Raw genomic sequence first — 72,089 nt, 5'->3', positions numbered from 1 at the left:
CAGCCTTGCTCTCCAAGCCTCAGGCTCCCCGCTTATAAAGGGGGGCTCCCAACCGTGCCCGCTGCACAGGGCGGGGATCACACCCAGGGGCCCTCGATGACATCGACCGCTGATGAGGTAGGACGTGCCGCCCACCAGGGCAGAGGCTTGAGCGAACGTGAGTCTATCTGGAGGAAGAAAAACCTACGTAGGTTCAACAAATAGCCCAGCTTCGGGAAAGACCAAAGGAGAGAGAGACAGAGACGGAGGCTGAGAGACCCGCCTGGGCAGGAGGCATCTCGCCCCACGGTGGCGGCCGCGCTGCCAGCAGATGTCAGAGCCACGTTCTCGTCTGTGCTCATAATCCTTGGAGACCTTTTCCTGCCCCGTGAGCTAGTGACACACGAAATCTGATTAAAGCGCAGTGTATACATTTGCAGCTTTCCACTCTGTACTCGAATAACCATCAGCCCACAAGCCAAATCGTTGGCTCCGGTTTGCATTAAAGTTTCCCCCAGTGTAGTGCATGGGACTAATTTCTGTAACCAGCCTCCCTAACGTGCATGCCTGGCCCTTTGTGTCCCGCCAAGGTGTTAGCAGGCAGCAGAGGAGGTACAGGGGAATTGTGAACACGTTTTGTATTAAGCGTAAAAGACCCTCGACTTTTGATACCATTCATTCGTTGTCCCTGAAATCTGCAGTGTTGGCTTTTCCCTAGGACGGTCCCGAGAACGCCCGTCCCTGAGCATGTTCTACAAACGCGATGCTTTGGCCCGATGGGCAGCGTGGGTGACTGGGGACAGTGCTTCCTCCTTCCAGAAGCCATTCCACTGCAAAAATGTATGTGTTTTTATTTTCTCCATAGCGAGTTCTTTTCTTGTCCTAAGGAGCTATTTTAGTCATCTTATTCTAGTGTGGACATTTTTCATAATAAAAATTATACTATTCTATGTGTTACACAGGCATTATTCGAGATCGCCCCTATCTGGGATGACAAGACTATTATTATGCCCGTTTTACAGATAATAAAACTGGGGCTTAGTTTAAAAAAAAACACAGAGAAGAAAAATCAGGATTTTAATGCAGTGTACATGTCCAGTCAATGTCATTTCTTCATTGTTCCCCCTCATAACTCTTCCTAAAATCTGGAGGAGGTTTTTCCAGGGATGCAAAGAGAAGAGGGCACGTAATCCCTCGGCCTGGTCTGGGTTTTCTTTGCTTGTGTTTTGATGCTGGAACCCCTGGCTCACGTTCAGAGGTCTGGGCACCCCAGGAGGCAGACCCCCATACCTCAGGAGCAGAGACGCCCCCGAGGCCACTTTCAGTGAGTCGGGTGCCGGGGACCCAGATGCGGGACGTGCCTTTGCTCGCTGTGTCTCCCTGCCTTGCTTTCTAAAGATGCCTTTCCACAATTTGAAGACGAGGGCTCTTGTTTCGCCTTGGTTAAAAACGATATCCAGTCTGGTGCCAGACTGCCTGTCTGCACTTACCAACAGGCTCTGAAAAGGCAGCCCAGAACAAATTTTAAAAAGCAGGAGTTTAGGGCTTCCCTGGTGGCGCTGTGGTTGAGAGTCCGCCTGCCGATGCAGGGGATACGGGTTCGTGTCCCGGTCTGGGAAGATCCCACATGCCGCGGAGCGGCTGGACCCGTGAGCCATGGCCGCTGAGCCTGCGCGTCCGGAGCCTGTGCTCCGCAAAGGGAGAGGCCACAGCAGTGAGAGGCCCGCGTACCGAAAAAAAATAAAATAAAAAGCAGGAGTTTAATAAAATGACACTTGCTTTAAAAGATAAATGCGTGATCCAAAGACAGAGCTTATTTTTCCCAGTGTGTGCTTAGGACTCACAATCATTCACAACTCAGATATAATTCCTTAAGAAAATACTTACCATCTATTTTTCTTCGTGAGGACAAATCACATCCTCTCTGACTTAAATCTCCGAAGGGCAGGTTTCTTCCTTCTGGGGATAAGGAAAGTTTTGTTACTCTTGCATCTCCCTGTGTGGTATAAAGGCCACGCCCCACCCCCATGAAAATTCCCGTAGAGACTCCTGAAGACCCCCTAAGAGTCTTCAGCTAAAACTTCCTTTACCCAGCGAACCCATCAACCCCTGCTGGTGAGCAGAGAAATGGTCCCAGGTGGCATCCTGACTCTGAAGGGTTTGTGTCCTGGTCTGGTTTGAAATGTCCTTGCCTGTGGTGTGCATCTTTCCATCTGCTTGGTTCCTTCCTTCCCTCCTGGACCGGCCAGAACTTGGGCCTGTGCTGAGTCCCTCACCCGTCCCACGGCCCCTGCGGGGAGAAGGTCAGGCCTCTCAGCCCAAAGCCCCATCCGCAGATGACCCTGGTCACCGAGTCAGGGCGGCCGGGGGCCCCTGAGCACTTGATGGAGAGACTAACTGGGCTAATCACCATCATGTGTGTCCGGTTTCCTCCTCGTGTTAACAGGAGAGACTGTGCAATTCAAGAAATCATATGTTTCAAGTTTGTCTTTATTGTGTGACAGTCAGAAGCAGTGAGGATTCGGCTCCCGATATCTGCCTGCGCGAGATCTGCCTGCGCGAGATCTGCGTGCGCGAGATCTGCGTGCGCGAGATCTGCGTGCGCGAGATCTGCGTGCGCGAGATCTACCTCCGCGAGATCTACCTGCGCGAGATCTGCCTGTCCCCGTACTGGCAATCGCAGCTGTGCGGCTACGGCCAGTCGTTAAAAAGCCGGTGAGCAGCGCCCTCTGAACCTATCTCTACAGCCTTCACGGCATCCTGAACCTGCCTCTCAGAGAGGTCTTTTCTAACAGGTATTATTCTGCGGATGCACTCTTGGAAGGAAAGGTGCACGCCAAGAGATGTCGCCAAGACCAATGGGCCAAGATGGCAAGGGCTCAGGTACTGGGTGTAAGGAAAGAATCACTAGTCCAGCTCAGCCTGAAATCTGTAGCTGTGATTGAAGTTTTATCGAAATAATAATAAGTGGGGGTGAAGAGGGAGGAGGGGGAGGAGAGGGAGGGGAGGAGGAGGAAAAGGGGGGGTGGGAAAGGAGAGGCATGAGAGGGAGGGGGAGAAGGGGGAGGGGGCGAGGGGGCGAGGAGGGAGGGGGAGGAGAGCTCCCAGTGGGTTGGGGAAGGGGACAGAGGAGATGGGCTTCCAGTTCTACCTCTGCTCATGTCTCTGTGACTTTGGGTAAGTCACTTAAGCTCTCTGAGCCTCGGTTTCTATATCTGTGAAAAACAGAGGATTTGGACTAGATGAACTTAGTATTTCTAGCTCTAAAATTCCACGATCTGAACTTCTAAATAGTACCATGGGTTAAGAACATGTCAGCATAATTCTAACATGCTTCCCTTTCTATCATAAAAAGAGTTTTCTCATATATCATGCAACATTTGGCCCCAGCTTGACTGCTTTTTTACTTAATCGAGTGAGTTTGAGTTAACAAATGGTTTGAGTGCCACGGATACGATCTGAAGTTTTCAAACTGAAGCACACTCCAGTTATCTGCAGGATTTTAACAACTTTGTGAGTTTGAGGAAGCAATCCCATCTAAAAGTTCATCATAGGGATGAAATTAGCAATTCATAGGGACTCACCAATTAGCCAGGGGTCAGCTGTCTGATGTCTTGATTGTTATTGCCTCCGTTTCTGAGGAGACACTAAAGAGTTAAGCGGTCAGCCAGAGCCAGAAGTAGAGAAAGAGGATTCAAACTCAGCGCCAGTTTCTTGGAGCCTCATCTGTGCTCAGAACGTGGGCCCCTCCCTGGAGTATCGAGTCACGTTGAGCTTGTCAGCTTCCGAGCAGCCAAGGAGGGGCCAGCACACTCTTTTCCAAACTCCCATTTAACCCCGAAAATCTTCCAGCCTTCAAAATAAAAGCTACCGTTGATCGGAGGACAAATTAGGGGCCGCAAGGAACGCGGCACAGCCCTGGTCCGACGGACCCCGCACCTGGTCTCTGGAGGTCTGGTCTGGCACTCGAAAGCCACATAACCCTTTCACTTAAGAATCCATCTCCCACTCACCCATCTTTTGTTGCAAGTAATTCAACATCTCATTTGCTCCAATTTTCTTTCTTTATATTTTTGTATTTGAGCTTTTTGTCTCCTCCATTCATGTCCCTTGCTAATTGGAAGGTCTTTTAAAGAACGTTCTCCTTGGCATTAGTCCCTTGGTTATTTTGTTTTCCTCTTTTTTTTTTTTGAATGGAGAAGTTTTAGATTCAAATGAGATTTTAACTTTTCTCCCCCCAAATCCTAAATATACCGATGTGTAAAACTAAATTTTTTAAAGAATATTTTTGTTATGCAAAGAACGTTTTTTTCTGAACAAATAACATGACTGTTAGTATTCAGTGGAAACACCCTATAGTATAAATGCAGAACTCTTCCAAATCCTTTTTTGGGGAAAAAAAAAATCACAAAAGTCTTAAATTAGCAAATGAAAACATCGCGTCCAGCGATATTGTTTCCTAAATATGCCTGAAATCTGTCATAATCTGTTTTCCTGGAACAATGAAGAAGTGGTTCCAAGACCCACATCACTATCATTCTCCAGACAAAGGTTATCTGTGCATTATATTCAATATAGAATTCTCAAATTTTGAAACATTTTATTATTACAGTAATGGCTATTGCTGTTTCTAACAGACACCCTGTCAGAAGGTTTAAAAAATGTATGCCTCGGTTCATGCAAAAAACCCACAAAGGTCAAAACTTTTAAAATGTCACTTCTTCTGCAGTTTTGCATAGAAAATACACTGGATCAGTGGGAGGGCTCCTTGCCCATAGAAACAGGCTGTAAGGAAAGAATGTTACCCTGCTGCTGAGTTTCCACTTTCCCTGCAGCTGCGGGCTGAGCAGAAAAGCACTGTGGGAGCCTATTGTTACCCCAGCTGGGTAATAGTTTTCTTATTTTACAGTCAGCAGCCAAGGGGGGCTGGGGTGTCTCCATAAAGTGCCTGAAAAAAATATATAACTCCTGCAAATAGATCACTTTCTCCCTCTTCGGTGAGAAACAGGAGTCTGTAAAACGTGTGCTTCATTTGGCCCGAACGGTGTAATTAACTAGCACAAAGAGAAGCAACCCCAAGGAGGGGAGCTTCAGATTCCGTGTCTTTCCTTAACAGACCTGGGCTTTGGGGAAAGCAGGGTCTGCAGGCACCTCGATTGTTTTCTCCATCTCCCATCAGCCAATTATTCCCTCCTTTTCGCGTTATTTGAAAGTCACCTGCCATACAGTGGAAGGCGAAGGCATGGAACTGAAATGTTAATTTCAAGTGTTTCAGCAAAGCAGAGCTGCAGGCACTCAGCTTCCGGGACCACCACTGTTCAGGACTCGGGTTGCTGAGTTTCTGTAAATGGTGGTTTGGTTGTGGGGTAGATCTTTCTGGCAAAGTTTGGACTTTCTGGCAGCGCCCGGACTGCAGGCTTGTTTTGCTTTGGTTTGTTTTGAACTGTGAATGGTGCATCGTGGTTTTGTTACCATGGAAACTCGTTTTCTAAAGGTGAAAAGTCATGGAGCTCTTACCATTTCCGCTGCAGGAATAAATATTCTAGCAGCTTGGCAGGTGAGGCAGTGATGGCCTCACGGTGAACGATCGTGTTTCCAGCCGTGAAGGCACAAGATGACCGTGCTCACATGTCTCATGAAGCCAAACCACCTGGTTGGATGTTTCAGAGCCGACTAGACTGTTTCGTGCAGGGACTTAAAAAGGAAGAGTTATGATGGGTAGAAACCACCTTGGCTTTTCAGAACACTTGGTGTGCCTTCCTCATTTCCCAGGAAGTCGCCAGGACTCAGTTTGGAACTGTTCACTTGGTTCACCTGATCTCTGGGAATCCAAGAAGTGAAAGTTTTAAACTAGAAACTAATAATGAACAGTCCTAGAGGGTGTTGGCAAATTGTAACCAGCCTGCCTGGAGGCTCAGAAAGTTGAGGAGAAGCCTGATGGGTTTTTCTTTTAAACGTACTAAATCAATGAGATGGGTTGTTTCTTCTTCTGACTGGTCCGAGGAAAACTTAGGTGTCAGGCACTGTTCTTGGGAAAGAAGAGAAAGTGCCCTCCTCCTGTCACTGAGTACAGACACGGCTCCGGGCAGGGGACAGGAGAATGCCAGGGGGGGAGTTCACTGAGCACTTGGAACGGTGCCCTAAGGGTTGCTCTGGAAAGTTCTAGAATGATGTTCATTTTGGCAAGACTGACAGTGAATCAACAGGTGGGCGTCCATGAGGATGCAGAAGCTCTTCACTCTGGGGGGGTCGTTTTACGATCACGTGATGGCATCGATCTAAGAAGAGGATTCTCAACATGTGACCCCTCGAATATGAGGGAACAGCCGCAGCAAGAGGCAGAGATGAGGACAAGTGAGGATTTGGTGTTTTGGCTCTTAAATGTGTGTATGTGGAGGGGGAGAGCACCCCAGGAATCCCAGGGGGGTGCTGACTGGCCCAGCAAAGGCATGGGAGCCGGGGCAGAAGCTGACAGGCTTTTGGCTGAAGCATCCTCCAGCCAGTGACCCGCCGCCAGCTGGCACAGCCTTGGGGGCTCCAGATCAGGGGAGAGGCTGGGTTCAGGCCTCCGCTGATGTCAGGGGCGCGGGGGCAGCCCGTCTTCCGTGACCTTCAGAAACAGTGCAGCCCGCAGGGTTCGGGGACTTCAGTTTTCTCGTCTGCTTCCCTATCAGGCTGTGAGCTTCTCCGTAGCAAGGATGGGCTCGTGTGTCCCTGCATTCTGACTCCTGGCCCAGTTCAGAGATGTCTACTGAGTGAATAGATGAATGAGTAAGTGAATGGATAAATGAAATCACAGCACATCACTGCCTTCTGGGGCAAATGAGAGACTGAGGGAAGGGAGCCCCCAGAGACCTCTTCATCCCCCCAGCCCACTCTGCCCTACCCCATCCTGCCCACTCCACCCTGCCCCGCCCACCTCATCCACTCTCTGGCACCTACTAGCACAAAGAAACACAATTCAGACAAAACAATTCTTCCTTCGGAAGAGACACTAAAAACTGTGATGCAAGGAAATAACTGATTTTGAAGCAAATTAATGTTCTGTTTATTTTGCCTCTTTTATATAAGCTTTGCTAAACTCAATTACTGCATATCAGTTATCCTAGTATTCCTATTGGGACAGCAGTCTCTTTTACTTAAACTGTATTTTGTTGAGATCCCGGTATTTATCCTTAATACATGGACGGCCTCAGAGACTACTTTGGACAATTTGAGGAACTCTTTTTAACAAAGCGTTTGGAGGGTGGGGTGAGGGTACATGGCATCAAGGTGTGATTGTGCTTCAGTTTTCTCTCCAGTAAATGGGGATGATAATACCTACTGTCCCATATCCACCAAGTCGTGAGGATGACAAGAGGATGGTGGCAGTGAGTGCTTTACAAAGATTCAAGTGAAAAGCAGAGTGAACTTTCAAAACAAACAAACTTGAGTGTCAGCCTTCTACCGGCTGCCAACTTCAAAAAAGGAGAAGGTAAATAAGAGGAGAAGCACTGGGTAGCAATGAACTTTGCATCCTGTAGCATTAATTCCAAATTAATAAAGTTTGAACATTTGTAATAAAGTGTGGATTATATTGTTTTAGGAGAGAAAAGGTAGGCTTCAAAGGAAAATCTAATAATATTTTTGCACTGAAAATGCTAAACTGTCTCAACAAAAACTAGGAGTTACAAGAAGGGAACAGAGTAGAAGATTCCAGTTTTTAAAAAAATCTTATTTGCTTTGTGTGAAGGGAGAAATGAGGGAATAGAGTATTTTGGTTTCTGGTTTTCATCCAACAGTTGGAAAATGTGTATGAATTCTGAGTGTGAGGAATGGTGGATAGTTACCAGCTCAATGGAAAAGCTCAGAAACACCAAATTAACAAAAGAAAAAATGGGAGTGAACGTTAATGAAATCAAACCATCCAAAATGAGGAAAAGGAAAAAGAAGACAGAGTAAAGTGTAACAAACAAGGATCATAAAGTATGACAGAGGAATAAAATAAGCACATTCATTATTACACTAAATGTGAACGAGGTAAATTGCTGTATTAAAACCAGAGGTTGTCAGACTGTGTTTTTTTAAAAAACAAAACAGGTGTGTGTTGTTTCCAGAAAACCCTTCTAACAAGGTAGTAACGTTGAAAATAAAGGAGCAAGCAAACAGATGTTAGCAGATGCAAACAGAAAGAAAGATGTGGTGATATTAGTATCAGACAATGAAGAATTTAGGACCAGTGGCTCTAAATCAGATGAAAGCAGGCATTATGTAATAATAAAAGTCACGATTTGTTAGCATGAGCTGGATGTGCCAAACAATGTAGTTACTAAATATAAACAATGACAAAAATAAACAAACTAGTAAATTAGCATAATAGCAGTTTCTATTATAATGGGGCTAAAACATCCCCAGACAAATGAGCATCGACCTAGATGACTTCTAAATGGTAATGGGAGCCTTCATACACATTCAGTGGCCAATCAGTAATTAGCATGTCCTGAACTGCAAATCCCACCTGCACTCTTAATGTAGATCGTAACAGTCAACACAAGAACCAATCTCAAGAACTATCTCTGGGTTCTCAGGCGCCCCAGGAAATCCCTAATGGTAATAGGTGTCTCAGACAGGTAGGCAGCTGTCATCTAGTTGGTTGACTAGTCAAAAACTGGGTGATGTGATGTAGGAAACCCTTTCACCACCTGCTTTCAGGGCACCTAAAGCTCACAGAATGATTTTGCTTCCTTAGGAGAACTAGGACCATCATGAACATATTCCTAACTAAGTGCATTTTTCCTCAATATATATTTTCCCTTGCTTCCTGCATAGACATGTTTGTGAGAAGTTTTATGTAAATCAAATCCCATTTTTCAGTTCACTAACCTACCATTTCAAGTTTGCTTTCTTTCTTTCTTGATTGATTCCCAGTTGACAGTGGCTCTTACATGTTAGCTTTGAGTGTTCCTTCCTTCAGCCTTTCTACTCAAGCATCAGTGATCTCTAAACATGTGATGAGCTGCATTTGGAGACAACTGCCTAAAGGAAACCTTCAGTGAACCCTTCTGTAAAGTCTCCTTTTGTTCAGTGAAGCCTCCTCTGCAATAGTAACAGTAAGCCCATAATTTAACTGTTTGGAAAGAGTAGTGGATACTTCTCTTTGTTCTGGGGCATCTGTAGACCTCCTTTGGTACCTGTACCTTTGGTGGCAAAAGCTCTGCAAAATCATCCATTCTTAGTCCATGTGCTCCCAGCCCAGGATCCCATTCCCAACTCCAGGATGGAGGATACAACCCGGGATCCCATTCCCAACTCCAGGGATAGAGGATACAGCCCGGGATCCCAACTCCAGGGATGGAGGATACAACCCGGGATCCCATTCCCAACTCCAAGATGGAGGATACAGCCCGGGATCCCATTCCCAACTCCAGGATGGAGGATACAGCCCGGGATCCCATTCCCAACTCCAGGATGGAGGATACAGCCCGGGATCCCATTCCCAACTCCAGGATGGAGGATACAACCCGGGATCCCATTCCCAACTCCAGGATGGAGGATACAACCCGGGATCCCATTCCCAACTCCAAGATGGAGGATACAGCCCGGGATCCCATTCCCAACTCCAGGGATGGAGGATACAGCCCGGGATCCCAACTCCAGGGATGGAGGATACAACCCGGGATCCCATTCCCAACTCCAGGATGGAGGATACAGCCCGGGATCCCATTCCCAACTCCAGGGATGGAGGATACAGCCCGGGATCCCAATCCCAACTCCAGGATGGAGGATGAAGCCCAGGATCCCATTCCCAACTCCAGGATGGAGGATACAGCCCGGGATCCCATTCCCAACTCCAGGATGGAGGATAAAGCCCGGGATCCCATTCCCAACTCCAGGATGGAGGATAAAGCCCAGGATCCGTTCCGAACTCTCCAGGCCCCACCAGAGAGGGCAGCACATCCTCACGCTCTCATGGCAGGCAACTTGCTCAAGCACAGCCAAAGAGATTCAGTGAGACTTCTGACTGTGGATTCTGGAAGAGAGAAGCTTGTTTGCCATTGGAACTGAGGTCCACGACGATGCTGGGGACAGAACCACTGACTCCATCACGTTAGCACAAGAAGAGTAACGTGGGAGAAGTCAGGGCAGCTCCTGATGCTACTGACTGCCACAACCCTCATACCCAAAGCCAGTTCTACTCTGGAAGTTTTCAGCTCAGAGGAGCAAATTAATTCGGTTTTTTATTTAGTCAGGTTTAGGATGGGTTTTCCCTCTGTCTTGCATGCCTTCAGACACTGAAAGTCTGAATTTTTGTTCACTGAATTTTCTTATAAAGAAGCATCCATCACAAAATTAAAACCAGTATTTAAAAGTGGAAAAGTATTAAAATGTTATGGACAAAAGAAACATCTGCTTCTCTACCCAAAGTAATTGCTGACATTTCTTTAATCAACATAGTTCTAATATTTGTGCACAGAGCAGCTGCTCCTAGGAGCAAGGTTTTAGAATCATTTTCACAGTCTTTCCCAGAACCCAGCGATCCCTAGAGGTTGAAAGACGATGTCTGGGTGTTTTCTCTGTGAAGGGATAAGAGTTTTCTAACGGCACAGTTGAGATTTCCAAAACCTCAACTCCTGAACTTTCCGAAGTACGAAATCATGTATTCAGTGGGTTGAAAGCACTTGAAAGAACCTACATCTACATGAGAACTTAGAAGCCAGGAAGTTCTGTGAACCTGGTCTGGACACGGAGAGCCCTCGTTCAGAGTGGAGACACCTCAGACAACTGCTGTATTTTATTTTCCAAGACAGTAGCAGCCACTGGGCTCCAGCCATGATACTTGGAAACAGATCGTGGCCATAGCCCAGATCAAAGAAATGGATTGACAGTGTCTCTCAAGTATCCAAACTCTTCCCAAGGTTTCTGACTCTCAAACAGACAGTGCTTTTGCATTCTGTTGGTTAAAACATGAATGGCATAGGACTAAAAATGAAAATGTATAAGGTATTGAATTCTGTGCCCTGTCAAGCAATTGAAAGTGCATTTACCATTGGCTCTTTCTCCCTTACCCCCTTCTCGATCAAAAATAAAGATTTGGGTTCTACAGGAGGTCCTAGATCCCTCTTTTGACAGTGATCCTTGAGTGAGTATATGTGGTAGGAAAGGTGCCCAGAAGATTCCCTCATCTCCAAATATTGCCAAATCCCAGGAACTGGCACATTTGGTTCTTGGTGAGGCCTCTCCTCCTGGCTTGTAGACACCTATCCTCTTGCTGCACCCTCACGGGACCTTTCCTGGTGCAAGAGTGTGAGGGTGTGTGTGGGGGTCTTGTCTTTTCCTCTTCTTCTAAGGGCCCTAACTGCATCACGGGGCCCCATCCTCATGATCTAATCTAAGCCCAGTCTCCTCCCAAAGCCCTCACCCCTAACACGATCACATTGGGGGTTAAGGCTTCAACATATGGATTCAGGGGTCACACATTCAGCCCCTGGTAGCCCCTGTTGGTCCTCTGTCCCAGTCTCCAGGCTTCTGCTCACATCTCTCTTCTCCGCTTGATCTCTAGGGTTCAAGAAGGCAGGAGTTCTGTCTGTCTCTGTCTAAGCACGTATTATGTCCTTAATAAATGTTGGTGGAGTCAATCAATGTGTCACTGAGTTTAACTCAGTACAGCAACCAGTCCATCACCAACCGTTGACAGTCTCCATGGAAAGAGTTTGGCAGGAGGAATCCCAAGGCAGAGAGGGCCTGCAACATGAAGATTTGAGAGGTCCTTCTTGACTGTTGGCTTTGGAAGGAGCTTTTGGAGCCTGGGAAGTTGGAACTTCTGATGTACTGTGGGCCCAAGGAGCAGGATGGGGTGCTGAGGAGAGGAGATGTGTGCCTGCACAGAGGGTTGGTCTAGGCTCAAGGGAGAAGGTTAAGCGGTCTGTATTTTTCCTTCTTGTTTCTTAGCTCATCCAAGAGACAGAAACTTGGGGTAAATGTTGGATCCAGGAGTGTGCATTTGGGTGAAACATCCCCAGGATTCCGTCCTTCTGGAGTCTAAACACTGAAGGTAAGGTACATGAAAGTGAAGAAACTTAACATCACAATTTCTCCAAATCCTGCTATCCTTTGGGTTCCATTTTTCTTTCTTCCTGACTTTATCACTTAACACACAACTGTAACTATGTTAGATTTACCTAGAGCATTTCACTCAACTCTTAATCACAGTGGGAGAAGGTATTGAGGAACTTCTGAATTCTGCATTCTATTATGGTGAAATGCTTGAATATTTTTGGTGAGTTTGTATGGCTTTCATAATCAGAAAATAATAAGATGTCTAAAATGAAGTTCAGTGTTAGAAGTGCCATGGGATCATACACCCAGCGTGGCTGAGTGCAGCAGATCCTAGTTTTTTCATCAAGCTTGGTACCCTTGTTCCTTCCAGCCCCCATGTGATGTGTCTAGAAGACTTTGGAAGTATGAGGGGAAGGAGGGTCCTTCCAGATTTGCGACGTTAGCTTGGATTGGTTCTGGTTCCAAGGTACACAAAACCTACTCTGCATCCCTCAGAGGGGCAGCTGCTGGTGGTGTGCTGGCTCCTGGACCAACAGGCTTGCCACCCCTCTAGTCTGCCCTCCCATCAGCACAAATCTGAGATCGGGTGAAAAGACCACTTTCTGTGTTTTTACTCTTATCTCTTACACTGACAAACCATATTCCATGTAATATATACCAAGTCAAATTGCAGGACTACGTTCCTTCTTTTGAACATCATGTAGCTCATCTATGTGAGGGTGTCCTAGTATTCACCTCGGAATTTTATAAGCCAAATAACTGAAACCCAATGAGTTCATTTCCTCCAGCTGCTGTAACAAATTACACAACTACGTGGCTTAAAACACAAGAATTTATTCTCTCACAGTTCTCGAGGCCAGAAGTCCAAGATCAAGGTGTCAGCAGGGCCATGCTCCCTCCAAAAGCTCCAGGGGAGGGTCCTTCCTGCCTCTTCCAGCGTCTGGTGTTTGCTGGCAGTCCTGGGCTTTCCTTGGCTTGTAACTGGCCTGCTTCAATTTCCCCCTGGGTGTGTCTCTCTTCTTTCCTTATAAGGAAATATCATATCATATTGGATTAAGGGCCCACCCTACTCCATTATGACCTCATCTTAACTAATTGCCTCTGCAATGACCCTGTATGCAAACAAGGTTTCGTCCTGAGCTACTGTGGTTTCAGACTCCCAGACATCTTTCTAGGAGACACAATCGAACCCAAGAAGTTCAAGATTTCACTGTTTGTAGTGTAACTGGACTCACCATTCAAGTCTCATGGTGGAATTTATTTCACTTGTTTTAACATTTTTTGTTTCCTAGTCACCTTGACTGAAAAGATGCTTCTGGGCATGAAATATTGGGGAGATTATTTTACCTGCTCTGCGCCTGGCTGGCGTTCTCTGGAAGCGGGATTGCTGCACCACCCACACCAGGGACGCTGTCAAGGTGAACTGATGCCACGGCACGAGTTCCTCTCCACCCCCGCCCTCTCCCTGCTCTTCTGGAATGTGGATGTGACCATTGCCCAAAAGGAAAACAACATTTGGAAATCGCTCCTAGGAATTGTAGAACCAGGAGCACTTAGAGCAAAATGCTGGAGCTGGAGGATTTAACTTCTGATCGCTAAGTGCCCTTGAGGCCTCTCTCCGAGGACAGGATGGGCAGGGCAGTGCCGGCGCCAGGGGAGCAGACACTTGAGTGCTATTCCTGGCTCTTCCATTACCTTGATGCTCGACCTTGCAGAAGCTGCAGCTTCTTCTTTACTGTCTCTGGAGCTGATGGTTTCTTCCTCTCTTTAAAGTGCAGGTGGTAGTCGCGAATATTTGCTTCCTGCAGGTTTAGTTCTGTAAACCTCTTCTCGGATAAAAGTGCCAGGCAGCTGTGGAGTATTGTTCTTATTAATAACCTCATTTCAGCATAAACTCACCCACTTTCATACTTCATATTAATATTCCACTGTTGAAAATATGCTACAATAACAACTCGGATGATACCCTCTGTCTTCTCATTTTGAAAATGATCTGTACACAAAACTGTTAGATTGTCCTAAAACAGAATACATTTCTTTTCTCCTTCCATGTCCATGTGTAAACATGGCTATGTCTTCCATATAAAAACATCAAGTTGGCTCCTCTTGGTCCAGCTCTTTGTTGCCAGTTGTGTTGGTGGTCTTGGGCTGCCATGACAAGACACCGTAGCCTGGGGGGCTTAAACAGCGGGAATTTATGTCTTAAAGTTCCCGAGGCTGGGAAGTCCAAGGTCAAGGTTCTGGTTGATTTGGGCCCTTGTGAGGGCCCGCTTCCTTATTCATAGATGAATCTGTCTTCACATGGGAGAGACAGAGAGACAGAGAGTTTCTTAATCCCATCACGAAGGCCTCATCCTCATGAGCTCATCCAAACCTAATTAGTGCCCCCAAACCACATCTCCAAATGTTTCAACGTGTGAATTTAGGGCGAGGGATACAATTCAGTCCATAGCACCAGTATTAGACTATTCACAAACAGAATTGCTTTGTTTCCATCTGCTCAAGATGACTTATCACTGGCACAGGTGGTTTGTTGTGGGGTTTTTTTGAAGCAGATCTAGAGATTATCAAAATAATTCTTTCACTGTAAAAGCACACCACTGTCACCGGAGGTGGGCCACAGTCAGTGCTGCCCCCAGGTTGCCTCCTGGGCTCCTTGAAGAGCTCCAGGCCTTTGGTGTAGGTGCAGAGGGGAGACCCTACCCCGTGTGAAGCAAGTATCTGAAAGCCTCCACCTTGCCTAGGTCTGGGAGGCAGGACTCCCTGAATAGCAGGTATCTGAACTCATGAGGCAGGCAGTACAAGGCATCCTGCCTGCGGGTGAGAGAGGTTGTGAGCCTCCCGTTCTGGGCTCTGCTGAGTTACAGGACATCTCATCCCTTCTCTGCTGCTAAGGGCCCCAGATGTGGTACAAACGTCTGGAAGCCATGGGGCAACACAGAACCATGTCTGCCTGCCAGCATCCTCCCATCACTTACGTCCTTTGCACAACCCCCTTTCAGCTTTGGGATAAAGTGAAAGCAATCTTGAATCAAGTGCAAGATCATGCACAGCCTCCCTGAGGCTGGCTGGTGCCTTCTGTGTTCTCTGGGGAGCAGGTGCCGGCTGCACCTGTCACAGCCAGGCTGTGCTCCGGCTGGCACCTCCTAGGGGTGCTGGTGGACACAGTCCCAGCTTCGCATGTGGCAGCGATGAGAGAAGTCGCTCAGATACTTGGTGTCACCGGTGAGGATTTCCCACATTCCCAGGAAGTTGACAGTACTAGGACATGCAGACACGTACACGTAACTCTTCCAAAATATATAGAAGCAAAAAATCTAAATGCTAAAAGTTTGTGGGTGTCAAGCTTGGTAGCCCTCCATTTACAGGCTTGTTTCCAGGGGTGCCGGCCACCCTAGATTGTGAAGAAAGTTGTGGTCCTTCTCCCCAAGCCCTTGTCTGTCGAGCTGGTTTTCAGGTCGGACCTTTTTGGACCGGATGGAGTGAGACAGGGCTGCAAGCAAAAACACAAAAACCACGCATCTCAGGAAATCTTTTTCCCTGATGAGTCCCTTTCTCATAGCTGTGTTTTTCCATAAAGTGCAATTAATAATCCATCCAGCCTTTGTCAAACTTAACTCTACTGTCTTTGGACGGAATGTGAAATACCCACAAGTGTTTGGTGCCATTCTCTTCCAGACAGTGAGAGCAACCAAAACAGAAGGGCTCTGCTAAGAAGCCAGCTCCGATGCCTGCCTTTGTGCTGGTGAAAAGGACGCAGAGCAAACCTAACAAGGGCTGGACACGGAGGGGCAGGGCCAGGCAGCAGGCTCACAGGCTTCTACGTTGCCCCTTTGACAATGACTGAAAAGGAAATCTCTTTTTAATAAGTGTGGTATTCTCGGGGGAACGGGGCTAAAGGGTTAATTTAATGCTTGACCCATTAAAACCCTTGACGGCAGTGAGAAGCTCACAGGCTGATCGGATGATTGTTTCTGCGGGAGAAGGGGTGGAAAACTGAGCCTCACTGGGCCAGGTAATCAAGGGAGATCGGCCTCCAGCAGAAGACAGGGCCAGGCAGAGCCCGAGCGCTACCTGAGATTCCATTACTTGTCGTCTTTCAAGCATAATAATGAGATTATGGTAACCCTAAACTGGCTGAAAACAGAAATCTGGCTGCCTGTCAAGTTCATTGTGTCGAGTTTTACAACAATCCAGGTCTGGTTTCCCTGAACCTGTGCTGATTACCCTGGGGGGAGGGCCTCGGAGAATCCTGGTCAACCCTCAGCTCACTCAGATCCTGGCTTCCGACCTACACACCATTGGGGAGTGCATGGAAAACCTTGCTAATGTTGAGTTTTTCACCATGTGATTTAAAAACTAATAATAAGGAGATATTGATGCAACCCTCACTCCCCACCCCATATCCGCGGCAGATTTTCTGTGAGTCCTGAGAAGGCGTGCTGTGGAGGCGTGAAGCCCTGGATCCAGCCACACCTGCCCGTGCTGGGTTCACACCCACCCCCATCACACGCCCGGGAGTAACCCTCTGCCTACGTTAACTCCATCCGCGCAGAGAGGAAGTAGGAAAATAAAGGGGCAGTAACCTCCTTCATCCTGGAGGAAAATAGTTTGTCTTCTTGGGACGCTGACCAGCATCCTGTCCAATGGGTTACCCTGCGGCTGCCCTGCTGAAATGCCCAAGCCGTCCCCGCCATCGTGGTGGTGACGTTTCTTAGCACTCGGGATAATCCTGGTACCTTTGGGCGCTTTGCACAGGCCGCCTCCCTCCAACGTCGCCAGCTGGAGGCCCTGCCACCTGTGCCACATGCTAGATTGAGGCTCCGGGGTAAGGATGTGCCCGAGGTCCCATCACCAGCAGAAAGCCAGCTCCCCGGGGCACCGCCCCTCGCGGCATGGTAGCTGGACCCTGAAGACAGATTCTCAAGAGAGGAATTTTGAAATGTCTCGTGTTCTTTTAAGCAACATAATAACTTAGAACAGCAAACAGGGACGATTCACAGATGGCCGGTTCTGCAACCACCGTGCTTTATAGGCACAGACTCGGAGGGAGCTTCTGTAAACAGATGCCCAGTATCTGTAATTTTATCCTTTAACAGACTATTTATTAATTAATATTCATGATGAATGTCAGCCGGCTCCAAGACAGATTAAAGGGAAAGAAACTCTTCTGGATAAAGTAAAACTCAGCCTAAATCCCCAGAAGGGAAGCAGCAATGTGCACACGTTCAAGTCTTCTGCACAGAAAAGGGAGCCGGCAGCATTGCGATGAGGGGGCTGAGACAGCTCGGGCCTCCAGCGCTTCTTCTCTAGAATGTTCCCTAGAATGCTCCCTTGGCCGTGAATTTGCCCTGAGCTTACCTCTGCCACTTTGAGCCTCGTTTTTCCCGTCTGTAAAACGTGGACAGTAGTTCTCACCTCCTCAGGTCACATCCTCCCCACGATGACACCTCCCTGAGGTCTCGTGTGCTTCAAATGAGACGTCTGGGTGGAAGAGCTTTGGGAAGTCCAGCGCCTGACACACGTGAGGCTGTGTGTCTGCACCCACAGCACGTGGGTCACATAGCAGGACTCTGGACCCGAGGCCACACAGGGAGGCGGTTGAAGCGTCCTCACCCATCCCTTGCATCTGGCGGCGTCCGAGTGGACCCCGTGCAGTCAGATGTGTGCACACATGAGCAGGGCCCTGCAGCCTCTAATTCCACCCCTCCCCTCACCCCAGTGGGACCATCCGCCACCGCAGGTTAAAGGAACGTCCCTGTCTTCCCCCGGACCTGGTTTTCTCTTGTCCATGTTTGGAGCTGTGGCGCCCCCTCTGGCCCCTCCTCAGCTGCCCCGGCAGATGTGCGGTCCTGGCCTGCAGGCCTGCAGTGGGGCTCCCCCCTTTGTCACCTGAGAACTTCCGCTTCTGCAGGACGAGCGGGGCCTGGTCTGGGCTCCCATCCCACACGTGGGCACAGATGAGGAGCGGTCCCTGCACCGCCAGCCCCAGGGCCAGCAGACCAGCCTTCCCTTAGTATCGTCCTGCCCTGGCCCGTCACTGCTGACCATGGCAGCCCTCGTGACAACCTTCTGTAGGACTCAGAACAGAGTGATTCCTCACTGTCCCCTCCTGGGGGGGGGGGGGGCACAGGACACACCATAGACAGCGCTGTGACCATCGCAACAGCCCAGTGGTCGGTGGTGACGTCACAGGGACGGCGGGAGCCTGGGCCTCCATTTACTCTGATGCTGAGGGCGTGTCTGAGGCTAGTTGGCCGGGCCTTCTCACTCCCATCCTACAGGGCCGGACCCGCCCAGGGCCCTGCTGGCGATGGCGCTGAGCTAAAAGGCAGGACCCTTTGTCACCCCTACAAGACTGTCCCCTCCCTGCTGTCCCTCACCCCAGGTCCCTGTCCAGAGTCTCAGCCGCAGAGGCGGCCTCCATTCCTCTCCAGCCCAGCTGTTTCGATAACCTGCTCAGGGCTGCCCCCTGTGGGGGGTAAAATGCTGATCCCCAAGCTAGGAGCATTTACAAGCCAACAGCAGGATTTGGTGCCCACAAATGACCATTCCAACAACATTGTAGGAGGGACCTTCAAGATGGCGGAGGGATAGGACGCGGAGATCACCTTCCTCCCCACAGAGACATCAGAAATACATCCACACGTGGAACTGCTCCTACAGAGCAGAACGCTGGCAGAAGCCCTCAGACCTCCCAAAAGGCAAGAAACACCCCACGTAGCTGGGGAGGGCAAAAGAATAAAGAAGAAACAGAGGCAGGAGAACAGGGACGGGCCCTGTACCTCTGGGAGGGAGCCGTGAAGGAGGAAAGATTTCCACACGCCAGAAGCCCCTTCGCGGGCGGAGACTGCGGGTGGCGGAGGGGGGAGCTTCGGGGCCGCAGAGGAGAGCGCAGGAACAGGGGTGCGGAGGGCAAAGCGGAGAGATTCCGCAGAGGATCGACGCCGACCCGCACTCACCAGCCCGAGAGGCTCGTCTGCTCACCCGCCGGGGAGGGCGGGGCCGGGCGCTGAGCCTCGGGCTTCGGACGGAAGCCGGGAGAGGACGGGGGTTGGCGGCGCGAACACAGCCTGAAGGGGCTAGTGCGCCACGGCTGGCCGGGAGGGAGTCCGGGAAAGAGTCTGGAGCTGCCGAAGAGGCAAGAGACTTTTTCTTGCCTCTTTGCTTCCTGGGGCGCGAGGAGAGGGGATTAAGAGCACCGCGTAAAGGAGCCCCAGAAACGGGCGTGAGCCGCGGCGATCAGTGCGGACCCCAGAGATGGGCTTGAGACGCTAAGGCTGCTGCTGCCGCCACCAAGAAGCCCGTGTGCGAGCACAGGTCACTCTCCACACCTCCCCTCCCGGGAGCCTGTGCAGCCCGCCACTGCCGGGGTCCCGGGATCCAGGGACAGCTTCCCCGGGAGAACGCGCGGCGCGCCTCGGGCCGGTACGACGTCACGCCGGCCTCTGCCGCCGCGGGCTCGCCCCGCATCCGTGCCCCTCCCTCCCCCCGGCCTGAGTGAGCCGGAGCCCCCGAATCAGCTGCTCCTTTAACCCCGTCCTGTCTGAGCTAAGAGCAGATGCCCTCGGGCGACCTACGCGCAGAGGTGGGGCCAAATCCAAAGCTGAACCCCAGGAGCTGTTCGAACAAAGAAGAGAAAGGGAAATCTCTCCCAGCAGCCTCAGGAGCAGCGGATTAAATCTCCACAATCAACTTCGTGTACCTGCATCTGTGGAATACCTGAAAAGACAATGAATCATCCCAAAATTGAGGCAGTGGACTTTTGGAGCAACTGTAGACTTGGGGTTTGGTGTCTGCGACTGACTTGTTTCTGATTTTATGTTTATCTTAGTATAGTTTTTAGCACTTGTTATCATTGGTGGATTTGTTTATTGGTTTGGTTGCACTTTTCTTTTTTAAAATTACTTTTTTATTTTAATAATTTTATTGTATTGTATTTCTTTATTTTTAAGTATTTTTTTCTTTCTTTTCCTCTCCCTTTTCTTCTGAGCCGTGTGGTGGACAGGGTCTAGGTGCTCCAGCCTGGTGTCAGGCCTGAGCCTCTGAGGTGGGAGAGTCGAGTTCAGGACATTGGACTACCAGAGACCTCCTGGCCCCATGTAATATCAACTGGCGAGAGTTCTCCCAGAGATCTCCGTCTCAACACTAAGACCCAGCTTCACCCAATGTCCAGCAAGCTCCAGTGCTGGATGCCCCATGCCAAACAACTACTAAGACAGGAACACAACCCCACCCATTAGCAGAGAGGCTGCCTAAAATCATACTAAGTTCACAGACACCCCAAAACACACCACTGGACACAGCCCTGCCGTCAAGAAAGACAAGATCCAGCCCCACCCATCAGAACACAGGTACCAGTCCCCTCCACCAGGAAGCCTACACAGCCACTGAACCAATCTTACCCACTGGGGGCAGACACCAAAAAAAATGGGAACTACGAACCTGCAGCCTGAGAAAGGAGACCCCAAACACAGTAAGTTAAGCAAAATGAGAAGACAGAGGAATATGCAGCAGATGAAGGAGCAAGGTAAAAACCCATCAGAACAAACAAATGAAGAGGAAGTAGGCAGTATACCTAAAAAAGAATTCAGAGTAATGATAGTAAAGATGATCCAAAATCTTGGAAATAGAATGGAGAAAATACAAGAAACGTTTAACAAGGACTTGGAAGACCTAAGGAGCAAACAAATAATGATGAACAACACAATAAATGAAATTAAAAATTCTCTAGAGGGGATCAGTAGCAGAATAACTGAGGCAGAAGAACAGATAAGTGAACTGAAAGATAAAATAGTGGAAATAACTACTGCGGAGCAGAATAAAGAAAGAAGAATGAAAAGAGTTGAGGACAGTCTCAGATACCTCTGGGACAACATTAAACGCACCAACATTTGAATTATAGGGGTTCCAGAAGAAGAAGAAGAGAAAAAGAAAGGGTCTGAGAAAGTATTTAAAGAGATTATAGTTGAAAACTTCCTTATCGTGGGAAAGGAAATAATCAAGTCCAGGAAGCGCAGAGAGTCCCATACAAGGTAAATCCAAGGAGAAACATGCCAAGACACGTATTAATCAAACTATCAATAATTAGATACAAAAAAAAAATATTAAAAGCAGCAAGGGAAAAGCAACAAATAACATACAAGGGAATCCCCATAAGGTTAACGGCTGATCTTTCAGCAAAAACTCTGCAAGCCAGAAAGGAGTGGCAGGACATATTTAAAGTGATGAAAGGGAAAAACCTACAACCAAGATTACTTGACCCAGCAAGGATCTCATTCAGATTCGACGGAGAAATTAAAACCTTTACAGACAAGCAAAAGTTAAGAGAATTCAGCACCACCAAACCAGTTTTACAACAAATGCTAAAGGAACTTCTCTAGGCAGAAAACACAAGAGAGGGAAAAGACCTACAATAACAAACCCAAAACAATTAAGAAAATGGTAATAGGAAAATTCATATTGATAATTACCTTAAATGTAAGTGGATTAAATGCTCCAGCCAAAAGACATAGACTGTCTGAATGGATAAAAAAACAAGACCCATATATATGCTGTCTGCAAGAGACCCACTTCAGACCTAGGGACACATACAGACTGAAAGTGAGGTGATGGAAAAAGATATTCCATGCAAATGGAAATCAAAAGAAAGCTGGAGTAGCAATTCTTATATCAGATAAAATAGAGTTTAAAATAAAGACTATTACAAGAGACAAAGAAGGATACTACATAATGATCAAGCGATCAATCCAAGAAGAAGATATAACAATTGTAAATATTTATGCACCCAACATAGGAACACCTCAATACATAAGGCAAATATTAACAGCCATAAAAGGGGAAATCAACAGTAACACAAGAATAGTAGGGGACTTTAACACCCCACTTTCACCAATGGACAGATCATCCAAAATGAAAATAAATAAGGAAACACAAGCTTTAAATGACACATTAAACAAAATGGACTTAATTGATATTTATAGGACATTCTATCCAAAAACAACAGAATACACTTTCTTCTCAAGTGCTCATGGAACATTCTCCAGGATAGATCATATCTTGGGTCACAAATCAACTCTTTGTAAATTTAAGAGAATTGAAATCACATCAAGTATCTTTTCTGACCACAACGCTATGACACTAGATATCAATTACAGGAAAAATAACTGTGAGAAATACAAACACATGGAGGCTAAACAATGCACTACTAAATAACCAAGAAACCACGGAAGTCATCAAAGAGTAATTCAAAAAATACCCAGAAACAAATGACAATGAAAACACAAAGACCCCAAACCTATGGGATACAGCAAAAGCAGTTCTAAGAGGGAAGTTTATAGCAATACAATCCTACCTCAAGAAACAAGAAAAATCTCAAATAAACAACCTAAACTTACACCTAAAGTAATTAGAAAAAAAGAACAAAAAAACCCCAAAGTTAGCAGAAGGAAAGAAATCATAAACATCAGATCAGAAATAAATGAAAAAGAAATGAAGGAAACAATAGCAAAGATCAATAAAACTAAAAGCTGTTTCCTTGAGAAGATAAACAAAATTGATAAACCACTAGCCAGACTCATCAAGAAAAGAATGGAGAAGACTCAAATCGACACAATTAGAAATCAAAAAGGAGAAGTAACAACTGACACTGCAGAAGTACAAAGAATCATGAGATATTACTACAAGCAACTATATGCCAATAAAATGGACAACCTGGAAGAAATAGACAAATTCTTAGAAAAGCACAACCTTCTGAGACTGAACCAGGAAGAAAGAGAAACTATAAACAGACAAATCACAAGCCCTGAAATTGAAACTGTGGTGAAAAATCTTCCAACAAACAAAAGCCCAGGACAAGATGGCTTCACAGGTGAATTCTGTCAAACATTTAGAGAAGAGCTAACACCTATCCTTCTCAAACTCTTCCAAAATATAGCAGCGGGAGGAACGCTCCCAAACTCATTCTACGAGGCCACCATCACCCTGATACCGAAACCAGACAAAGATGTCACAAAAAAAGAAAACTATAGGCCCATATCACTGATGAACATAGATGCAAAAATCCTCAACAAAATACTAGCAAACAGAATCCAACAGCACATTAAAAGGATCATACACCACTATCAAGTGGGGTTTATCTCAGGAATGCAAGGATTCTTCAATATACAAAAATCAATCAATGTGATACACCACATTAAAAAACTGAAGGATAAAAACCATATGATTATCTTAATAGATGCAGAAAAAGCTTTTGACAAAATTCAACACCGATTTATGATAAAAACTCTCCAGAAAGTAGGCACAGAGGGAACGTAACATAATAAAGGCCATATGTGACAAACCCACAGCCAACATCATTCTCAATGGTGAAAAGCTGAAACCATTTCCTCTAAAATCAGGAACAAGACAAGGATGTCCACTCTCACCACTATTATTCAACATAGTTTTGGAAGTTTTAGCCCCAGCAATCAGAGAAGAAAAAGAAATAAAAGGAATCCAAATCAGAAAAGAAGAAGTAAAGCTGTCACTGTTTGCAGATGACATGATACTATACATAAAGAATCCTAATGATGCTACCAGAAAACTACTAGATCTAATCAATGAATTTGGTAAAGTAGCAGGATACAAAATGAATGCACAGAAATCTCTTGCATTTGTATACACTAATGATGAAAAGCCTGTAAGAGAAATTAAGGAAACACACCCATTTATCATTGCAACAAAAAGAATAAAATACATAGGAATAAACCTACCTAAGGAGCTAAAAGACCTGTATGCAGAAAGCTATAAGACACTGATGAAAGAAATTAAAGATGATACAAACAGATGGAGAGATACACCATGTTCTTGGATTGGAAGAATCAACATTGTGAAAATGACTATACTACCCAAAGCAATCACTTTCAAAGTACCAATGGCATTTTTCACAGAACTAGAACAAAAACTTTCACAATTTGTATGGAGACATAAAAGACCCCGAATAGCCAAAGCAATCTTGAGAAAGAAAAACGGAGCTGGAGGAATCAGGCTCCCTGACTTCAGACTATACTACAAAGCTACACTAATCAAGACAATGTTGTACTGGCACTAAAACAGAAATATAAATCAATGGAACAGGATAGAAAGCCCAGATACAAACCCACTCACATATGGTCACCTTATCTTTGATAAAGGAGGCAAGAAATGGAGAAAAGACAGCCTCTTCAATAAGTGGTGCTGGGAAAACTGGACAGCTACATGTAAAAGAATGAAATTAGAACACTTCCTAACACCATACACAAAAATAAACTCAAAATGGATTAAAGACCTAAATGTAAGGCCAGACACTATAAAACTCTTAGAGGAAAACATAGGAAGAACACTCTTTGACATAAATCACAGCAAGATCCTTTTTGACCCACCTCCTAGAGAAATGGAAATAAAAACAAAAATAAACAAATAGGACCTAATGAAACTTAAAAGCTTTTGCATAGCAAAGGAAATCATAAACAAGACAAAAAGACACCCCTCAGAATGGGAGAAACTATTTGCCAACAAAGCAACTGACAAAGGATTAATCTCCAAAATATACAAACAGCTCATGCAGCTCAATATCAAAAAAACAAAAAACCCAATCCAATAATGAGCAGAAGATCTAAACAGACATTTCTCCGAAGAAGATATACACATTGCCAACAAACACATGAAAGGATGCTCAACATCACTAATCATTAGAGAAATGCAAATCAAAACTACAATGAGGTAACACCTTACACCACTGGTCAGAATGGCCATCATCAAAAAGTCTACAAACAATAAATGCTGAAGAGGGTGTGGAAAAAAGGGAAATCTTTTGCACTGTTGGTGGGAATGTAAATTGATACAGCCACTATGGAGAACAGTATGGAGGTTCCTTAAAAAACTACAAATAGAACTACCATATGACCCAGCTACCCCACTACTGTGCATATTTCCTGAGAAAACCATAATTCAAAAAGAGTCATGTACCACAATGTTCACTGCAGCACTATTTACAATAGCCAGGACATGGAAGCAACCTAGGTGTCCATTGACAAAAGAATGGATAAAGAAGATGTGGCACATATATACAATGGAATATTACTCAGCCATGAAAAGAAATGAAATTGAGTTATTTGCGGTGAGGTGGATGGACCTAGAGTCTGTCATACAGAGGGAAGTAAGTCAGAAAGAGAAAAACAAATACTATATGCTAACACATATATATGGAATCTTAAAAAAAAAAAGGTTCTGAAGAACCTAGGGACAGGACAGGAATAAAGATGCAGATGTAGAGAATGGACTTGAGGACACAGGGAGGGGGAAGGGTAAACTGAGATGAAGTAAGAGTGGCATGGACATATATACACTACCAAATGTGAAATAGATAGCTAGTGGGAAGCAGCCGCATAGCACAGGGAGATCAGCTTGGTGCTCTGTGACCACCTAGAGGGGTGGGATAGGGAGGGTGGGAGGGAGACGCAGGAGGGAGGGGATATGGGGATATACGTATACGTATAGCTGATTCACTTTGTTACACAGCAGAAACTCACTCACCATTGTAAAGCAATTATACTCCAATAAAGATGTTTTTAAAATTGTAAATCAACTATATTTCAGTAAAAATTTCTTAAAAAAAGAAAAAAACACAAAACAAGATGTGACCATTCTAAAAGCAGAACGTAGTACAAGAAGTGGGCCGTGGGGACTGGGAAGGGAGCGACAACTTCTGGGTTCCTGGGGACGGCATCGTTTGAGAAAGACTCTGGGAGACGGCCGGGCAGGTGTAGACGTGGAAAGAGCATTCTGGGTGGAGGGGGCGGTGTGCGCAGAGCCCAAGGCGGCAGGTGGCCCTGCTGCGTGGAGGGCAGAGCAGACCAGGAGCCTCAAGGGAACAGATGGAAGGCTCTGGGTAGGTTGCTGGGAGGGCGAGGTGGGGCTGCAGGCAGGCAGGCTGGGGGGCGGAGGAGGGCATCCGCTGTGGTCACAGGACCCGAGCAGCCTCAGGAGGAAGGACCAGAGCCCCCACCCCTGTTCCTCACTCTCCTGTCTCTCCATCCACCTGGACTCACGTTGGCCGCTGTCCGTCGGGGACGCAGCATCTGCCCCCGGCTCGGGAGTCACAAGGGCCACCCTTCCCGCAGGGCCCTCGCTCGCCTGCTGTGCGTACTTCACCTCGGAGGAAAACCTCCACTGCCCTGATCAAATGGGGTCGAGGTGCGACAGGATCCCAGGCACTTAACAAAGAAGGGAAAGCGGGGTTCATGAGGTCCTGTGAAATTAACCTTTGAAAGGGCTTTGGGAGACCGGAAACCACGACTCGGCTCTTGTGCTTGGCACTTTGATTATTTTGACCCCGTGACCATATCTTGATAACAGACGTGCCTGTGAGACATCAGATTCGACTATTTTCATGGCTTACTTATCTAATGCCATTGATCATAGCATGTGTTTCATGGATTGTGAAGAAATTAACTATTCCAAAGCTGAGATAAACCTTAATGTGATGGAGTTAGTGATGATTTTTGGATACTTCTTTATGGATGTTTTTCATTAAAGATTGACATGATACGTATTGAAGGAAGTCCAGACATAGCAGGGTGACTGGATATACTCACATGTATCTATGTATATATCCAAGGGCCAACACCGTAGTCTTGAAATACTATTTCTCACTAAAAAGAACCGGAGCTCCGTAGAGAAACAGCTGATCTGGGCCTGGACGTTCACCAGATGACCCGAGGACATTTCATCACACCACTAATGTTGGAGCCAAATTAAGGAGGCGTCCACTGACCAAAGAAGGGACAATCTGATCCTCCAAATATCACAACTGCAATGGATCGAAACACAACACATATGTTTAAATCCATGAGCTCTCAATGAAACTAAACACAATTAAATGGTACCACTGGAGGATGCTAATGAATAGTTCATTATTTTGAAAACTAGTAAACAAAGGGAGGATATCAAATATTTATCCCACCTTTCCAATATAAACCATACTCTGGGCAGCCAGATACGAGAGGAAATTCCCTTTTTATAGAATTCGAATAGGACCACGTTCCAACCCTAAAGGTATTAGTGTATCTTGACACGGAGCAGCGGCAGCTGCTACCATTACAAAGATGGACAGTCAGACGTCCCTGTCTTCTGACCTGACAGGTAGAAGAGGCAACTAGGAAGTGGTCTTGCCTTCCCCCAGTGGACCAGAGTCTGATCACAGCGCCAGATCTGGCTACAATTGATAGGAAACACAGAGGAGTGTGTTAGACGAAACCACTGGAATGCAATTGGGAACATCTCCAAAGTGGGAAACCCCGTAGATCAACGACTGTTTCCTAAACAAATAATAAGAATAAAAGAAAGAAGAAATGCAGTGAGACAAACTGATTGAAATAGATTGAAGACACATTTCAACCAATCACAACATGGGAGCCTTATTCTGATCCTGGCTCGAGCAAATTTTATTTTTTAAACTGAAAAAATATATTTATTTATGACCTCCATAAGTCAGATACATGACATTAAATGAGACAATTAGAAATTGTCAACGATGGCTAGGTATTTTATGATATTAAGGAATTATTGTTACATTTTTAGGTGTGACGGTATGTAATCGTCATTTAAAAAAAACATGATTCCTTAAATGTTAAAGATCCACACCTGGAATATTTACACATGAAAATATGTGACATTTGAGATGTGCTTGGGGACAGGAGATGGGAGGATAGGAGGGATAGGCAAGATCCTTATGAACAGCCAATTGTTGAAGTTGGGTGGTGGGTACCTGAGGGTTCATTATACTATTCTGTCCACATTTACATGCTGACGTAATTTTCAAAATAAAACATGTACACATATACGTACAATCTCAGATTCTTAGAAAATAAGATCACTGCTATTGCTGAAAAACTAAAGATTTTCTGCTTCTACTCTCAGCGTTTCCACGTGTACACACACCACACACACACGTAAATGTACGTCCCTGCCAACGTCCGTAAGGATACGTATTCGAGGACAGCTATTCTAATTGCTTTCCCTGCTGAACAAGATAATGCATTCTGGAGCCACTGATTAAAAACATGAAGTGAACTGAAAATTATGCTGTAAAGTTTAGGAAACTTTCAGAGGTTACATTTGACACACTGGGATCTTGCCTTTAACAATGACAGGAAGCCGCACAGAAATACCACGTATCATCTGGTGTGGGTCTTTATCTTATCTTGACAGATTATTGCTGGTTAAATTGTAGTGCTGACTTAAAGGCAGGACTCTTCAAGGGAGTCAGAAATTAAGGCTTCACCAAATGGTAATACAGCTATTAAAAATGCAAACAGAAAACAGCGACACTGTACAGGTTAGACAGCTAATCCAAACTAGCAGTTTAAAAAGCAGAGCAATTACACTTTTATTTAAATGCAAGGAATGTGAGCAAGAATAGAAGGAGCAGCCTTGTTTAAATGCATTTCTTTTGAATATTTATTAGAAATAATACATGTAGTTAAGCCACTTATCTGATTTCAGTGAATAAGTAAAATGCAAAAGATCAATTTTCATAATTATACCAAAGAAGTCTGTCTTTCATAAAAATCTCATTAATAACACCATTATTACTGAAAAAATATCTCGGTATTATTATTGTTATTCTAATTATCAGCAAAATGCTACTGATAATGTTGTCATAAAATTCCCTTTTAGTATCCTATTAAGAGAGAGAGTCTAAGTAGTGGTTTAAGTTAAATCTAGACCCTAAGTGGCGTTATGAAAATCTTCTTTGTGTGTTTGGTTAAAATACATTATGTGTATAATTACAGAAATTACCACGAGTTTTGCAAACAGGACTGTATGTGCACTTATGTCTGTGTAGGGCGCGTGGTCCCTGAGCCTACAGATCCCACACGGAGGCCTGCCAGATGCCTCCGGCTTGGAGAGAAGATGGGCCTGTTCTTGGACGTCAGGGCATTGAGGATCTTTCCGTGAAATAGTCTTGCTTATTAACCAAGGTCGACTGTTACTTTGGAGAGTTCACGTATTATTTCTGCTTTCGCTCCTTAACGATAATCCACCTGTGCTTTACTGAACACCCACCTTTAGAAGCAGCTCTTGCTTTTCCTAGTTTGAGAACCCATCGCGACTTTGGCCTGGATGTCAGGGAAACGACTCCACTCCTCTGGGCCTCTGTTTCCGTCTCAGGGAAACGGTACCCTAGAAGCAGGACCTCTACGACCCTTTGATTCCTGATTGTTTAGCTCAACGTCAAACAATGGTTGCCTGAATCTTTGGCAAATATTGCTGCAACAAAAAAGACAAAACAAAACAAAAAGCATCTGGAGACTTCTCTTTGTGTAATGAGCTCTATTAAGAAAAAAAGGATTTGAAGCAAAATTAACTCTGCAGTTATTGTTGGGACTTTGTTCCTAGTTCCAACAAAAAAAAAAAAAAGAAGATTCAGCAAACTCAAGTGTCCTTGTTTAAGCAGCGTGTTTTCCTCCGAACCTACTCAACCCACTAATCTCATACACAGGCGATAGATTAGCCCCCAAAATGTGCAGGGCTGCCTGCATTATGGCAGTTAAATTTCTCTTCTTACTAGACTCATGAAGACGTGAGCAAGGCCGTTTTGAAAACGATACAGATGACTGAATAAACAAACCAAATAAAGCCTCTTTTAAAAACTGAAGTCGAGTTGATTTACAGTGTTGTGTTAGTTTCAGGTGTACAGCACAGTGAATCGGTTATACATACATATATATATATATTTTTTCAGATTCTCTTCCCTTATAGGTTATTATAAAATATTGAACAGAGTTCCCTGTGCTGTACAGTAGAACCTCGTGGTTTATCTAGTTTATATACAGTAGTGTGTACCTGCTAATCCCAAATTCCTGTTTTATCCACCCCCGCCTTTCCCCTTTGGTAACCGAAAGTTTGTTTTCTGTGTCTGCGGTAAACCCTCTTATTTTAATACCTGTTTGTGAGCGTATCTTTGTGCTGCTGTGACTAAAGGTTGCGAATACTTAAAGCATTTAAAGGGTAAGCCCTACTTAGCAAATTAAGGATCACATAGCTCTTTGAACTGGAGGAAGTGATGCTTTTTTGACAATGTAAATGCGTGGAAGAAGCCGCAATAAAATAAAAAGCTTGTTTTTACCTTTAGCTCAAAGCTGAAAACCTAACGAAATTTTGGAAAACGAAAGCGCGAGGCCAATCCGGGCCCGGCCTGCCTTTCGCGATCATGCCAGGGCTTCTCCATCCTTAAGCAGAAGGCCCCCTCGGCCAAGGCTGTGCCGCCTCCACTCCCCTCTCCAGGGAGGAAGCTCCAGCTCTGCTGCCAGACGGATGCCAGGGCCGTTCTCGGGCACACGCTGCCCCAGGAGGTGGGCCAGGGGCTCCCCTCATTTCAGTGGGACGGGAGGTTTCAGGTGTAATTCCACACCGCGGAGGGCAACCTGCCACCCAGGCAGCCCCACTCCGGCAGCCCCAAAGGACGCCTCTGGCCACTGCCTGTGCACCTCCAAGAACAGACCTGCTGACCGTTGCGGTAGAACTTTCTACCCTAAACCAAGTGAAGTTGCATCTTAACTCTTACCTGGGGTTGTAGCTCAGCCCCTCCAAGCTAAAAAATTCAGCCTTTGTTCCCACGGGAGGGGCTCGAAACCTCTGAAGACGGTTATTATGATGTTCAAGGTCTTCTGCTGCTTGTGCTAAACCGCCCAGCTGCGTCTCCCGTCTTTGATGTGATCTGGTCTGATGCTCTCAGCACGTTCATTGCCCTGCTCTGCCAACGCTCAACTCGTCCCAGTGCCTTCCAGTCCGATCCCATTCAACCGATTCTCTGCTGTGTGCCAGGCACAATGCACAGCGAGGGACTGACTGAGATGGGGGAGGGGGGAGAAGGAGAAAAGGGGGGAGGGGGAGGGGAGGGGGGGAGGGGGAGGGGAGGGGGGGAGGGGGAGGAGAAGAAGGGGGAGGGGCAGGGGGAGGGGAGGGGGAGGGGGGAGGAGGAGAAAAGGGGGGAGGGGGAGGGGAGGGGAGGGGGAGGGGGGAGGAGGAGGAGAAAAAGGGGAAGGGGAAGGAAGGAAGGGAGGAAGGGAGGAAGGAAAGAAGGGAGGAAGGGAGTGAGGGAGGGAGGAAGGAAGGAAGGGAGGGAGGGAGTGAGGGAGGGAGGAAGGGAGGGAGGGAGGGAGGAAAGAAGGAAGGGAGTGAGGGAGGGAGGAAGGAAGGAAGGGAGGGAGGGAGGGAGGAAGGGAGGAAGGGAGGGAGGGAGGGAGGAAAGAAGGAAGGGAGGGAGGAGAAAAGCAGAGTTCCTGGCAACAGGATGGGTTCCAGGAGAAGGGAAGTTCAAGGTAGAGAAGGATATTACCTGGAGGAGGGCCCAGGTGTCAAGAAAATCTATCTGAGGAAAATTCCCTTAAGCCAAGACCTGGTGATCAGACAAAGGGAAGTGGAGTCTGATAATCCAGCGGGAGGACAGAGGGCAGAGAGTTCACCCTCCTGGGAAGTTCCCTCCAGCTCTGGAGAATTAGCCAACCCCCAGGGCAGGTGAGCAGCTGGGCAGATGTTTGGCTCAAGGGAGCCCAGGAAGGTGCAAGGCAGGCAGGCTGGGCAGAATTAGCTCAGAAACATCAAATTTAAATTAAATTTAGAGGGACTTCCCTGGTGGCACAGTGGTTAAGAATCCGCCTTCCAAAGCAGGGGACGCGGGTTCGATTCCTGGTCGGGGAAGTAAGATCCCCCATGCTGCGGGGCTCAACTACAGAGCTCACGCCCTGGAGCCTGAGCGCCACAACTGGAGAGAAGCCCGCACGCGGCAACGAAGAGCCCACAAGCCGCAGTGAAAGATCTCACACGCCTCAATGAAGACCCCGCGTGCCACAACTAAGACGCAACACAGCCACAAAAATAAATAAAATAAAATAATAAAATAAATTTAGAGCCTAATCAAAAAAAAAAAAAAAAAAAAAGAATCCACACATTCCAATTGCCTTGGTACATATACTTTCTACAGCCCTCTCTTTTTTAATTTTAATTTTTTATTTTAGGGGCAATGTATGCTTAGCATCAAAGAAGTAAAAATTATGGTTCCCAACCCTGAAAAAAAAAAAGAAGCAGCATCTCTGGCTGCAGAGTATGAAGGATAATCTGAGTGAGCAAATCAGGTGGAGGCAGAGTGATGGAGGGGTGCTGTCAAACTTAAGAGACGTTTTGTTTTTAGATGTTGGGGGTCGGAGCTTATTAATTAATTTATTTATTTATTTTGGCTGTGTTGGGTCTTCGTTTTTCTGCGCGAGGGCTTTCTCTAGTTGCGGCGAGCGGGGGCCACTCTTCATCACGGTGCGCGGGCCTCTCACTGCTGCGGCCTCTCCCGTTGCGGAGCACGGGCTCCAGACGCGCAGGCTCAGTGGTTGTGGCTCATGGGTCTGGTTGCTCCGCGGCATGTGGGATCTTCCCGGACCAGGGCTCGAACCTGTGTCCCCTGCTTCGGCAGGCAGATTCTCAACCACTGCGCCACGAGGGAAGCCCCTTAAGAGACATTTGAAATAGTTTTCCTAAAATATTTCTGTAAAACTTTAGCCATGTTATGGGTTAAGTGAGCTTTGATAGGCTTACCTGGGACCCTAGTTTCACCGTTTAACATTATTTCCATGAAAAGTATTCTAAGGTGCTGACAACTAATGTAGACTTGCACTTGGGGTACAACCTGTTTGGGAGTTGAGCACTGCTTACACACCCACTCTGGCAATGCTCAGAGCGGGAGGGCTCTTCTCCTTGGTACAAGCCGGGTCTCTCTTAGACCCGGGTCAAGGGCGGATCCTTTCCTCAGCTGATCAAAAGCCTCTAGGACAGTTTCCCAGCTGGGAGCTTCGGGACAGAGTTTGTGAACGCTGCACAGGGGCCAGTCGTGGTAAGACATGAGCTGGTTCCCATGACTCTCAAAGTTAACCAACAAAAAGGGACAGAAAAGCTAATGCCTGGAGATGGTCTCCCCCAAAAGATGTTTTTCAAAGCCCTGATGTGAGTCCAACTAGGAAGGTAGGTCTTGTCTCATCATGGGTGTTGTACAGTCTTAAGGAAGAACTCAAGGGTCCAGCCTGTGTGACTGAGATCACGTAGCCTGCAGTGAGGGAGCAGTATTCTGTTTTTCATTTCCAATCTGTCACGGAGTGACACTTTTGTAAAGCATAATAAAAACAAATTACTGTAACTGAGCAAGACCCTGTGGGGCTTTCCCAGGAGAGACCCCCCTCTCCACCGTCACCTGCCTCTTGTTCACAGGAAAGCTTTAGCCTCCTAGGCCTTTTCCAGATTCCAAAGAGCAAATTTAACTAGAGAAGTGAGAAAATTCAGAACCAAAGGAAAACAGTCAAGCAAAACAAAATAACAATAGTTCAGTGATAAAACAAAGTCAAGGACCTTTAGTTCCTCCTCAAGGGCTGTAGATAGTATCCTGAGCCATAGCCTTGAGCCACTGTGCAAATACTAACTCCCCTGCCCCCCACCAAGGGGAAGAAGTTAACTGCATGCTGACCACCAGCACACAGACCCCAGACCGGTTGGAACCAGAGGTTGATGACTGAGATGCCTGAAACGTCCCCATTACCTCACCATCAGTCAGAGAATTGTGCACGAGCTGATCAAGCACCATGTGACCCTCTGCCTTCACGTGCCTTTAAAATCCCTTCCCTGAAAGCCGTTGGGAGCTCGGGTCTTCTGAGCATGAGCTGCCCGTTCTCCTTGCTTGGTCCCGTGTGGGGAGCCTGCAGTAAACACTGCTCCTCCCTTCACCACAGCCCGGTGTCAGTAGATGGGCTTTGCTGCGGACCCAAGTTTGGGGTGATAACATTACTAAAAAAGTGACCTAAAAATAACCATCAAGATACAAGCCGAGTTTTTAAAATTATGAGACTCCACAGACATAGCGTTACTTGTGAAATTGCTACAGAAGTTCCGAGGGGCTCACTCCGCCAGCCAGCCCTCTCCTCCCAGACACGGTCACCCCCCCCGTGCGTCAGCCGCCCGACCCCATTGGGGTTGGAGACGGTGTGGATTCCAACCCGCCCGTCAAACTGCTCCAACAGCCGGACGCGCACTGGACGCTGCGTGGGGGGCCGTAGCAGTTGGTTTGTTTCCCTTTTGCTGTGTTTCCCAGAAATGGACGTGAAGTTGGGGTCATTTTAGATCCAAAACCCAGGGCTTCAGTGTCCTTCCTCTTTGGGGGGAACATTGTTATTCCTGAACACACGCGGTTCCTGTGGGACATTCAGGGAAAAGGGAGGAAACGGTTGTTTCTTAAGTCATAGAGTGGTCTTCTGGGCGATGACTCAGGATGTACACACAGTTCCGGGGACAACGCAGGTCTCCCCAGCCCGGCCGGTGGGCGTGAACCCCTGGGGATGAAGTCACGATTTCAGCAGCCACGGAGATGTCTTAGGTGTCCTCACGTCCACCAGTGCAGTTGAAACAGGCCTAGGGAGGCCCTTTTTTCCCTCTTCAGGGGGGCTCTGTTTGGTTTTCTGTTTGTCCAAACACCTACCACGCGGCGCCTGCATCTCGACAGAATCCCGAGAACAGGTTCCCTGGCAACATCGTGAACACCGACTAGGCTTCTAGAACCAAGCAGAGATGTGGCACTCTTGCAGCATTTTGCGGGCAGCGGGCAGAGGCTTCCTCCCCTGGGGCTGAGCCCATGTCCCGGGGTGACCCTGGCTCCGGCCTGGCAGCCTCACCTGCTCCTTCCTATGTGGCTATTTATGAAGGGATGTGTGGAATCAATTGGATTTTCTTTTCAAAGAAAAGACCCTGATGAGTGTCATTAGGGCAGAAGCGCTGCGCTCTCTGTGGCCACCGAGCCGGCCCGCGGGGCCAGGAAAAGCGCAGCCTGTGAACAGTCCAGTGTCTCCATGGCAACAAGCAGTCAACGTTTACGTTTTCCGTGTATAAAGGAGGTAATTACTTTCTTCTTTACATTTGTATAGTTTATAATCGCAATAATGCTGTCCCCACGCCCAGGTTGGACAACTCCGGTGATTAATGACCAACTGGCCATTTGCATTTACTTTTTTCCTTAAGGGCCTTTGATTTCCCTTCAGGGTTTTGAACTCCTCTGGTCACTTGCTAACTGCCAGAAAATGTCCTCCTCGTGGGTCAGGACGGCCACCCCAGGCCTGGGTGTAAAACAAAGGCCAAGGGACGAGCATCTCGTGCTGGGTGGGCCCAGGCTGGTCGTTTAGATGCGCTATTTCACTCCCATCCTGTGTGTGTTTATGCAGGTAGATCTGGGCGTTTCAGGAGCAGTGGGTAAGGATTTGGTGGTGCGTGCGTGTAAGGACCCGTTCTGTTTAACGCCACGGCACTCAGGCCCCGTCACTGAGTACAGTTCTCTGTGTTTTACAGATGAAAACAGCAATACCTCCCTCCATCCACTCACTGTCCATGCAGGGGCTTAAGCTTTATTTATAACACAAGAAACATTTATCCATCACCAGCCGGGGTATGTGCACTGGGTGATGCACGATTACAGAGTTCCTTTTTGTCCTTAATCGGAAATGTATCATTTGCCTTTGCGATGTAGCAGCTTCTTTGCTTTGGGCTGCGCACAGGATGTGCTTACAGCCCGTTGAAAGAGGCAGGTGGAGACGGTAACTCACGCCACAAGGCGCTCTAACGAAGCGTCGGTGAGGCACCGCGGGGGTCTCTGGATATGCCGGCGTCTTTGCCATCTGCAAGCACGGCAGGGGCAGCACGAGGACAGCACCGTCTGCCGAACGTCTGACCGCACGGGTGCTCGTTAAACATCTAAATGATGAGGCATCTGCGTGCGCTCGGGGCAAACCTCACGGTGGTTCAGACGGGCAGCGCTCGGTATGGAGATCGAGGACCCTGCACAGATGCAGGGGGCGCGACCCTCTGTCGTGCGCGGGCACAGGGTCGGGGTAGCTGGTGGTCTGGGGAGCGGGAGAAATCTGTAGCCCCGAAAGGACATCCGCTGTGACCTTGAGCTGTCAGGGCCCCTGATGACGCAGGCCCCGGCTCTGGACATGTCTGGTGACCCGGTTCGGGGTGGGCGCATGTCGCCGTCGCTTAGTACCGGAGGATCTTGGATCACACGCTCCTGCCCGTGGCGGGTGCTGAGGGATTTTTAACTTGCTCAGGAAAGGCCTCTCTTTGGTTGTGACAGTCCTGAGACTCCAACAGAGTGGCGTGCGAATGGGTACGTCTGCTGCTTTTACTTGTAACCCATTCAGTGTGTGTCGTGGGCCATGCGTGAGGTCTTCAAATGGCAGTCCGACAGGCGGTAGGTGTCTAAGTGGCCAGCACGTGTGGCCAGCTGTCCGGCAGCGTAGCTGATGCCCTCATTCTGGAAGGTGGGGCCGGGACCCAACCATGAGCTCTGTGTGGCTGCGCGGCCGGCGGGACGGGGAGGCCCGGGCCCACCTGTCTGAGCTGCACTTGCTGTAAGGCAAGCCCATGGCTTCGCGCCTTCCCTTCACGACTCACTGATGCTCAGGGCCCGGAAAGCCACGGCGGGAAAGGGTGGGTCTCCGGTGCGCTGTAGCCGGGAGCCCACTCCCTGGGCGGCGGCCTCGCTGGCCCAGCCTTCTGTCCTGCCTTCCGCTGGCCCTTCCGGGTCAGCCGCCCCGCGCCTCTTGTCCCCGCCCTGCGGCAGTCACCGCCTCGGGTGTCTGTCCTCCCGCCCCCCCCCACACGACGGCCCTCACGCGCTGTACCCCAGAAGCAGTTCAAGCCGCCCTCGTGCCCTCTGGGCCAGAGAACGGGTCCCTCTGCCACACAGGAAGCAGCGTTTTGCTGCTTTGACCCACGAGCATCGTCAGCCACCTGCCACGTGCCGCGCCCGGTCCCGGGGTGTGAGCCTGTGTTGTCCCCTGCACACGGCGGTCAGACCCCAGGGGCGTCCATGGCCGGTGACACCAAGGCCGTGTCCCCTGCTAGGCGGCCTCTGCAGAGGTGACACTGAAGGCAAGTCCCAGGCGTGGACAGAACGCCCTGGGCTGGGGGACCAGCAAATGCAGAGGCCGGAGGCGAAGCCAGAGTGAGGCTGGGCTGGCCGGTGCGGGGGTGGTGTGTGCAGGACCCTGGAGACCGCGGTTTGGGGGGGGCCTCACAGAGGAAGTGTCCTGATATCACCGGTCATCTTAAAGGTTCTCTGATGCTCTATGGGGACGCAGGCACGGAGGGAGGGGAGACGAGTGGGGAGATGGTGGTGTGGGCAGGTGGGAGGGGGGATGGAGGATGGAGGGGGATGGTGATAGAGGGGGATGGGGATGGAGGGGGATGGGGATGGAAGGGGAGGGGGATGGAGGGTGGAGGGGGATGGGGATGGAGGGGGAGGGGGATGGAGGGGGAGGGGAGGGGGAGGGGGATGGAGGGGGAGGGGGGGTGGAGGGGGAGGGGGAGGGGGATGGGGATGGAGGGGGATGGGGATGGAGGGGGAGGGGGAGGGGGATGGAGGGGGAGGGGGTGGAGGGGGATGGGGGAGGGGATGGGGGAGGGGGATGGGGAGGGGATGGGGAGGGGGATGGAGGGGGAGGGGATGGAGGGGGAGGGGATGGAGGGGGAGGGGATGGAGGGGGAGGGGATGGAGGGGGAGGGGGAGGGGGTGGGGGAGGGGGTGGGGATGGAGGGATGGAGGTAAGCTGGGAGCCCTGGCCTGGGGCCTGGGCGGGGTGGGTGGAGAAGCACCGGCTGGACTCATGCTGGGCGGGCACCGCGCTGAGCACCTGGGCCTGTGGGGGTCACCAGCCCTGGAGCGAGAGCAGCCGCACTGTGCTCACCCAGAGAGGAGCGCTGAACGTGATTTAATCTGATGTCAAAAAGACCCCTGGTGACCTTGCAGTGCTTTGAACAGCAGCTATCGCTCTCCTACAGACAACAGAGGTGGCAGTTAATTGCAGTTCTAGAGTGACTCATACACTAGTTTTTACCCCAATGGTCCCCTAACTGCCATGGTATACTTTGAAAATGCATGGGGAGGAAATAAGGATCGGATGTGGGTCGGTATCACTTGAGGGAAAAGAACCCCAGGCAGGGCCCCACCTCCTTTCTGCGCTGCGGGGGCGTCTGCAGATAAAAGCCCCACCGTCCATCCGCTCACCAACCCTCCTTCAAAGGTGTCCTGGTAAATTTCTGTGGCCCAGTTTCCAAGAACTTAATTAACTTGTTCCCTCTAACCAAGGATGGAGCAAGTAAAAGGAGCGGCCTTTAAAGGAGCTTTTCTCTCAGCCCAGATTGTAGGTGAGCTTTTTAATTAAGTGAACAATTTAACTGAAACAGGTGATTTCAGTTAATAGGAGGCAGGAATTTCTGGTGAGTTTTTCTGCATTATCTGTGTGTCATCGGGATCACGCTGGCACCTTCTATTTGGTTTTAACCATTACTCACCTTTCTTCGGGCTCTTATTTTGTGCTATGCCCCCTGCAGACGCCTCACCCACTTCCTTGCAGCTTGTTTGCTGTTGACTAGTGGCTGCCACTAACACAATATTCCTCCCCAGAGCCCACACCTATGGCGTCGCACCCCTTTTCCTCCCCAGATAAAAGAGGGCATTGCAACCTTTATGTCTATTCAGGGCCTTATTTACTTCTATTTGTAAAGTGTGTTTTTAGGATCTGTGTAGCATGTTTTTCTATTTAAAAGAAAACTTCAGAGAATAACTAAACAGAAAGAACATGTTTCAGGCAGGTTTGCTATCGAGAAATGGGGAAAAGGAACCTATTTGGAGACAAGGAAAAGAGGAAGGAGGAGGAGGAAAGGAAGGGAGGGAGGGAGGAAGGGAGCAGAGCGGAGCTTCCAACCCTTAGATGTTCCCTTAGATGCCAAATCAGCAGCTAACGCACCCAAGGGATTGATAACCAAAGGGAGAGGAGGGGAATCTGACCAACACTATGACGCAACTTGACCTTGACATTCATAGAGCGTTCCACACAGGACATTCACCAAGATAGACCACAGTGCGTGTCCTTAAACAAACCTTAACCATTGTAAAGAATTGAAGTCATAGATATTATATCGTTTGAAATAACGGAATGAAGAAGGAAGTCAATAGCAAAAAGATACCTGGAATATCCCCAATGTTTTGGATATTAAACAACACATTTCTAAATAACCCATAGGTCAATGAGAAAGTATCAAGGAAACTTAGAAAATACTTTTTTGCTGAATAAAAATTAAAACACAAAATATCAGAATTAGAAGGATGTAGCTAGAGCTGTGCTTAGGAAAAAATAGATTTAAATGTTTACATTTGAAAATAAATAATGTCTCAAATCAAGAAGACTCTAGCTAGAAAAATAAGAACAAACTAAACTGGGTTTAGCAAAGAGTGATTAGATACAACCTCAAAAGTATAATCCACAAAGGAAAATTAATAATTTGGCGTTTATCAAAATTAAAAATGTTGTTCTGCCCAGGTCATGCCTGAGAGAATCAAAATACGAGGTGCAGATTAGGAAAAATATTTGTAGATCACATGTCTGGCAAAGGACTTATATACAGAATACGTAAAGTACTCTCAAAACTCAACACTAAGAAATCAAGCAGCCCGATGATAAAACTGCCAAAACATTTGAACACATTTTTACCAAAGAAAATATGTGGATGGCAAATAAGCCCATGAAATAAGGGTTCCACACCATTAGTCATCAGGGAAATGCACATGAAAACCACAGTGGGGTACTACTCTACTTAACAGACTTAGTGTTCATATTAAACAGATTAAAAAATTCAGTTCCTAAGTGTCCACGAGGATATGGAGCCTCTGGAATTCTCAGGTAAACCGGTTCAGGCATTCTGGAAGACAGTTTAGAAATTTCTTATAAACAGTCTTATCACAAGAACTAGCAACCCTACTCCCTTGTAGTTGTATTTGCCCAAATGAAATGCAAACCAGCGTTCACAAAAACAAACAAACAAACAAAAACCAAAAACACTTTCGCAAATGCTTCTAGTAGCTGTTTTGGTAATTGCCCCCAACTGTAAAGAACCCACGTGACCCTCGAGTGGGAATGGAGGCTCAAAGCGCTTCCTCCAGACAATGGAAACCTAGTCAGCAAACCAACGGAACAAGCTCCCTGGGCTCGCGGCTACACGGGAGACCCCAACTGTGCGTGCCAAGTGAAGGAAGCCAGGCCAAAGCCTCCATTCGCTGTGATTCCATTTGCGTGACATCGGTTCTGGAGAAGGCAGAACTATAGGGTCAGAGGACAGAGCAGTGGTTGCCTGTGCTGAATGCAGGGTCAGGGGTGACAGCAAAGGGAGTCCGAGAGAATCTGACGGGGGGCGGAGTGGTAATGATGGACCTGTTTCGTCTTTTAATTGTGGTCGTGGTTGCAGAGTACTTTGCATCTGTCAAAACTTACAGGACGTGCATTAAAACCAGTGAGTTTTAGTGTGTATGAAGTTTTTAAATGGTTTAATAAAAAGAGTGTATATTAAACATTGATTTGTTCTTCCCATAAAAAATTTAAACATGATTTAAAGAAGCAAAACGAAACTAAAACTTAAAAGAAGAGAACATGACCTACACCCTTATCCAGAAATAAGTACGATGGACATTTTGGTGGACTTCTTCGTATTCTCCTATGGCTGTGTAGTCTTAGTTTTTGATTTTTGTCTTTAGGTTGTCATGGATGTCATCCAGAGTCAGCCTCCCGGGGGCTCTACGTTCTCTCTGCTTCTGGGATAAGATTGAGGTGTCTCGTGGCCCCACCCACCTCGGCCCATAACACGCTTCCTTCACTTCCCGGGCGTCTCCACACAGCGGGGGTCTCTCCCGTTCACATTTGCCCCAGGGCCCTTCTTGACAATAATTCTTCATCCTCACTCAGCACCTTGAGGTCAAGGGCCGGCCTCAACTTGAACTGCATTTCCCGCAGTGACGTTCCCTTTTCCCCTCCTCCTCCCCGAAGCCAGGCACACGGGGCGCTGCGTGCATCAGACTTTCTGAAGCTTTGGAGTCCCAGAGCTGTCTTTTTGGGGTACTTCCAATGTTTTCTGGTTTATAATAACACCTCTATAAGTACCTGTGGCTCTGAATCTTTATCTGTATCTAAAAGTCTCCCTTTAGAGTAGACTGTTCGCAGCGTAGGGAAGGATTTGAAACTGAACATTAAGTATCACCTCCTCAAGCATCACTGGCCATTTTTCCCACGAGGAACCTCCCAGCCAAGCCTTCGGATGGATGGCGACAGTCCCACTGTTGTCTTGACGACGACTCAGGAGAGACCCTGCCCGGAGCCGCGGCGTGGAGGGCTTCCCAAGTTGTTGATTCACAGAGCCCGAGGGGGTGGGTGTTTGCCGCTAGGTTTGGGGTGGTTTGTTACACAGCCATTGACGGCTAGTGCAGCGCTCGGCAAAGCAGGGCGGGGAGCCCTCCGCTTATCAGCTGCGAGTGAGATACTCTTACTTTTGACAACGTGAGGTATGAAATGCAAGCTTGGGAGAAAAAGACTCTTCTGCTATGTCCAGTACTGAGATACGTGGGAAACTAAGACAATGAAGAACATTTGACGTGGTAACTAACCAGGTGACCCGCGGCGTCTCCGGGAGAGCGGAAGTCCTCCCTTTCAAAGCCTGCTCGCCCCCGGGAAACGGCTGAAAGCGGTCAGTACAGAAGTATGCTCTTGGGTATACAGAAAAGTCTTTATTCTAAGGAGTGACCAAGGATTATTGTTAACACTCCATTTCGGTTTTAAACGCCATGTTCATGGATATGTATATAAACAGTGAGTAATAACCTAAGCGTTGGAAAAGATGATTTTTTTGAAGTCCCTAGCTGGATTAAAAGAAATAAATTATTCCCTACATTATGAACCTTAATGTGAAGTTCTCAGATAACGGTGTTGCAGCTTAACTAGAGATACCACACTGGCAGATGTCCTGTGGGCACACAGGACCCTGCGGAGAGGGGAGAAGGGTGGGCTGCGGCTGGGACGGAAAAGGCGATTCCAGAAGGGAAGAACTCCGTCCTCTGCACGGTCTTAAAATTCTGTCTTCGTGTCTTTGGTTTCAGCACAGTGCACACTGTGTTTTGCTGGGAGGCCCTTTTGCGTCAGGGCGGGGCCTGTCTCGGTTCCCTGGGGTCTCCAGTGGCCCAAGCTCTGCTCCTGTTCCCAGAAATGACAGGATCTTGAAGACCTGGCTCCTGTAAGTGTCACTCGTGGGAGATACAGTCTCCGAGCAGGTCTACCTGTCTCCCTGCTTCTCCCGCGTGATGCTCTCTTCTGTGATCAAAAATGTTTAAGGAGAAAAAGACTCCTGATTTCACCGCACGCACACTCGTGCCCCGTAGAACAGAGCTTGCGTTTTGAAATCTGCCCCCCAAAAGCAGTCGTTCATTATATTAGTCATTTCTTCCAGCTATTTCCCAAAATAGCTGCAGAATGAGTCTGGTACTCCTTAATTCAAATAACCAAACCCAGCAGTCATTATACTGTATTTCCACGTACCTTGATACATTGAGCAGAATCACAAAGCAGTTTTATGGCCGTTTTCCCTTAAACAACTGTTTTCATGAAATCTGAAAATGACTATAATTAATCTTTGTATTTGGGAATTTCTGGAACATCCCTGAGTAATTATCTCCAACCCCGTTTCTCCGAGAACAGCATGATGGCTCGGTTTGTCAACGCAAGCCAAGCCGGAGAAGCAGCAAACGCTGCTTATGCCCCAGAAGAGCAACAAGTCAGTGAGCGTCTCCGTGTCACTGGCTCCGTTCACGTCACGCACGCTGATCCCGTGAACTGCCCGTTCGCCCACCTACCACGCAAAGACGGCGAAGTTGGAACCATCCAGAGCTGCATCGGTGAGCTTCTGCTGAACACAAAAGATCACATCTCCCTTGGTCAGGAAAGCTCTTTGCACCCAGACTCGGAGTCTTTGGCTCAAGACTCTAATTTGGGGATATTACAGCTCTTGTCATCAGATCATCCAGCTACAGACCGGGTGCTGACCAGTCCGTACGCACGGCAAGGCCAAGGGCCTTGGGCCCTGTATGAAGGTCACAGGAAGGCCTCACCTTTCTAGGAGTGCGGACCAGCCATAGTGTCTACAGCACAGACACCTGCCTCCGCCCTGCACTTCCCAGGAGGGCTTCTCATGCTGGCGTCGTGCAGCCCGTGTCCGTCCGGGTCTAGAGCAACTGTGCTAAGAGCACGACCGGGGCTCCCAGAGGATCCCTCCATCCCATGGGGTGGGGAGAACCATTTATACTGTTCACGGTCATTTATTTATTCAACCGATCCTGAAAGATGGTCTTTTTTCTAAAGAATGCAATTCAGGGATGGTAAAAATAAAAATTTTCACCAGCCGTGCCAGCCAATCCCTGGAACAGCCCCTGACTTTTAAAGGGAGAAGCTGGTCTCCGCCGTGTCCAGCTGGAGGCAGGGGCACTGAGACCGCAGTGAAGAAGGGGGCAGCCCTCGTTGGCACCCTGCCCTGGGCTCAGCCCCTGACCGCCTCTGCTCGGCCCCAGAAACGGCCAGTGCTCTGCGGACACCGAGGGGAGCGAACCCACTCCTGTAGATATTGGCTTCCTCCTCGCCTGCCCCCCCCCAGCTCTGCCCCCACCCCACCCCCCCGCCATCCCACAGCCAAGACCAGCTCAGGCCGGCACCGTCCGCAGTGCTGAAGACACAAGTCAGAGGCAGGGCTCCTGTCCCAAAGGCGTGAGAGGGACAGAGAAATGGACCCATGACTGCGGCGCACCGTTACAAGCTCGAGCGGAGAAATACCCTCAGGGAGCTTGGAGGAGCCTCTCCGGCCCTAGGGCTGGAGGGGACCGAACGCTCCTGCAGAAGGACACGGGCTCCGGGCCCCGAGCGCCCTGCTGGGAGATCAGGCAGGGGTGCGGGAGCCCATTCCCAGTGGCTGTGCGGGCTGGCGTGGCTCCGCAAAGGCCCTGATGGCACTGGGTCTTCACATCCAAACTGCTCATTTTGAAACGTGTCTGCGTGAAATCGACCTGGCACGCCCCGTCTCCCGCTCGGTGGTGCGTCCGCTACGTGAGGGGTTTTTATTTTGCTCCTCGTTTATTATTGTTCGTATTCAAATTCCAAGCATATGATTTCACCCTGAGAGTGCGGAGGGGGCCAGGAGTGAAAGGGGGACAGCCTGTCACCCCCAGCGGGCTCGTTATCCGAACCGGCCCGGCGGCCTCGCCTCCCAGGCCCTCTGGGGCCGGGCCACGTGGCCGGCGGCCGCTGCTCTCTCAGCTGCGAGCGCGCGAGCTCCGGGGGTCTGCGGGGGACGCCCCCGGCTGCCGAGCCCATTAAGGCCCCTGAGGTCGTCCTGGCCTCGAGAGCAATCTGGGCACAGGGCAGCGTCGGATCGCCCCCTGACAGCCCCCTGACAGCCCCCTGATTGGGGCTCGTCGGCCCAGCGGGGTTCCAGGAGCTGAGAGCAAAACACGCCTGAGCCTCTGTGTCACCCCAGGGGCATCGCAGGGTCCAGGACCTGAGTGGCGACGCCAGCGCTGCCTTAGTTTGGAATAATTGCGAAGGTGGGATCCGGCTACGCCGACGCGGCTTTGAATCTCATCTCCCCCCGCGCTGATTGACAATCAGGCTCTGCCGCGCGCCGGCCGCTGCAATCAGATCTGAAATCGTCTCCATCGCGACCGCTGCCGGCGCCGAGGCCTCTCCTCCTAAGGCCCGATGCAGCGGCCCGCCGGCCCGAGAAGTGGGGCCGGGGAGGCAGGCTGCACACTCAGGCCCTGCACCGAGCGCAGCTGAGCGACGACAGAGTGGGAGGGTCGGAACCCCAGCTGTAACTGGCTGGGTCCGTGGGAAAATGAAAAAACGAAACAAAACTGAGAAGGAAACTTGAACATTCAAGCCAAGTGGAGAGCTGGGCCCACTGGGTGTTGCTTTTGTATACAGAGTCTCCTTGTCATGCTTCTGTAGGGCACGTGGATAAGGGGTGGCCGGGGACCCTCCCACCGGTACCCGGCGGTGCCTGCTGACGCCCCCCCCCCACCCCGAGGCCTGGCTCTGTCTGTTCTCCCCGGAGCTTGCACCGTGTGAGCGGAAGTGACGGACGCGCAGGGGAGGCTCCTGGGACACCAGCCAGGGCCCCCGGCGCCCACTCCCCTGGGAGGCTGCAGGACTGGGGGCCGGAGGGATGGAGGGGCGTCCACTCCCCTGGCTGTGGCCCTGGCTCACGCCTCTTTATACCACCGCCTGCACCGGGGTGGTTGGGTGACACGGCCCCCTTTGTGCCTCTGGGCCTGGGGGCGAGAAGGGCTCCGGGGTCACGATCCCCGAGACCCACGCCACAAGCCCCAGGCCGTGCTGGCCCCCAGTGCCCCCAGCCCACGCGCTGTTCTCTGGCTGAGGAGGTGCCTGCCCCGGCCAGGTGCACGTGGGGAGGGGCGGAGGGCCAGTTCCCCTGCAGGGATTGTTCACGGGGGCGGGGGGGTGGGGGGGGCTCCGCACCAGGGGAGCACGCACGGGGCCTGCACAGCAGACGGTCCCCTGGGAGCTCTGGACCGGAAGCCGAAATCGAAGGCCGGCCGGGCCCTGAGCTCCCCATGGGAGGTCCTCTGCGTCTCCCTAGACTCTGGCTGCTGCTGTGCATTTTCGGCCTCCCTTAGCTCCTAGACTATCCCTCCCATCCCTGCCTCAACTCCCCGAGGCCTCTGCCCTCTCTGTCCTTCTTATAAGGGCGCCCTAGCCCGGCGTGACCTCATCTCAGCTAAGTGCCTCTGCTACGACCCCATGTCCAAATTAGGTCGCGTTGGAGGTTCTGGGGGTGAGGGCTGTGGTGTGTCTTTTCGGGACACAGTCCAACCCTTGGTGGGGCTGTCCGGCCGGTCGGCCCTCCCCAAAGCCCGCTCTCCCATTCCTCTGGTCTCTGCACGCAGCAGGCCTCGGTCACCCACTGCCCAGTGCGCTGTGACCAGAGTGCAGGGCCCTCCCTGTTTCAGGCGTGTTCCTGACCCTCTACCCCATCGCCCTTCATTTTCTTTCCCTTCTACTAGGTCACCTCTGTAATCGGTCATCCAAACCCGGGCCCTCTTGGTCCTGGAAGCAGGAGTGGCTGGGCAGCAGGCTGGACACTGGCAGACTCGCCCGCCCGGCCCCTTGCTCTCGAGGACCCGTCTTGTCAGGACTGTAGAATTTACCAGTTTTTAAATTCACAGGCATGGACAGCTGGCTGCATAATTTTTTCAGAGCATCTGTACTAATTTGGGGGAAAGGTCACATGATTTCTCAACCCCCCAAATATGAAGGTCGTCACCGTTTTGTTTTTTCTCACTAATCAGAATTGATGGATGACAATGTCTCTTTCTCTTTTTCACGTTTTTCTGCAAAGGGCCAGCGGGGCGGGGCGGGGCGGCTGAGAGCGGGTCTGGGGCCACGCCGCCTGCACCCGCCGTTCGCACAGACGGCGCGTCAGGAAAGCGGTCACAACCGGGACCCAGACAGCCTCTTGGGGGCGCTCTGGGGCTTGTGCGAGGTGACCCGGCGGGGCGGGCCGGGGGCGCGTGTGACCAGCTAGGCCGTTGTGCGTTCTGTCCTCCCACCGGTTACATCTGAAGGGAAGAAAATATCATCTCTATCGACACACCATCTCTGTACAAATTAAGGATGTGACATAATTTTCTCAAAGTGTGTGTTAACCTTTAAGTCTTGGATATTTCAAGGGCCACTTTAACAAGATTTAAAGTGGAAATAATTTTCCAGACCAGAATAAGGAACAGACTGAGATTCCCTTAGATGCTCTGTAGTTTTCATTTTCGTTTCTTTAGTTCTTTGAAAAATTGACAGGAAACGACATCTATAAATATTTAAGCATTAGTTATGTGTTTGCATCTTTATTATCAACTTTTAATTAAAGGCCCATTATAGTGGGAGAAGCACTTTATATTTTATCAATGTTGGCAAACCCTTTTTTTTTTTTTAATCAAAAAGTGCCTGGGGAACTATCTTCACCCAACAACCCCTGCACGTGTAGCCTGCTTGTCTTTAGCACACACGCTGTCCCCTCTGCCCTGCTCAGCCGCTGCCCCGTCCTCCACGGGCGTCTTCTGGGGGTCCCGGTCGTCACGCCGGCTCCTCTGAGATGCCCTGCAGCCCGGCTGCCCAAGGCCCGGCCTCCGTCCCGCCTTCCTCTGCGCCCAGCAGTGCCAGGAACCCACGCGAGCTGGCCTCCTCGTGTGGCCTCTAAATGCTGCCCGTCTGCTTCCAGCGCTGCCTGGACCTGCGTTTGCCTGGTCCATTCACCCCCCCAGCTGCTCCTGATTCTATCTGGCCTTTATCTTCGTCCTGCCCTCGGGCACCTACCCTTCCCCCCTCCCTTCAACAGACACCCGGGAGCACCTACTAGTACCTGGCCTTGTTCTAGGCACTGAGGATATTGCAACAAACCACATGGCGAGACCCACATCCCGGAGGCTGACATTCTGGGTGGGGAGACAGTCATCTAAATGAACCAGGCGTATTTTGGGGTGTCCCCTGATGGAAGCGCCCTGGAGACCAACAAAGAAGAAACAAGGATGGGGGGGCGGCAGATCCAGAGAAGGCAGCCCTGACAAGACGGCCTTTGAGCGAAGAGCTGTCTGAGATAGGAAGTGAGGCTGCCTAAGGGAGAGGAAGCAGCTAAACCAAGGCCCGCCCTGAGGGGGACCAGTGTGCAGGTCACTCTGGCCAAAAGGGACTAACCAGAGCGGAGTATGAATCCAAGATGCGACCAGAGGGGCAGCCAGGGGCCAGACGGTGGTCCACGCACAGCCTGAAAGGGGCACAGCCCACCTGCGCCATGAATCAGAGGTTGGCTGCTCGCCACCCGCTCTGACCCCTGCGTCTCTGTCTCTGATTGCCTCTCTGTCTCTCTGTGTGTGGCTCTCTGGCTCTCTGGCTCTGGCTCTCTGGCTCTTTCTGTCTCTGTCTCAGATTCTTGTCCAGGACAGTTCGATTCTCGTGGACCCAGGAGCAATCAAGCAAAGCCGTTTAGAACCTTAACTGTCCACAGCCACAAACCCAGACACAACCGCAAACCCCTCGTGTCTCCTCCAGCTCAAAACCACTCACTGGGTCCTCCTCACGCAGAGAATTGGGTCTCCGTTCGCTACCTGCCGTCAGGGCCGCCATGTGCAACCGGAGCCCTGCCCAGCGCCTTCACCTCCTCCTCATGTGCTGTTCTGCTCCGCCCAGAGTCGGGCACGCCCCGCCCAAGGACGCCTGAACACCCACCTCATCCAGCAGCTTCTGCCCAGGGATGCTGCCTTCCGCTCCCCCCCCCCCCAAAGGTGCTCTTGTTCCAAGATCTTGAGCAAGATCCAAAGCCCCCTCTGGGAGCTTCCCTGACCACCCACCCCAGCCGCTCCTCCTCCTGGGCACAGGCCGCTGGCACCTCCTGACACCACTTCCTCTTCGTCGATGCTCTTCCCGGCCTACAATGCCTTTCCCTCCCCTTCGTCTTTCTCCAGGACTCAGGTCCTGGACACCGTGATCTCAGCAGGCACAGATGCCCACGGAACGGCCACACTGTGCGCTACTCAAGTGTTCACGTGCTCTTCCCGCAAGGTTGAGAATTTCTGAACAGCGTCAATCATAACCATCATCTCTTGTAGTTTTGCCTCCTGCACTTCGTAAAGTACCAGACAGATAACAGATACCTAACAAACACCTACTGAGTTGAACTCTTACCCCACTGCTGTCACCTCTCTTCTGAGAAGCACTCTGTTACCGTTGCTGTTTGTGAAGGTTTGTTAGTTTTTGCAGACCAGAAATGCATCAGATCTTCAGAAAAATGCTCTCATGGGCTGAGCTTGGAGGGTCCTTCCCTCCCCCTGTTCTATCTTTTCTCCTCAAGAGAGACGGACATGAAACAGAAGCTTCCAAAAGCCACAACCCCAGGGCACGCTCAGACCCGGGAGGAAGGAGGTGTGAGGGGGGGTCTGGGTCCTGATCGGGAAGGATGCTCCGCCCTCATCCGGTCTCACAAAATGTGGCTTCTCTGGAGCAGCTCCAAAGAGACCACAGATGTACCATCCTTCAGAGCGGACAGGGCGCCACTGGCAGGGCTGGCCCTGCTCTCCCCAGACACGATCCTGGTGCTGGCCACACGGGGGTCTGGTTGGATGACAGCCAGCAAGCGTGTGGAAGGCCAGCCGGAGACAATGCCCTAGGGACTCTGAGCCTGTTAGGCGAACCAATCCCCCAGACGCTACGGTCAAATCATCCCAGCGGGAGCTTCTGAGACTCGGGTAAGGAGGGTGAAATATGAAGGGCCACCTCTGTCCCTGTGACCCCATCTTCCCATGGACAGGAGTGGCCCTGGCGCCTGGAGCGCTCCGGTGGCCAAAGCACAGACGCTGGGCTTTCTAAACCGAGCCCGGGACCAGGAACGCTGTCAGGATGGGGGTCCTGTCCGTTCACCCCGACGTTCACCCCAGACCCACGCGCACACCTGCGTGGTCTCCAGCCCTCATTTCCCTGTGAAATTTACTACCTTAAATGTTGAAGAATTCCTTATTCCGGACCTCAGACTCCGATTTATTTTGCTTTTCTATTTTTGTTCCGGCAGCTGTTTTTCCAGAGTTCCTCTCTGCCCGCAGCTGCTGCTTCCTGAGGTATTTGAACCACCACGATGTTCTTCGGCAAAGCACTCACTTTCCTATTAGGACGCAATCAGGAATTTTCGGGTTTAGGCCGCTGGATTTTCTCCTTGGTTTTATCTCATTACAGTTTATTGCTCGCCTGAGCCAGTGCGTCTGCATTAGAAATGAAATTCAAACCCGAAGATAAAGGCTACCACAGATATCGCCACCCAGAAATACGTTCTAAATGCAGTCAATTTTAAAAGGGTGGCATCGTCTAGTTGTTAGACTAGGCTGTGTCTATTTTTGAAATATATTTTCTAACAGCCATTCTGTTAATCATACCGAATTATCAACGTATTAAGTACCTTTTGTGTTAATGAACAGGTCACGATGGTAACAGAAAGGACAAGTCAGTGACCTTTGATAAAAGAACCATGACCAAGGATCAGATAAATGTAGCACCACCCCACCCCCCAGAAAGTGGCTACAGAGGCTGACTGGGCAAAATAAACTGATTTATGCTACTGACTTCAGCAAATGCGGTTTCTGTGTGAAGGTCTCAAGAACCTTCTTTTCCAACCCTTGGGGTTTGGTCTCGTCCTAAGGAATTTCATCAGTATCAATAGCAGTTATCAGAAAGAAAGACTGTGTGAAGTTAAACAGTGAAGAGGCAGGAAGGGGCCCTCCCACAATGCTTCTTGGGTGTCACCCTCTGGGACCCTCTCCATCCCAGGACGCAAGAAACTGTCCAGACAATGTGCCCCTGAACTTGATAAACTTCGGGCTTTCTATGGAACATATCTTGAGGAAGAGAACAATGACCCCACCGGCAACGGATGGGTGTGCGAACCATCATGCCTGGCTTAGAATTCTAGAAACTTTAGAAATGCCTGCTTTCCCGTACAAGTTGCCTAACTTGCAAAAACCTTCACAATTTGCTTACGGCCATATTAAAATCTAGATAAGACCCCTCATTTACGAGCAGGCGCCATTGCTTTCTTATCTGCTTTTGAGACATGTTGTAATAAGTCTTGTACTTTTTTTTTTTTTTTTTTTTTTTGGTCTGTAGTGCTTTTTCAATCACTGTAGCTGACACCAGATCATTTCAACACAAGGGACATATCACACTAGCCCCCTATGAACATTGACCTAATTTTGTTCATCTTAGATTATTTATCCAGAATATCTTGCCTGTGAATATTTGAAAATGTATAACCATTATAGTCTTGAGGGGAAAAAAGAAAACCGGGAGCGCCAATGAAATTGTCTCCAGTTTTATAACACGATGAAGCACATGCGGCCACACAACACAGAGATTAAATAAGCAAAGAGTGGATTCACTGGGACCTTTGCTGGCACACAGAATTCCCACAGTGCCAGTCTGGCCACCATGAGCCTGAGCCTCTAGGCTTGTTTATCATATTTTATTCTTTTACTTTGAGTTGATTCTGAAAGAGTACGAGAAGAGTGGAGTTGACAGTAAGTGGCTAAATTCTGAATTCTGGCACTTCACTTCTTACAGTTATCTCAGTAAATTTAATGAGAGCAAACATGAGTCATCTCAGAAATAAACAACCTCACCTATTAAGAAATACACCATCCTACGCATCCTAAGTGAGATTACTTGAGTTTCTAACGGGATGTTGATGGCTCTTTAGCATGCTACATGCTGAATTTTCGGTTATTTCCTTGGAAACTCCGAAAAAAAACCAAACAGGCAGTCCAATTAAAGAATTTAAATTTCTATTATTTTCTTATTAATTGAGCACAAGCCTTGAGCAACAAGAATGACATTTTCCAAGGAATTAATACAAAGAATAAACCATTTCAATGAGCTTAACCACAAAAACGTGATCATTTTGGGTATTCTACAACATTTTCTTTTTCCCTTAGTTAAATTTAATTTAGCCAAAACTAGAAGAGTAAAGGAACGTACTGAGTAACAGAAAGGTTCTTTGTATGATAAAAACAAATTTTTAAAATTTTATCCAAAATTATCATGAGATACTTCCAGTTACCGGCGACAAAGACCCATCTCACATTTTTGCTGAATTGGTTTTTCACTACATATATAACTCTCAAGATAAATATGTAAAAAATATAATGTGTGTACAGCAAATATATAGGCAGGCAGACTTTTCATATTACAGTTATACGGAATTTATTGTAAACAATAGTCTTGGAGCATTCTCTTATCTCTTGCTGTCATCAAAAGATGAAATACAATTTCTAAGTTTTATAACTTAATTTTTGGAACTCTTGTCTCTAAAGAGTTAAAGTAGACTATTTTGAAGAACCTTATTTAAAATTTAAAAAGCTTGCAAACAGTTTATTGTAGTCTCCTCGACCAAGGTATGACTTCACAGATTTTTAAACCTATGGGTCAATCATAAAAAAAAAAATCTGGAAGGAATTTCCTTCCGGCTTAGTAGAAAGCATTTTCACTGGGTGTAAATTCCGGCTCAAGCTTTCTGTGTTGTTTGTTTTGTCTGGGGTTGCAGTGGTGGTGGGTGGTGGTGGTAATACCTGGCAGGGGGAAAAAATAAAGCAGATAAGTACCAAAATGCTGACCTGAAATTTGAAAATAGCAGGAAAGGGTTTGCTTCAACCTGTGTAGACCTCAGCGGATAACCTGCTGTAATTTCCATCTCATCACCACCCAACATTCGTAGCACGATTCTTCCAAAGTAACTTGAGAGTTCATTTCAGATTGCCGACTGAGATCACAATACAGTAATTAGACGGGATTAAAGTTAAAACGGAAAGAAAATGGATCAAGCAATAAAATACAATGCGTGATGCCACCCCACCCCCACCACGAGTTCTCATGAAAGAGAAGCAGCTTGGAGAATGCGTTATGTATCCTAGAGTTACAACCGCAACTCTGGCACACGTGGTCCTGCGCCGCCTCCTGCTGAACCACAGGCCCAGCTCCTTCCGCCGTTTTTGCTTTTCCTCTTCCACTTCCCGAAGGATGCCTGGGAAAGTCAGAGGCGGCCTTGAAGCAGTTCAACGCGAGCCACAAACAGGAGCCATGTAACTCAGGCTGGATTTCCCAACAGCTACATATTTTACAAGTAAAAAGAAGCAAGTGAAATTAATGTCAAGAATGTATTTTATTTTACCCACTATATCAAAAAATATGAACATCTCAACATGAAAACAATATTTTAAAACGATTAGTGAGGTGTTCTGCATGCTTCCTTTCACAGCACGTCTTTAAAGCCTGGTGTGCGGTGTACATTCAGCATGTCTCCACCTGCACTGGCCACAGGCGAGGTGCCCAGAGGTCACACGTGACCCGTGGCTACCCTGTGGGATCAGAGCAGTCTAAGCAGCAGCCCAGGGAAACAGCTTTTGGGGTAACGTGAACTTGGACACAAACAAAGTGATGTCTCAACCCGCTCGAGCTGGGGACGGGAATCCGGCTCTGAGAGCTCAGAGGAAAAGGGTCGGAAATAAACTGCCCGGTCGCTCGCTGCCGTGTTTGTTGAGTTCCTACAAGGATTAGCTCACTCGCGCCGTGTGTACTGGGCAGAGCTGTGTGACTTCTCCCCCCAGCCACCCCCAGAATCGGCCATTCTGGGACTGTGGGACCCCAGGGTGCGTGCGTGCGTGTGCGCGCGCGCGTGTGCGTGTGTGTGTGCGCGCGCGCCTGCAACTCAGGCGTGAGGGTGAGCGTGCGTGTGGCCCTGGGTAGCACGTGTGTGTGTGAAGGAGACTCTGGGTGCTTGTGAGGGTGCTGCGTGCAGTGTGTGTGGGTGCACGAGTGTGTAAGAACGTGCGTGGTGCGTGTGAGAGCTGAAGACGGAGTCAAGGGCAGGACCAGGCTCCCCGACTCCGCGGACCTGGCCCAGCGGGCCCTGGAACCGCCTCTGCCGGGAGGCCCCCCACCTCCCCTCAAACTTGACCAGGGCCACCCCCTCCAGCCACGCGAGGGCCCCTTCAGGGCTTCAGCAAACGTGTTTTGGACGCCCACCACGAACCAGGTGCTGTCCACACCCTGGAGAGACACTGGCGATCCAACCCGGCAAAAACTCCGCTTCCCTGGAGCTGGCAGCATCCTCCACCGGTGGTCCGGTCCGGCGAGCCCCCTCTGGCCTCGGCCCCGCCCCAGCCGGGCTGATCCTGCTGCCCTGGGCACCGGGGCGGCGTGGGAGAGGCCCGGCGGGCTTGGGGGGGTTAGTGGGAGGGGAGGGGATGTCCCAGGCATGAGGAGACTTGGACGAGCAACTGCAGGGCCCGGGCCAAACACATACAATTTCCCGGGGCAGAAAAAAAGAGTGTTCTAGTCCAATCCCCTCCAAGGTGTCCGCACTCGGGCAGAGTACCCTACAGCGTTTCCCCGGGGGGCGATCCCGGCCTCCACCCGCCCCCCACCAAACAAGACACAGCCTTTGGGGGCTTTTCTCCGTCCACTTCCCTGTCCTCCTCCTCGTCGTGTTTACAAAACCTCTCTCTGGTTGACTCTCCGTCCAATCCCCCCCGCCCTGCTGGCCAGGAGACTGGAAGGCGCCGGCCGGCCTAGGGCCCGGGGGCGACCTCGGCCCCCCGCCACTCAGCCTCCGCCATAATCCTCGGCTCCGGGCTACGAATTGGCCTGGTGGCTTTCTCCGAGTCGACTGCCTTTTCCTGGGGACAATTTCCAGCCCAGGGATGAGAGAGGAGAGCGGGCAGGGGATCCTGTCGAGAACAGCAGGACAGGTGGACACCGATCGCTGGACCGGGCGTGAGAAGCGGAAGAGCTGCCTCGACCCGCGCCCTGGGGCCTCGGGGAGCCCCGCCCCGCGTGGTCCCCGCGTCCCCACGTGCCCGCCCCCGACCTGCCCGCGCCGCGTGTGAGCCCAGGGCGTCCCTCCGCCGTCCCGTTCCAGAAAAACAAGGTCACCCTGGAAGCTGGAGGGCGGGGGCGCGAGGCGATGGAGAGGGAGGGGTGTCAGCGGTCGGGGGTGGGGCAGGTACGCGGGTCCCTAAGATGCGTGTCGCGCGGGCGCCCAGAGTCACGAGCCGTTTGTAGCGGCGCCAAGGGGCGTCCCCTCGTGTGACCACCTTGTCGCTTTAGGGTGCACAGTGGCCCTAATAGGCATTGTTCTGAGTTCAATCTGAAGAAAATAGCTTCAAAACCTCTCACTGGTGTTATCATGAGGGCAGAAGATGGGGTTTTGTTGAATTCACTCCATTTGTTACTTTGGTTGCTCTCAGGAATTTAAAACCTTCAAGCAACACTTCAGAGGAAACGAGGAAAGGTCGAGCGACATCTCAGAGTCGCTTGAGTCGCAGGTCCAAGCTCAGAGCTCCAAGGACGGGAGGTTTGTAGGTCCTCAAAGCCACCGGAAAGAGGAAATGACGGATCATCAGCGGTTGTCACGTGCAAAACTCTCCCCGCTCCCTTTGCTCCCCGCAACAGAAGGGGATCTGGAGCTCGCAACTTGTCACGGAGAAGCGAAACCTCTGCTGGGGAGGCTGCGAATGAATTCGGATTGTAGCGTTTTCAGAATCTGATGTTTTGCAATGATGACATTAGTGTGGCAACCGAGGGTCCGGGGCGACGAGTCTGCGCAGCTGCTCAGCGCTCAGGACAATGGGGCCGCTGTTCCCCGCGCGGTGTCTCCGCGCTGCATTTGCATCGTCTGCTCGGCCTGATTGACCGTCGGGGCTGTCGCGGGGCATCAGCTTTGTTCCCAGATCACTTCGAGATGCCCCGGATGGCAAGGCTCAGGTGAGAGGCTAAGTGGGACGTTCCCGACCGCTGCACAAAAAGCAGCCGGCAAACCCCGCTGGGCCGCCGCCGGCCTCGCAGTGCACTTACTGGTTCGCTTTTAAAGACCTCATCACGTTGCTGGAGAGGAAAGGGAAGGCGTGACGATTTCAGCAGTAACTTACAACGCCTTATTTGGGGAGGGGGTAATTTGGGGTCCCCCTTTACCTAAAAATCCGCTGATTTTATGGCACTTTGTTTCCCTGTATGCTTTCACTCTAGAATTTTAAGAGCTTGGCTGCCAAAAGGGAAACAAATAGTTCCATTCCGTGTGGCCAAAAACTGTCACCAACTGAGACTGACGTTTTGCTCTTTTCCGGAAACACCATTTTGAAGAGTTGCGAGGGTGGCCCCTCGGCCAGCCCACCTGAGTCGCAGCAGCGAGTGGGATCAAACGGTCTTGCTTCCAAGCGACCAGCCACGCCAGGTGCCTGGGTTCAGAAGTCAGTCGTTTTCACTTCATCCTGCACATGGCGGTCACGCGCTGACCACCGCCACCACCGCCGCCCGGATTTCACCTGAATCGATGCTCTGACTTCAGGTCAAAGGCAAAATCTTTGCCACACAAGTGCCTCTTCCCCCGAGGCCTCCAGTCCTTCTGCCACCGTGTTTTGCCCCTAACACGGGAGCGCCCGGGGGACTGCGGCAGAGTGGCACGTGTTTCCACACCCAAGAGCTGCTCTCCCGGGGATTTCAACCTCAGGGCGTGTAAATATTGCCTATAATTTGCAGAGATGGGGATCCCAGAGGAGGGGTATCGTGGGGGAGGGGCTTCAAGCAGAACGGGTGGGTGGGAGGGGCCGGGGATGAAGCTGGAGGAACCCAGGCCAAGAGAGGGAGACCCTTTTCTGGAGAAGGAGCGGAGGGCATCCTTTTGCCCGGGTCAAAAGACCTGGTTCTGCGCTGACAGCTCCTGGGCTGCGCGGGGCCGGAGGCCGCGTCGGGAGCCGCGAGGGCCTGCCCAGGCCCGGCGGGGCCCCCGGCCCCCCTGCCCCGCAGCCCTGCAGGTCGCCCTCACCCCTGCGCGCGCCCTTCCTCTGCCTCCTGCGCCCGCGCCACCCACGCGCGCACAAGCAAGTGCCGGGGCGGGCGCCCTACAGCCGCGCACGTGGGCACCAACCCCCGGGCCACCGGGCCCCGGGCAGTAGCCGGAATGGCGGCACGAGGGCCCGCAGGCGCGGGGGAGGCGTTTTCCTGTCCCCACCCGCGTTCGCCGCGCATTACGGCGACGCTCATCTCGGGAATATAACGATTAATCCAGCCGCAGGTTTCCAGATAAGTGATTGTGATGGAGATTGTTGGCGAGAAAATAGACAATTATCCGCTGTTAGCTTTACATAAAGATCGCATTAACTCAAATTAGTTATCAGACAAAAGAGCGGCGGCGCGCGCGCCCTGCCCGCGGGGACCCCCGGGCGCAGCCGGGTCCAGCACGCGGCCGAGCGGGCCGAGGCCAAGGGGACGCGGGCCGAGGGGGTGCGCACGAGGGGGACCCCGCCCCACGCAAGGGCTGCAGCGCTGCGCTCGCCGGGACGCAGCGCCCGGCTGCCCGAGAGCCGCCGGCGCGCCAGCTCCACCCCCGGCTCCGCCCGGGCCCCCCCCGCGCCCCCTCCCGGGCCGCCCTCTCACGCGCGTCCCCCGCGGCGCTGCCCTTCTCTCTCGGCCGCCCGCGGCCCTGGTTTTCTGTCCTCCGGCGCAGCCGGGGACGCCGTTCATCCCCCGAGGGGGGCCGGCCCTCCTCCCCGCCGCGGAGTCCGGCTCACGGCGCAGGCGTCCTCGGCCGCGGGGAGCGCGCTCCGACGGGGCGGCCCGGTGACCCGCCATCCTGGCTCCCCGCGCGGACACTGTCCCTGCCACCTTACGGCGTCGGCGTCGCCCTACGCGGGCCCCGGCGGCCACGAGGACAGACGGGAAAGGCGGGCTGGGGGCGAAAGGGCGCAGTGACCCTCGGCGCTGACGGGCGGTGGCCTGGGGGAGTGGCCGGGCCCCGCAGCGCCAGGCGGGGACAGGGCAGGGCGGTGTGGACGCTGGTTGAACAAAGGTTGCACGCCGTCCACACACCGGGCTGCGTCCTCTGTCTCTACTGGGGTTGACCCGGGCCTGTCCGAGCACGGATTTCACTGGCGCCGTCGGTGCAAATGCACAAGCCGCGGGCGACCAGCGTCCCAGCCCAGCCGCAGGCCCGTCGGGGTCCCCACGGCCGCCGGCTCTCCCTCGCGAGCTGGCCTTCCGGGCCCCCAGGGTCCCCGGGCCCCGCTGAATAGGGCGGATAATGACCCCCGGTTCCCAAGGCAGGCTTTCTGCCGCCTGGTGCGCTTGGATTTGTGTGGTCCAAGCCTTTCCCAGCTTGTCCCATTCTGTCACCGGGATAAGGGGCTCCGTCGGCTCGTTTGCACCTGCGTCGCTTTTGGCTCCTTCAGGAATGCGCTGAAGCTTGTAATCAGCTTTGTGAAGCCATTGAGTGCACGGCTGAGTGAAGCTTCCAAAGCTCGAGGAGAACTGGCCGCTGAATGGCAGCCAGCATGGGGCTGCTCTCCACGCCAACGGGCGGCCACATTCCAGCAGAGCCTCACAATCGCCCGGCGCGGGCGCGCCGCTTCCCCACACTGAGAAAAGTGAGAAAAGAAAAGCGAAAATCCCAGTCACCGAGCCTGACCGTTTGTTCCCAGATTAATGGCAAACGGCTCCCTCTCACCGCCCCGTCCCCCCAACTTAGCTCACCGATTCAGGAAATATGACACAGGGAGTTACTAATAACTCCTCATCTGATTTCACACTTTGGGCCGGAGTCTCCCCCAGCTCCGGTACCCAAGTCCCAAGTGCGCCTGAGCCTCGGGCTGGGCCTCTGTTGGCTCTTGGCGTCGTACCGTCCTGGAGCGGGGACGTAGATGGAGCCACGCCGAAGAGCCCCCGTCCCGGGACAGGAAAACAACTTGGCCCTGTTTCTTCCCTAGGCCCGCTTGCCCCGCTCATCAGGGCCCCCGGCCCGCCCTGGGCGGACTGCGGTGGCTTTGGAAGGGAGGACGATTCAGGGAAAGCAAAGCGGGCCTGCCCGCCATCAGCGTGGCGGAGATGTATTTGCTTATTTCTGGACAGACACTAGGACTCGAGGCGCGGGCAGCCTGGAGCTGCAGCTGCCCCTACGGCTGTGTTCAAGGCTGCCGTGCTAGCGTGCCAGGCGTGACTCTGAGCCACTGGTCCTACAGAGAGTGCAGCTCCTCGGACTAGGGCCTCCCCAGAGCCTGCTCGCAGGCCTTGGTCCCTCTCTCCCTCTCAAGTGAGGGAACGAGGTTCCAGTGTGGCTCCCTCCAAAAAAGGAAATCCTTGGCAGCCAATAGATGGGCCGGGTTGCAGAAGGCAAACCCGTCCTCCTCGGCGTCGGACTTCCCAGCATCCATAACCGTCAGCTGGTCGGGGCGGGCCTCTTCCTCTGTGTCGTTACCGGGGCCCCCGTGTCAGAACAGGGCCTGGCCCACGGGGAACACGCGGGACACATTCCCTGCACGAACGTGTCCAGTTTTGACTCTGGACTCCAAGCCTGGAAGCGGGTCGTCTGAAATGTGGGGTCCTTTCTTTCTCGCCGTCGCGCCTGAGGCCCTAACAGACAACACCTGGAGAAAGCGAAGTGCGGGAACATCACAGTAAACACTCTTCACAACTTCCGCGCGTCCCTTTAGCTGATGAATTCTTCGCACAAGGACTTAGCCTTTCTTGTCTGCAAGCGCAAACGTCTTGAAGATTTGATCTGGATTTCCATCCCTTCCGGGAATCAGCACCGCAGGCCTGTAGGGTTTTCTCGCGCCGCAGCACCTTGACTTTGTGGGAGCATCCGAGTGCCTGACTGTGGCTCTGGACGAGAAATAGTCCCCTGGTGGATGGAAGGGCTTAATGAGTCTCCTTAAACAAGTCAGAAAGAGAAAAACAAATACCGTATGCTAACACATACATATGGAATCTAAGAAAAAAAAAAGGTCATGAAGAACCTAGGGGTAAGACGGGAATAAAGACGCAGACCTACTAGAGCATGGACTTGAGGACGCGGGGAGGGGGAAGGGTCAGCTGGGACGAAGTGAGAGAGTGTCATGGACATATGTACACTACCAGACGTAAAATAGAGAGCTAGTGGGAAGCAGCCGCACAGCACAGGGAGATCAGCTCGGTGCTCTGTGACCCCCTAGGGGGTGGGATAGGGAGGGTGGGAGGGAGACTCGAGAGGGAGGGGATATGGGGACATATGTATACGTACAGCTGATTCACTTTGTTATACAGCAGAAACTGACACATCATTGTAAAACAATTATAGTCCAATAAAGATGTTAAACAAACAAACAAACAAACAAACACACCCGAGGTATTACAAAGCGCGGGGAGAGTAGCCTTAACAGGCGGAGGAGCGAGAGAGAGCTCCCCGTGTGGATCCGGGGACAGGTCTTGGTTACACGCTCATGAGACACGGGGGGGGGGGGTTGACGTGCCTACAAAGCTATACCATGTGGCCCCGGGAAAGGGGGTGGTGGCGCTGACTGTGAAGAGGGCAGTTGATGGGGGGAGCCTGTCCCCAAAGGGGCCAAGTGACCGCCCGGCGTACTTGGCACCATGGCTGCCGTCAGCAGCGACGATCAGAAAATCAGTGAATGCTTTGTCCTGTTTGAAAACGCATCCGATCGTTCGTTTAAGAGAAGATAATCCTCCCGTTCATCCACTTCTGAACCCCCGAAGTGGCCCGTGAGGGGATCTGGGGCTCAGAGGGCAGTTAGTGTCTCTCTAGGCCAAGGCTTTGTAGCAGCTAAAACGCTGAGCCATCCCGAGCCACGCCGCCCTTTCTGACATTTCCAGTTTCAAGCCTTATTACAGAGTTGGATGTGTAGTTTTCGGCAGCATTTCTCCTTCGAACCATCCTCGGGAGCGAGTTGGGAGGCGCTGCAGTAATTCAGAAATTAGTGGAATTTTATTCTTGGTGGGGCACTGGATTAAGAGGCTGGGAGGGTGTGATGCGAGGCCACGTGTAGTTGCATGATAAGGCTCTCACGAGGAATTTACTGGCCAAGTTGCTATTTCTATTCCTTCCTAATCTCGTCAAGCACATTCATTCTCTGCAATCCGTCTCCATAATCTTCTGCGGCACAACAGCAGCCGAGAGAAGCATGCATGTTTGGAGAGGAGAGAAAATATGCAGAAGTGTGATAAACTGATGCTAATTATCCATATTTAGGACACCGAGTGCAGAAGATCAAGGCTTACAAATAACGAACCAGAGCCAGTGATGATGGCTTCCGCGTGCGGAATATGTTGGAGGGGCCCAGATAAGGGTTTCATAGGCAGGAGAGATTTATTGGTCAAAGGGTTCACCTTCCACTTTTCCACTTTTATATAGCAGTAAATTATTTAGGCTAAATTCACCAGAACATTACTCTTTTATTTGGCCGTGTGCCATGACTTGCTCTTTCTTTCTGGCTTTTGAATACAAATCCTTGTAGTGTAACATCAGTTGATAAGGAACAAATAATTGAAGTAATAGGTAATTCCCTTTAAATCGGATGTACAGGACGGTGAGGTAATGCTCCCAGGAAGAGCGAGATGAGGGAAAGTGCAGAGGGCTGCACGTAGAGCAGTACCATCTCTGCCAGAAAAAAATGAACACGGACACTCACTATATGTCCGTGTGTCCACATCTCGGTGTCCCGCACGCCAGCACGCTTGTGCATAGGGGCTGGTGCTGGAGCACAGGGGCGATAGGTCCATTTCTCCTGTCTGGAACCCTTAGCATTTAAACATTTACAAGTCGAAACAAATTCTTTCTCTTCTCTCTTACTGTCCCCACATCACCTCAGACTGACCTAGCATTTAAGATTGGCTCCCAGGGATTCCCTGGCGGCGCAGTGGTTAAGAATCCGCCTGCCAATGCAGGGGACACGGGTTTGAGCCCTGGTCCGGGAAGATCCCACGCGCCGCGGAGCAACTAAGCCCGTGCGCCACAACTACCGAGCCTGCGCTCTAGAGCTCGCGAGCCACAACTACTGAGCCTGTGTGCCACAACTACTGAAGCCCACGCGCCTAGAGCCCGTGCTCCACAACAAGAGAAGCCACCGCAATGAGAAGCCCGCGCACCGCAATGAAGAGCAGCCCCCGCTCGCCGCAACTGGAGGAAGCCCCGCGCGCAGCAACGAAGACCCAACGCAGCCAAAAATAAATAAATAAAATAAATAAATTTATTTAAAAAAGGACTGGCTCCCAATCCTCGCCAAGACTTCTGGCTCCGAGAAAAGACGCAGAAAGACTTCGGGCTGGAACTATCGCGTGACAGGGCCGCGGGCTCAATGGTAGAGATTTTCCGGCATTACAACAACTGCCTGGTAAAGGTTCCAGAAAGCAAGCACAAGTGTCGCTTAGTATTTTGATGCACCATTTGTGGGCTCATCTTGAAATTTAAAATATTAACTAAATCCCATTCAGTGGCACTAACTTTGATTTTTTGTTTTTGACTCACATCATCAGCTTGGGTACCAGCTGGGAAACTGGCCTCCTTCCTTCATCCTTTGAGAGTCTTCTAGAGTTTTCATTGGGAAATTTTTCAGTTGGTGTTGGGCCACCTCTGGTCCAAGGCAATAAGGCCCCTCTGTCAAATGCACAGAGCGATCTAGTGCGAACCACTTATTATAAATACAAGACTTTTTAGAATAAAAAGAGCCATGCTGAAATGTGGGCATGTAATTTATAATCTCTGTGTAAGGAAGTGTCCAGGAAGAATAGCTGATCCTTGACCACACGGATAAGAAACTATCTGTCGTTTACGACCGCTCACGTGCACTTTTCCTTCTCAACAAGCCTAAGGTGCCACTTACTGTAAGATTCATCTTTATTTTACATGCCACTGTGAATGAAGCAACTCTGCCACTTATAATTGTGAGCTGTCACTGAGGGTAATGGTGCACTTAGATTCCAGAGATGATAAAACTGAAAGTGCGCATCTTAGAACCAAGAAAACGCAGTGTGTACAGTTGTGTTGGTCAAATAATGAATTTGTACCATTTCGCCCCCGATATTTTCACAATTATCCATTATTCTACAGAAATTAACTTTCTTAAAATGAATGGATGTGTTAAAATAATATGCAGTCAACACAGGCAACAATGACTCTACAGTTCTATATAGTTGAAAAATGTAGAATCAAGACGGTTGTCCATTCAATTCACCAAAGAAGAACAAAAGAAGAGAAAAAAGACAAATGTTCTTTCATCAGTAATACCCTAGTCATTGAGGCTAAATATGTAGGTTGCTGGCATTTCTAGAAGTTACCTATGCCAGAGAAAGAACCCAGTTCTTCAATTTATTTGATGCGTGCAGATTCCAAAAAATCAATGTGTTACTTCACATACGTACATGTCCTGCTAAAGTAAAGTGACAAACCGAGGCTGGTTTCGTTTGGTTGGGTTGGGCGTTGGTTCTAGAGGCTGTTAATCTGGATAATTTGTTTCCCAGGATCAGCTTTTCTTCCCGAATTACAGAACTTTTCCCGAAGTGATCTGAATAGTGTCTAAACTCTTTGCCTATATATGCTCTCCTGTCCTCAACGCACCCTTCCCTAACAACCAGTAATCCATCTACAGAAATTAGCGGTTATAATGAAAACAGGATTAAATTCAGAGACAAACCAACAACGATTTTTAAGGTAACCAGTTAAGTGCAAGGAGCTAGTTAAACTGCGTATCCGTTTGGAGGTAATTTAAAAATCTAATTTCTTTTTAAGATTAAATTCTGTGTTTTTTAAAATTAGCCTGCGTTCATACACTTGGACAGTGGCAGATTTTCACCCCACAAACAGTGGGACTTGGCAGAATGTGGAAGAGTAAACAAGGGGCAAAGCTACCCAAACCACAGACCTAGGGTTTCTGAACGTGGCTGCTGTCCTTGCTGCGGCCTTCTGGGCCGTGGGGGGTGCGTGTGTGTGTGTGCGGGCGTCCCACGTGTGGGTGCCCGGCAGGTAAGGAAGCAAATACGGAAGGCGGGGACACCAGGAGGAAGACGGGAAGCGGGAGGTATTGCAGCCCTGGGTTCGTGTCCTTCTGAAGACCAGCTCGGTCCTTCCTCAGAGCTCAAGAGGACAACACAGGTGTGAATGTGAGCTCCGTGCCCAGCTCGCACTATTGGTGGAAAAGGCGAGTGGTTAGTTTGGGGCGTGGCTCTGCTCTCTTACTCCTTCTCCCCAGAACCTTCCCCCGACCCTGTATCAACCGACATCAAACATATATTCAGTGCATGCAAACTTCATTAGGCAGCTCTGTCCGAAATACCTCGCTGCCACCGAGTCTCCCAATAAAGCAGGAGAAGGATGGCTTTGTGTGTTCGTCTTCTGGAGTCGCACTCCCCGGACCACTTTCTCGGGGGCGTTGCGGCCCCTTTACAAATGTCTCTGATCTGGATTCCTATCTGCGGGTAGTATATATGGAGGTATCTGAAATAAACACAGAACTCCAATTATTGTTTGCCTGTGGACTCGTTAGCAAGATGATTACAAGATAGCGGTAAATACGCCTGGCATGTTGAAACATACTTTCAGCTCCAACGGCTTCAAATGGCTTCTAAGTAAAACAAATAAACAGAATAATGGTGGGATTTATTTGGAATTATTCATTATGAGGCGACCGGAGCCGTGACATTTCCAATCACGTCTTAATTGTCTTTTTAGGAGCAGGAAGCGTTTTCGTATCTTGACACGGACCTCACCCTGGGCTCCAGTCTCTCTCTGCCTCGTTCTATGGCTCCCGGAGCTGACGGGATGCTGGGGGTGTTTTGTGGATCATGAATAGTTTGCTCTGGTTTCTACACATTAAAAGTGAAATAAATACCCAGCTGACTGTCCCAGATTATGATCTCTGAGCTGATGTGTTAAATGAGCCCGTTGCTTTAAAGGTTCTAAATGACAAGATTTTTACTATTACAAGTAATTTATAGCTATTTCCTGTTTGACATGACAGATCCTCATGGAGAAGTCCAAATTCGTCTGCTTGACATACATTTATTTTAACACTTTCCCCTTCTCCAAATTCTAGCGTGTATTAACTACTGTTTTCCTAGGTGTCAATTTGCACCTGTGGGGTCTACCTCTTGAGGCTTCAATGAGGTCCCGGGCCTCACCTCCAGATGGCTGCCTGCATTTCAGCAGCTAATGTGGGTGATTACTGCATATTGACTGTAATTTATAAGAATCGCAGGAAATGACATTTTTATTAGTCACTGACTCCACCATCACCAGCTGCAAATGGATGTTATGCATACGAATCCGTTTTTTGAAGACTGTTCTTCCCAAACCACAAGCTACCGAGCACTGCGCTGTTTTACCCCCACTGCCCTCTTCCGTCTTCCTAAGAATCGTCTCCCCTTTTCAGAGTTGAAAACCACACAGGAGGCGTCAGCCTCGGGATCCGGGCCCGGGCTGCTGTGACTCCAGAGTCTGGCGTTAACCGCTGCCTGGGCGCAGCTGGCACCAGGAGGAAATGACCTTAGAGCCACGCGGAGGGAGAGCCGCGACCTTGGACGGGGAGGGGGGTGCACAGGGTCCCGGCGGGGTGTACCCTCCCAGGCGTCTCAGCCACCCGCGCGCCCAGCACTTACGCCACTAACGAGCCTCAGAACAGACAGAGGCAGGTGCTTGCGTGTCCGTTTCAAACAGGGAACCTAAGGCTCAGGGGACACGGCTAGGACACGGGGACGCTCACATCTTCACTCACATCCGCACAACCGAGACGCTCCAGGCTGCCCCCCACGGCCCCGTCGGTGAGACCCCTGGGGCCGAGGAGAGACACGAGGCCCGAGAGCCGGACGCCGACGAGAGCCGGCGGAAGGGACCCCGGCGAGAGGTGTGCGTGCGACAGCGCTCAAGGGCGCGCGGGCTGTGAGCTCAGGAGCGGGCCCGAGGGCAGCTCTGCTTCAGAGAAGCCGCTACGTCATCGAAAGGGAAGGGAAGGGTGTATGGGGGGTGAAATGCTTAGGGGGGCAACGGAAGGGCCAGGGCCGCAGCTCTTCAAACGGAAGAGGAACCTGGCCGGGCCGGTGCCCAAAGGGAAGCGTGAGGGGCTGGGAGGGCCCAGCTGACTTTTCGGATGAGCCCCGTGAGTACGGATGCACCGAAACCCAGCACAGATACTCCCGGTGGACCAGGGCGTCGAGCAGGATACAGGCATTTCAAGCCCAGGATGGGGGGGATGCCAGCTGTGTTGGAAGGTCATGAACAGGGAGCTTATGGGACCAAGGGAAGAGGGGACGCGTCCTGTTGTGGGCGGGACGTGGCTCGCTGCCAAGAGCATTTCAGAGGCGGGCGGCTCGCAGCCCGCAGGGCGCCCTGTGCCTTGAACAGGAGAGAAGTGAATCTGGGAGCGTGTGGGAGAGAGGGTCAGAGAGAGAGAAAGACCAAGACAGAGAGAGTCAGAGTGGGGAAAGAGGTGGGGGGGAGGGAGGGGGGGAAACGGGAAAGTCAGACAGGGAGACGATGGGGAAAGAGCTTGGTGGGTAGGGATGTGCTGTGACGTAGGGGTCTAAGGCAGGGGTATCTCATGGTAAACATTTTTTTTTTTTTTACTACTCTGGCTGCTACCAAAGATCTAATGAACAAGCCCCCTGCTTCGGGGGAACTAAGAGTCAGGTTTAACAAATACTTGCTGAGGGCCAACAACGTCTCAATCTTTCAGGAATGTTTCCCTCTTTAGTTCTCAAAACAACTTCTTCCAGTGAGGCATCATTTTTGCCTTTTCTTTTTCTTTTTCTTGTCGTCTGCCTTATGAAGAAACTGAAGCTCAGAGGAGTGGAGAAGGGACCCAGCTAGTAAGCGGCGCAGCCAGTGTCTGAACTAGACCATCGAACTTAAACTTGGTGGCCCCCCGACACCACGGCTGCGGCTGCAGGATTTGTTTACGTGTCTATATCACACAGCACAACCAGGGCGCAGCCTCACCAAGCACAAGCATGCGTGAGACGGAGAATAAGGGTGCGCGGGAGGAGAAACGGCCATCTCTGTGGTTGGGATAACTGGACAGGAGCCCAGGTCAGCCGCTGCACCGCCCGGGATGGTCCACGATCGGAGGCCTTAACTGTCCTGGGACATCAGCCCAGCTGACCTTCGGGTGAAGCCCACAGACCCCTTTCTCAGGATGATGTTTTTAAATGTATACAGTGGAACTCACTCATTATTTGGAAAATTGGTAAGCAAGGGGAAAGAATCTAGAGTGTGTATTCCATCTTTCTATATGCACTGTATCACTGGGTAACCAAACAATTGATGAGGCATATTTTTTTCTGGAAGAAATATTACAGATAAGAAGTTACAAGAATGACAGGGTTAAAATAAAGCATTGTGCAACCCCTCCTTAACTAATGGATCTAAACCTCGAAAACCAATGGCTTCTTTCTGCCCCCAAACCTGATGGCATCAGGCCTCTAGATGAACTCTCAGTTGACAGGAAACACAGGAAAGAGGGAGATGATAAACTATGACCCGGGCATGCAACCCACAACCCAGATGGGGAAACTCTGCAGGATAAACAACCTCTCCCCTTTGTTGACTTCAAGAAATAAATTGCAAGAAGAGAGAAGAGATGAAGGCAGAATCGAGAAATTAAGAGACTTAAAAGACATAGCAACTGATTAAAAGTGTGAACCTATTTGAATTCTAATTAAAAAAAATTTTTAAAAAGCTAACACTTATGGATGCTTAGAAACTTGAACACTGATGGGATATTTGATGCTATTTAAGGATGTGTTGATTTTTTAAAGTGTGAGAATGGTATTATGAGTATACTTCAAGAAAAAGACCTTATATTTTAGAAGTACATACTGAGATAGTTACAGATGGAATTAGATGACATCTAGGGTTTACTACAAGGTAATGTAGCATTGGAAAGGATTTGGGGGTATAGTTGGGTGATGGGTATGTGCGCTTCTATAGATCATTTAATCTACTTTTATGTATGTTCCAAGTCCTTCACAATAAAAGGTTAAAACTCAGATTTACGATTACCAAGGAAACAACTTGTACTGAAATGCAAATATCAGAATACATTTTAAAAATATCTTGTGATATCGTAATAATTTTCCTCCATGATGCACTAAGTAACAAGGTCTATGGCAGGTCCAAAAATGACCGCAATTTCCGAGTGGCTGGGAGCATAAATGGCATTTTGAAATATTTGTAACCAGTGTAACCGTGACATGAAAATACCGATTGTTTCAGTTGGTGACAAGGCCATAGGGAACGCCGATACTCCTGTGGTTTGTGGACCTACACTCATAACCAAAGGAAATGCTCAGTCTCAGTTAAAGGTTAATAGGAGTAAAGGGACTATTTTTCTGTCCAAGTTCAATGGACATTCTGAGTTTTCCCCGCGGAGTCCTATGGCCCCAGGTTAGCGTGGTGGACACAGGTTAACGGCCGTGTTCTCAAGGTGTGGGAGGGTTCCGGGGTGAATATCGTGTTTCTTTCTGGATTAGAGCCAGGCCATGTCTGACGTGGGGATTGGAACTGATCTTAAAATCCTGGCTCTTAGCTGCTTGAGACACTCATGGATCTGTCTTGTCTTCCTCTTTTTCTAGGAGCCATGGGGACCCTTGCTTCAGACAAATCGGGAATCTCAGCATTTCTTCTTTCCTCCCCAGATGGAAAAATGGCCAAATTAACATTCCACATTCAATGGACCACTTAGGAATCAGCTGTCACAATACAGAAACAGATTCCTAAAATGTTAGAATAAAAAGAGAACTTGAGGACAATTTACCACAGCCCTTGCATCTGCAGGTAGGAACAGGGGCGCTCAGACAGAGGAGCTCTCTGGTCCAGAGGCCCCCAACTCGCCCAGCTCATGGCGCCCTTTGTGTCTCGGGGAAAGTTCCCACAGCAGCTTCGTCCAAAAGTAATACTTAAGTGTTTGTTTATTAAGAAGTTGGGTTCAACTTAAAAATTTTTATGTACTAACAACTCTGTAGCCAATTGAAAAAAGTAATACATGTCAAGTTGAAGAAAAAAAATGATATTTTAATTACATTCTTAAATGACTGTACTGTATTACTAAAGGCATGCATGTCTGCTACTGGAATCAGATTTAGCTGCCATCACCTTCATTTCATGTTCTACACTGATTTTTCTCTGGGAATTTGCTTTTTAAAAAAACCAGTTTGCATTTTATTTATTTATTTTTACCACGGTGTATCCATTTAATGGTACAGTGCAATACAGGGGGGGCCCACATGGAACAAGGCAGTCCTGCTGAGCTGCAGGGACGGAGATGGGAGAGTGGGACCAAAGAGAGAGCTGGAGGGCAGGATATAAGGAGCGCCTGGAAATCTACACAGATGTCCCCTGAGTCCTTGACTGAACACTTGGCTCTGCCTACAAAAGGCAAGGTGCTGACATAGCAGGCAAACTACCAAGGAGAAGTGAGCTGAGTAGAAATCCCAGAACTCATGTGGGGCTGGGAAACAGTGCAGTAGTATGGAGAGACCTCATTGAACACACCAAGCACTCAAGTGACGTCCCGAAAGAGAGATGCCTTAAGAACAGGGCTACTCTAGCCCAAGAGTGAAGATTACCGCAGGCGTGCCCTGACAAAGCTTAAAAACAAGACTTAAAAGATCAAGCTGAACTGCCTCAGAATTAAACTTAATTCTCTTTAAATGAAGGCAGTCATGTTTGGACATTCAACAAAGGGGCATCTACTAGCCCAGCATACAGTAAAAAAATCACCAGACACGTAAAGAAGAAAAAGTGAGAAAAACATGAGTAGGAGAAAAATCAGTTAAAAATAAAAAAGACCTGAAGTGGCAGACAAGACGGACTTTAATATGATCAAAATAAGCAGTTTGAAGGATTTAAATAAAAATATGAACATAGTGTGGAAACAGATGGGGAATATCAATAGAGAAGTAAAAATGATTGGAAAAGAACACATGGAAATTCTAGTAGAGAAAAACACAATCTAAAATGAAATATTTACATTCATCTGTAAATTCTCCAATCAAAGTATCTGTCTTGTTCATAAACATAATAAAGTATACAAAATGTATTGTCTCTATAAACAAAGTACAATATTAGACCAGTAATACTAGGTTTTACTCCAGCACCTTTTCTGCAAGGAAGTCAAGGAACTTTATGAACATATCCAGCTACCCTTTAATCAACTGGGCACCACTGGACACCATTTTCACTCTCTAAAGAGAGCACTGTTTAATCGCTTTCTGTGGTAATGGAAGCAATAATATCTGCACTGTTCAGTATGGTAGCCACTAGCCACAGGTAACTGCTTAAATTCATTTTAATTAAAAACTGCGCTCCTCAGTAGTCAAATTTTCAGGGACTCAGCACAGCTCTAAGCTCTTAAGGAGGGTATTTATGGCCTCACACTCAATTTTGTTAAAATCTAATTTTGTTGTATGTTAAAGGAATTAATTTAACTTCCTAGGCTTAGAATAATTCAGTGAATCCATTTATGCCCTGTAGTAGTTTATGCCCTGGGGAAATTCAAGTGGAATTGTTTTCTCATTTTATTGTGGTATATCTGTGCCCTATATATGCTATAATACATACATGTCCAGATTATATAAGGACTGTCCAAATAGTCCCAGTATCAATCATAATGCCATTTTGTCTTTGTGTGTGTGTGTGTGTGTGTGTGTGTGTGTGTGTGTGTGTATCATGTACTGGTGAGGAGGAAGACACAGTTATATTTAAGTGTAGCTGTAAATGTGTATTTTGAGAAGACAAAATATTTCCCTTATTTATTCTTTATCCAAATTCTGAACCTTATAAGATAGCCCGCCATAAAGTGCATTTTTGAGGGTTTGATTTGTAGGCTCCTGAATCCATTCCCTGTTTTATGTTCGAGAATTGTATATAGTTTTTTGTTGACCGCAACAGTTCCATGAGACTTGATTTTGGGGGACATGTGTCCTAGCTACAGCCTACTTTCTCGGTGATAGAAAAGAGATTAATGAATTAATACCTTAATAAAACCTGTGTGTATTTTCCTTTTTCTCAGCGTTTCTGAATAGGGCCCAGGAATCACTTAATACTTTTGTGAAATGGTCTTTCCATGGCAACTCTTTGGCTATCTCTAACGAGCCAGTAGATCAAAGTCCATGTTTGTGGGATAAATGGAATAATTACCCTAAACTTCTGTTACATAATAGCTCTCAGATCGTGCAGCTCACTGGGGCATCACACCGGGCGGGGGAGGGCGGGCGTGGTCTCCTTGTCACCTTAGTCTCAATGGGTGGCTGCCCTCGTCATTACGGTTGGCGGTTGGCGGTGGTGGTGGGGGGGTGGCTGTCCTTGTAGTTTCACTTTTCTAAGGATCCGAAGAAGGGCTCTTTGCAGACATGCTTCCCGGTTCTGACTTAGTTGCAGTCCTCTCCTCCTCCATGCGCTTCAGGGTGTAAGGGCTCCCATCATCTCAACAGGAATTACCTCCCCTTTCCTTTCCCCGCGTCAAGTGGATAACGTCCTCAGATTGAAAAGGGAAATGCTGGGGTCACAGGTAACTTTAAACCGTAACGGCAAACTAAAAACAATCACAGCTGGTACTGGGGCATCTCATCTTTTGAAATAAGAACCCCACCGACCAGGAACTTCTCAGTGAGCATTCACAGTCATCTAGGACTGTGAATCTAGGGTCAGAGATGAGAAAATGCAGGAAATCAGGATATTCAAAACCTTTTTTCACGTCTAGATGCCCATACCGCTAATGTACACCGTAATTGTCTCCTAAAAAGTTCAGGAAAAATGGATTTCATCGCATGTATCTTGACTTTGCAGAATTCCACTCTTACCTCTTAACTCTTCGCACATGCATCCATTTGACTGTGCTCAAAACTCAGTGTTCAGTACAATAGTGTCCCTTGATGTTGGAACAAGAAAGAGGTTTGAGGTGTTTAATCTAGCTCTGCTTTCCTAAAAGAAGCCAACATAGGGAGGCAAAGCAGAAAAAGAGAGAATTCTGTGAGACAAGACAGCGTGTCCAACACCTGAAAAAAGGGAAAATTCCAATATCTTTAGCGATGTGAAACCGCAAGCCAAGGGAGGAAAACCGCAGAGGTACTCTTTGGGATTCTAATAAGGGAGTATTGTCACTAATTGGGAGCCAAGAGATCAATGTAACTGAATAAGGAGCCCAGAGGTAGGCCCAAACTTATACAGTTAATTGATTTTCGACAAAGGTACAGAAGCAATCTAATGGGGAAAGAATAATCTTTTCAAAAAATGATACTAGAACAATTGAGTAACCACATGCAAAAAATATTAACCTTTCCCTCACACCACATACAAAAGTTACGCTCAAATGCATCACAGACCTAAATGTGAGAGGTAAAACTATGGAATGTTAGAGCATTATTCAATAGGACTTTCTTGATGATGGAAATATACTTTGTATTTCCCAAAATAATAACCACATATGACTGTCGAGCATTTGAAATGTGGCTACTGTGATTGAGGAACGAAGTTTTAAAAAATTAATTTTATTTGATGTTAAATTCAAATAGCCATTTGTACGCAGTGGCTACTTCATTGGGCAATGCGTTTCCAGAAGAAATCATGAGAGAAAACCTTAATGACCTTGAGTTTGGCAAAGATTCCTTCAATACAACACAAAGTGCATGAACTACACGAAAGAAAAACAAAATCAATAAACCGAACGTCATCAAAATCTAAAACTTTTCTTCTTCAAAAGACATCGTCGAGAAGATGAAGAGGCAAAGCCACAGACTGAGAAACTA

Source organism: Kogia breviceps, chromosome 16 (genome assembly GCF_026419965.1).
Source record: "Kogia breviceps isolate mKogBre1 chromosome 16, mKogBre1 haplotype 1, whole genome shotgun sequence".
Lineage (NCBI taxonomy): Eukaryota > Metazoa > Chordata > Mammalia > Artiodactyla > Physeteridae > Kogia > Kogia breviceps.
This window is presented reverse-complemented; position numbering follows the sequence as displayed.